Source organism: Entelurus aequoreus, linkage group LG04 (genome assembly GCF_033978785.1).
Source record: "Entelurus aequoreus isolate RoL-2023_Sb linkage group LG04, RoL_Eaeq_v1.1, whole genome shotgun sequence".
In the NCBI taxonomy this organism is placed as follows: domain Eukaryota; kingdom Metazoa; phylum Chordata; class Actinopteri; order Syngnathiformes; family Syngnathidae; genus Entelurus; species Entelurus aequoreus.
The window spans coordinates 85,691,025-85,762,010 of NC_084734.1; the positions used below are offsets into that span (position 1 = coordinate 85,691,025).

At 36.9% G+C, this 70,986-nt stretch overlaps 1 protein-coding gene across 1 annotated transcript; it reads right to left on the minus strand.

Annotated features, from left to right (window-relative positions):
- Positions 1 to 11,738: 11,738 nt before the first annotated feature.
- On the minus strand, positions 11,739 to 55,296 carry LOC133649113 (C-terminal binding protein 1). The gene is given in 12 exon segments (XM_062045911.1): positions 11,739 to 14,532; positions 15,912 to 16,029; positions 21,392 to 21,523; positions 21,602 to 21,625; positions 21,628 to 21,727; positions 23,111 to 23,325; positions 25,997 to 26,203; positions 33,101 to 33,245; positions 33,396 to 33,550; positions 45,394 to 45,520; positions 53,131 to 53,181; positions 55,145 to 55,296. Coding segments are annotated over 10 exon segments (1,344 nt in total). The 5' UTR covers positions 45,455 to 45,520; positions 53,131 to 53,181; positions 55,145 to 55,296; the 3' UTR covers positions 11,739 to 14,345.
- Positions 55,297 to 70,986: the final 15,690 nt, after the last annotated feature.

The window sequence follows — 70,986 nt, forward strand, 5'->3', positions numbered from 1 at the left end:
ATAAATGAATATAAAAAATGTGTGGATAATTGCCTTTTATTATTTTCAACTAGCATAAGAAATGAAAGATAGATATTTATTAAGATGACAAAAATAAAAGAAATGAAGATATAAAACATAATAAATAATAAATAATAAACATAATATAACGGAAAAAAGAGAAATTGAAAAAATAAATGAATATAAAAAATGTGTAGAAAACAGTATACTGAGTTTTTCAAATTTGTATCTTATTTTTGTTGTAACAATGCACAACAGAGCTTGATAATCGTGTCAGAGCCTGATTTAAAGCGTCAGGATCGCATAGCGTAATACAATTCAATAAAGCGTAATAAAACGTATCAAAGCGGGATTTAAAGCGTATCAAAGCGGGATCAAAGCCTGAGGAACGGTAACAAAGCGGCAACTAATTCGTATCAGAGCGTATCAGAGCGTATCAAAGCATAACATTACTTCAGAGATCGGGATATTCGTGGAAAAATTGACAAAAATGACGGCGCTTTGCTCGCCGCTTTAAAGCGCGGCAAGCGCCGTTGGTGTGAACCAGGCATAAATTCCTTGCAATAGCTGGTTGAGAAAGGTTTTTCTTAAACTGTTCAACAATTTGCTCAGGCATTTGTTGACAAAGTGGTGACCCTCGCCCCATCCTTGTTTGTGAATGACTGAGCATTTCATGGAATCTACTTTTATACCCAATCATGGCACCCACCTGTTCCCAATTAGCCTGTTCACCTGTGGGATGTTCCAAATAAGTGTTTGATGAGCATTCCTCAACTTTATCAGTATTTATTGCCACCTTTCCCAACTTCTTTGTCACGTGTTGCTGCCATCAAATTCTAAAGTTAATGATTATTTGCAACAAAAAAAAAAAGTTTATCAGTTTGAACATCAAATATGTTGTCTTTGTAGCATATTCAACTGAATATGGCTTGAAAATTATTTGCAAATCATTGTATTCTGTTTATATTTACATCTAACACAATTTGGAAACGTGGTTTGTACATGTTGAGCCTCCAGTGATAATACCTGATAATGACACCTAAGATATTAAGAAACGCAGTTTATTGGCCGTAACGGAGGTTATTATTACAGTACAGAGACACAGTAATAATTGTTAGCCAGAGGGGATAGGCATTTGTGATTGGCATTAAAAAGGCAATGGACAATCAAACTCACCATCCCTTGTTGTAATGATAGTTTAACCTGTAACTGATTACTGTATTATATTTCCATTATTTCCTATTCTGTGTTTAAACATCAACACATTTTAGTATACCGGTGAGGCTGTACTATACAAAAGTAAACAAAGTTAAATAAACATGACCTGGTGTACACATTCTGGCTATTAGAGTGTATACACTGGGACTATTAGGGTATATTCCAGGTGTGTCTATTTGGAAAAATCCATGATGCAAAATTGGGCAGTAAACATGAAGCCCAGATAAAAAAAATCCCATTCCCAGTCATATTTCAAAAGGCAAAAAACAACGTACAAAAATACAATCTGTTGTGATGTAAAAAGCACATCATGGGCTTTCCAGTGATAAATTATTTTGTTTGGGCATGATGATAAGGAAGAAATTCTGGGGGTTTTAGCACAAGTGTCAATAGTTTGAGGTGGTTTTGGTAACAGTCATTGAAAGAGACTGAAAACACATTTTTCCAGAGTCTGTGGTGGACGTGATGACTGACTACTACTATTACTTTTCCATATGAGATGATGAAAACAGTTAAGTGTAGTAGTCAGGAACAAAAACTGCTAGAAACTGTTGTGGACTGTAAATCATTTGTTTTCAACATTACACTGAAAATAGAGCTTTCAAAATGTAACCAACAGACTAGATTTTAGGAAAAGTAATAGCGAAATTAACTTGCTGAATGGACATATAAAATAATCCGTCAGTCTACCCCAGGGCAGCTGTGGCTACGAAAGTAGCTTACCACCACCAGGTGTGAATGAATGATGGGTTTTTAACATGTTAAGCGACTTTGGGTACTTAGAAAAGTGATATATAAATCCCAGGTATTATTATTATTATTATATAATTGTGCATCCTAAATTTAAGATTTTTATGTCAAGAAATTTTAAGAAAGAAAATGTTTATATAGAAAAAAAATTTTCTGAAAAAAAGCATTTTTCAGTTTACAATCCTTGAGTTGCATCCTCCAGAATCAAACAGGATTTTCCGGGGTCGGGAGGAAACCAAAACATCTTATTTGAAGTTATTTTATCAATTTTAACAAAACTTAATTAGTTGTGCCAAAATTAAGATTAGTCAATGAAAAAAAATAAGTACATAACTCTTAAAACCAGGGAACATTTTAGAAATACAATTTTCAATCATGTGTTGTAAGTATATTTGCTTGTCCACTGTAAGGGACAATACAATAATTAACAGCATTTCTAACCAATAAAAGCTATTCATTTGAAATGATTAAATGCAAGAAAAATGCAACTTATATGGGTGTTGTGATGATACAGTGAGCTTGTTTAGTTTACAATTAGGGATGTCCGATAATGGCTTTTTTGCCGATATCCGATATTTATTAAGATGACAAAAATAAAAGAAATGATATAAAACATAATGGGGAAAAAAAGAGAAATTGAAAAAATAAATGAATATAAAAAATGTGTGGATAATTGCCTTTTATTATTTTCAACTAGCATAAGAAATGAAAGATAGATATTTATTAAGATGACAAAAATAAAAGAAATGAAGATATAAAACATAATAACGAAAAAAAAGAGAAATTGAAAAAATAAATGAATATAAAAAATGGGTGGATAATTTTACAATCCTTGAGTTGCATCCTCCAGAATCAAACAGGATTTTCCGGGGTTGGGAGGAAACCAAAACATCTTATTTGAAGTTATTTTATCAATTTTAACAAAACTTAATTAGTTGTGCCAAAATTAAGATTAGTCAATGAAAAAAAATAAGTACATAACTCTTAAAACCAGGGAACATTTTAGAAATGCAATTTTCAATCATGTGTTGTAAGTATATTTGCTTGTCCACTGTAAGGGACAATACAATAATTAACAGCATTTCTAACCAATAAAAGCTATTCATTTGAAATGATTAAATGCAAGAAAAATGCAACTTATATGGGTGTTGTGATGATACAGTCAGCTTGTTTAGTTTACAATTAGGGATGTCCGATAATGGCTTTTTTGCCGATATCCGATATTTATTAAGATGACAAAAATAAAAGAAATGATATAAAACATAATATAACGGGAAAAAAAGAGAAATTGAAAAAATTGATGAATATAAAAAATGTGTGGGTAATTGCCTTTTATTATTTTCAACTAGCATAAGAAATGAAAGATAGATATTTATTAAGATGACAAAAATAAAAGAAATGAAGATATAAAACATAATAACGAAAAAAAAGAGAAATTGAAAAAATAAATGAATATAAAAAATGTGTGGATAATTTTACAATCCTTGAGTTGCATCCTCCAGAATCAAACAGGATTTTCCAGGGTTGGGAGGAAACCAAAACATCTTATTTGAAGTTATTTTATCAATTTTAACAAAACTTAATTAGTTGTGCCAAAATTAAGATTAGTCAATGGAAAAAAATAAGTATATAACTCTTAAAACCAGGGAACATTTTAGAAATGCAATTTTCAATCATGTGTTGTAAGTATATTTGCTTGTCCACTGTAAGGGACAATACAATAATTAACAGCATTTCTAACCAATAAAAGCTATTCATTTGAAATGATTAAATGCAAGTAAAATGCAACTTATATGGGTGTTGTGATGATACAGTGAGCTTGTTTAGTTTACAATTAGGGATGTCCGATAATGGCTTTTTTGCCGATATCCGATATTGTCCAACTCTTAATTACCGATACCGATATATACAGTCGTGGAATTAACACATTATTATGCCTAATTTGGACAACCAGGTATGGTGTAAAGAAGGTCCTTTTTTTTTTAAATTAATAAAATTAAATAAGATAAATAAATTAAAAACATTTTCTTGAATAAAAAAGAAAGTAAAACAATATAAAAAGAGCTACATAGAAACTAGTAATGAATGAAAATGAGTCAAATTAACTGTTAAAGGTTAGTACTATTAGTGGACCAGCAGCACGCACAATCATGTGTGCTTACGGACTGTATCCCTTGCAGACTGTATTGATATATATTGATATATAATGTAGGAACCAGAATATTGTTAACAGAAAGAAACAACCCTTTTGTGTGAATGAGTGTAAATGGGGGAGGGAGGTTTTTTGGGTTGGTGCACTAAATTGTAAGTGTAAAAAAACAAACAAACAAACAAAAAAAAGAAAAGAAAAAAAAAAAAGTAAGTGTATCTTGTGTTTTTTGTCGATTTGATAAAAATAAAAAATAAAAAATAAAAATAAATAAACCCGATACCGATAATTTCCAATATTACATTTTAAAGCATTTTTTCGGCCGATAATATCTCTATTTACAATTGTTCAAAATATGACAACGGGTACAAAATATAGGGCAGTAAACATTAACCTAGAGACCAAAAAACATCAGTTTCAGAATTTAGAACAAAAACGTGGACTAAAAAAAGACTGATTTGTTTTCAAGTTCCATTATTTTAGCAGCCATTTTGTAGAAAATGACGATTTACGGCTTGAACGTTAATCAATTCATTTACCATGAATTGATTAACGTGGACCCCGACTTAAACAAGTTGAAAAACTTATTCGGGTGTTACCGTTTAGTGGTCAATTGTACGGAATATGTACTGTACTGTGCAATCTACTAATAAAAGTCCCAATCAATCAATCAAACGCTGAAAAACGATTGACACGAAAAGCGAAAGTCCGTCAGTTAATAGTAATGACGCTCTAGAAAACTTTTGAGTCTATAACGTCGATCGCGAGCTACCGGTCGATCGCGGAGGGTGTGTCAGTCGAGCGCCAGCCAGGCATTCAAAAAATTTGATCATCAAGCTTAACTATGACGTCACTTGTTTGACATTGGCGGCACCCGAGGGTCTCGTGAGATGACGCTGGCTGCTGCCAGATCATCAAGAACAAAAAATGACCGACAGGAGGGCCAGACTCATTCTGTCAAAAGCCTAAAAGACCGACCGCACAGTTCCTGTCTTCACAATAAAAGCGCTGCTTCATCCTGCCTGCGCTAACAAAATAAGAGTCTCACCTAGCAAGCTACGGAGTTTGCCGCCAATGTATTTCCTGTCAAGTGTATAAAAAGGAGTATGGAAGCTGGACAAATAAGATGCCAAAAACCAAGCACTTTTATGTGGTATTGGACAGAAAGGAGGACTTTTTATCTCCTCCGTTTGAAAATGTGGACGTTGTCATCATTACTGTGATTCCAATTATTGCAAGTCATCAGAATCAGGTAACACAGCAACTTATATTCTGGTCTTCATGAAATAAAGGAATGTATGTGTTAAACATGCTTGTATTATCATTAAACACCTTTAACTTGTAAACAAAAACGTCTTTCATAAATAAATATAAATTATATATATGAATGAGGGCGATCCCCTCGACTCGTAGCGTTACTTACCAAGTCTTTCATTACAGTAGACCAGGGGTCACCAACGCGGTGCCCGCGGGCACCAGGTAGCCCGTAAGGACCAGATGAGTAGCCCGCTGGCCTGTTCTAAAAATAGCTCAAATAGCAGCACTTACCAGTGAGCTGCCTCTATTTTTTAAGTTGTATTTATTTACTAGCAAGCTGGTCTCGCTTTGCCCGACATTTTTCATTCTAAGAGAGACAAAACTCAAATAGAATTTGAAAATCTAAGAAAATATTTTAAAGACTTGGTCTTCTTTTGTTTAAATAAATTCATTAATTTTTTTACTTTGCTTCTTATAACTTTCAGAAAGACAATTTTAGAGAAAAAATACAACCTTAAAAATGATTTTAGGATTTTTAAACACATATACCTTTTTACCTGTTATATTCCTTCCTCTTCTTTCCTGACAATTTAAATCAATGTTCAAGTAAATTTATTTTTTTTATTGTAAAGAATAATAAATACATTTTAATTTAATTTTTCATTTTAGCTTTTGTTTTTTCGACAAAGAATATTTGTGAAATATTTCTTCAAACTTATGATTAAAATTCAAAAAAATTATTCTGGCAAATCCAGAAAATCTGTAGAATCAAATTTAAATCTTATTTCAAAGTCTTTTGAATTTCTTTTAAAAATTTTGTTCTGGAAAATCTAGAAGAAATAATGATTTGTCTTTGTTAGAAATATAGCTTGGTCCAATTTGTTATATATTCTAACAAAGTGTAGATTGGATTTTAACCAATTTAAAACATGTCATCAAAATTCTAAAATTAATCTTAATCAGGAAAAATTACTAATGATGTTCCATAAATTATTTTTTAAATTTTTTCAAAAAGATTCGAATGAGCTAGTTTTTCTCTTCTTTTTTTCGGTTGAATTTTGAACTTTAAATAGTCGAAATTGAAGATAAACTATGTTTCAAAATGTAATTGTCATTTTTTTTGTGTGTTTTCTCCTCTTTTAAACCGTTCAATTAAGTGTAAATATAATTAATTATTAATAATAACATAGAGTTAAAGGTAAATTGAGCAAATTGGCTATTTCTGGCAATATATTTAAGTGTGTATCAAACTGGTAGCCCTTCGCATTAATCACTACCCAAGAAGTAGCTCTTGGTTTCAAAAAGGTTGGTGACCCCTGCAGTAGACGATAGAGTAGATACAAGAGATTAGTGCGCATGCGCCGTGCGACCTTATGTGACATCGCCAACTACTGGCCTGGCGTGCAAATTACAGCAACATCCGTGCTGGTTGTCTTTAGTGTTTATGAGATGCACAGGTGTCAAACTCAAGGCCCGGGGGCCAGATCTGGCCCGCCATGTAATTTCATTTGGCCCTTGAAAGCCGGGAGATAATATGCGTCATTAAAGTACTTTATATTTTCTTACTAAAAAATACATGTACTCAATGCAATCGCATATTTTTTCAACATTATATGATCATACATTCGAACAATGTTTTTTGTTAAACTCGAAATAAATACTTTTCATCTGCTTGACTTACGATTTCAAAGCAAGTTATTCATCAAATTGTCAAATTTTATTGATAGATTTTACAGCGACTTTATGAAATTTACTGTGATTTTACTGTACATGAAAAAACAGTACCACTGTTTTTTGACCCTAAAATGCTGGCAAATGAGCTGCCAGTTTTTTAATGTAAAAAAACGGTTAATCAGCTAATTTGCCAGAATTTAACTGTAAAAATGCAGTTTTATATTTACAGTAAAAAACACTGTATATGTTTCAGTAAAATCCAATAAACTGAGCTACCCGTTTTGTACCGTGAAAAACAGTGGTACTGTTTTTTTTTTCATTTACAGTAACCTGCTGAAAAAAACTAAATTTTACGGAAAAAAACAATACCACTGTTTTTCACGGTACAAAACTGGCAGCTAAGTTGCCAGAATTTTACTGTAAAAATGCAGTTTTATATTTACAGTCAAAAACACTGTACATTTTTCAGTAAAATCCAATAAACTGAGCTGCCCGTTTTGTATCGTGAAAAACAGTGGTACTGTTTTTTTTTTTCATTAACAGTAACATGCGGAAAAACACTAAATTTTACGGAAAAAACAGTACCTGCGTTTTTTGACCATAAAACGCTGGCAACTGAGCTGCCATTTTTTTACTGTAAAAAAACAGTGGTACTGTTTTGCTATTTACAATAGTACATGGTAAAATCTACAGTTACTGTAAAAAAAACAAAACGGTGGTACTGTTTTGCTATTCACAGTAGTACACGGTAAAATCTACAGTTGTCGGTTTTACGGTAAAATACGGCAGCTAATTTGCCAGAATTTTACTGTAAAAATGCAGTTTTACATTTACAGTAAAAAACACTGTACATTTTTCAGTAAAATCCAATAAACTGAGCTACCCGTTTTGTATCGTGAAAAACAGTGGTACTGTTTTTTTTTCTCCCATTTACAGTAACATGCTGGGAAAAAAAATGTTTACGGAAAAAAACAATACCACTGTTTTTCACGGTACAAAACTGGCAGCTAAGTTGCCAGAATTTTACTGTAAAAATGCAGTTTTATATTTACAGTCAAAAACACTGTACATTTTTCAGTAAAATCCAATAAACTGAGCTACCCGTTTTGTATCGTGAAAAACAGTGGTACTGTTTTTTTTTTCATTTACAGTAACATGCTGAAAAACCCTCAATTTTACGGAAAAAACAGTACTCACGTTTTTTGACCATAAAACGCTGGCAACTGAGCTGCCATTTTTTTACTGTAAAAAAAACAGTGGTACTGTTTTGCTATTTACAATAGTACACGGTAAAATCTACAGTTATCGTTTTTACGGTAAAATCCGGCAGCTAATTTGCCAGAATTTTACTGTAAAAATGCAGTTTTATATTTACAGTAAAAAACACTGTAAATTTTTCAGTAAAATCCAATAAACTGAGCTGCCCGTTTTGTACCGTGAAAAACAGTAGTAGCGTTTTTTTTCCATTTACAGTAACATGCTGAAAAAACCTCAATTTTACGGAAAAAAACAATACCACTGTTTTTCACGGTACAAAACTGGCAGCTAAGTTGCCAGAATGTTACTGTAAAAATGCAGTTTTACATTTACAGTCAAAAACACTGTACATTTTTCAGTAAAATCCAATAAACTGAGCTACCCGTTTTGTATCGTGAAAAACAGTGGTACTGTTTTTTTTCTCCATTTACAGTAACATGCTGAAAAACACTCAATTTTACGGAAAAAACAGTACCAGCGTTTTTTGACCATAAAACGCTGGCAACTGAGCTGCCATTTTTTTACTGTAAAAAAACAGTGGTACTGTTTTGCTATTTACTAGTACACGGTAAAATCTACAGTTATCGTTTTTACGGTAAAATACGGCAGCTAATTTGCCAGAATTTGATTGTAAAAATGCAGTTTTACATTTACAGTAAAAAACACTGTACATTTTTCAGTAAAATCCAATAAACTGAGCTGCCCGTTTTGTACCGTGAAAAACAGTAGCAGCGTTTTTTTTTCCATTTACAGTAACATGCTGAAAAAACCTAAATTTTACGGAAAAAAACAATACCACTGTTTTTCACGGTACAAAACTGGCAGCTAAGTTGCCAGAATTTAACGGTAAAAATGCAGGGGTTTTTTTACAGTAAAAAAACACTGTAAATTTTACAGTAAAATTCTATCAACTGAGCTGCCAATTTTGTACCGTGAAAAACAGTGGTACCGTTTTTTCCATTTAAATTAACATGATAAAAAAAACCACTAAATTTTACAGAAAAAACAGTACCAATGTTTTTTGACCATAAAATGCTGGCAAATGAGCTGCCAGTTTTTTTTACTGTAAACAAAACGGTGGTACTGTTTTGCTATTCACAATAGTACACAGTAAAAACAATACCACTGTTTTTTTTACGGTGAAATCCGGCAGCTAAGTTGCCAGAATTTTACTGAAAAAATGCAGTTTTATATTTACAGTAATAAAAAAAACACTGTACATTTTACAGTAAAATTCTATCGACTGAGCTGCCATTTTTGTACAGTGAAAAACAGTCGTACTGTTTTTTTCCATTTACAGTAACATGCTGGAAAAAAATAAATCATACATTTTATTTGTAAAAAACACTTTACAAAAACAGTACCACTGTTTTTTCATAGTACAAAACTGGCAGCTAAGTTGCCAGAATGTTACTGTAAAAATGCAGTTTTATATTTACAGTAAAAAACACTGTACATGTTTCTGTAAAATCCAATAAACTGAGCTGCCCATTTTGTACTGTGAAAAACAGTGGTACTGTTTTTTTTTTCATTTACAGTAACATGCTGAAAAAAAAAACATTTTAGGGAAAAAACAATACCACTGTTTTTCACGGTACAAAACTGGCAGCTAAGTTGCCAGAATTTTACTGTAAAAATGCAGTTTTATATTTACAGTAAAAAACACTGTAAATTTTACAGTAAAATTCTATCAACTGAGCCGTTAAAAACAGTGGTACCGTTTTTTCCCACTTACAGTAACATGCTGAAAAAAACGACATTTTACGGAAAAAACAGTACCCGTGTTTTTTGACCATAAAATGCTGGCAACTGAGCTGCCAGTTTTTTACTGTAAAAAAAACGGTGGTACTGTTTTGCTATTCACAATAGTGCACGGTAAAAGCTAGAGTTGTCGGTTTTACGGTAAAATCCGTCAGACAAGTTGCCAGAATTTTACAGTAAAAAAAAAAAAAGTTTTACCGTAAAATTCTATCAACTGACCTGCCAGTTTTGTACCATGAAAAACAGTGGTAGTTTTTTCCATTTACAGTAACATGCCGAAAAAAACTACATTTTACGGTAAAATTTTTGCGACTGACTTGTCAGTTTTTTACTGTAAAATCTACAATTTTTTTTTGCATTGTACATAAAAAAACAAATCATCAAATGCATAGGCAAATGTGTAATAATATCATTCACTGTAAAAGTGGCCCTCTGAGAGCAAACATAATTGCGATATGGCCCCTGGTTTATGGTATAACATGTGTATAAAGAATATTTTCATTACTCTTCAGATATGTTGTAACTTGTCAAACTTGCCTGAAACAAATACATCTGATACTACTTTGGGTGTCAACATATAGCTAGCAGCTTCCTCATGTGACTGCTTTTAGTCCACTGTCATTTAAAAAGCAGGCCCAGTTACGTGCATGTGTTTGCAATTTTAGGCCCGATAATCCCCCCCACTCACTCCTCGCCTGCGGGTGCACACAAAAGCCCCTTTCCCGTGTGCACCCCAAGCGCCTTGGCACCGCGGTTCCCCCTGACGCTCTATAAAAGAACCGACAAACCGCGGTAAACAATTTTGTTTACGGCGAGAGCTCTGTAAACTCAAATCCAGGTCCTAAAGCGGCGCGGTGTAATCAGTGGGATTGCACACCGGCAATCAGTCTCAGACTGTTTGGATGTAATGAGGTATAAAGCTTGTGTACACAACAGGGTCTAATGGAGCATTTAGGAAGTTAAACATGTAAACAAAAGGGTTTAATTTTTAAGATTTTATTAAAATATGGTGTGGAGTTTACCATTGGAAGTTACCATCACAAACATGATTGTTTCTAATAAAAAAAAAAGTAAACAAAACAAAAAATAAAGCTTAAGAGCCTAGTTACAGAGATGTTTTTTTTTTCCTTTTTTGTGTTTTTTGTTGTTGTTTTTGCAGTCTGGTGAAAATTGGTTCACAAATGAGGGTGAGAGGGAGAAGGGGAAAAACATGTTGTAAAAATACATTTCCCAATCTTATCACACACACACACAGAGTCACACTTACACATTCATTCATTCACTCCTTGTTTGTTAAGATGGTTAGACGTCAGTGCCAAAGGGAAATCAAGAGAGATGCAAAAGTTGTGGAACCAGAGAAGAGGTTAGCGACTTCTAAAAACACATTCGGAGGGAGGACAACTGCTAAAGGATATGTGTGTGCATTTGAACCCTGAGAGAGAAAAAGTGACCAATTCTCTTTTTTCGTTTTGACAGATGACACCAGTATCTGCTGTGATACCCAACCCCCCACTCCAGCCCTTTGGGGGCTCTGTCAGCAGACTGAAAGACCCTTCGTAAGCCCCCGGTAGTAGAAGAAGTAGTAGCAGGAGGGGTGGCGGTGTTGGCAGGTGCATTTTTTTCACACCCAAGAGTGAAATATCAGCTGGAGCTTTGTGACCACACACGTATGCACACACACACACACACACACACACACACGCTCACACAAACACTGTGCTTATCTTCTTAGCATGTGAACAAACACTAGCTGGCCCGACTTAACAGGGCGAAAATGGCGTGTCTTAGGTTGGATCCAAAAATAAAAACTGTTGACACCGGGTCACATTTGCTGCAAAGGTGATGTTCTATGAAGGAATATTCAGAGCTGGGAAAGAAAATGGTACTGAGAATAAAGTTGAAATACTATGCGAGTCAAATTTGTGTTCGGTTAGGTTGCGATATTATTTTAGGTGTTTTAATGATCCAAGAATACAGGGTCATCTTCTCAAAAAAGTACTTTTTTCCCATGACATCACCATTCTATCCTCTTAACGACTGATTATATTACTTTTCACTTGTAGAATTCAGCCTGCTGCAGGAGTGTGGAGTTTTGTCGTGTTTTTTGGCTAGTTGGTTTCTACTGGTCACCTGTTGTGGTCAACTGTGTTAAGGCAGTGAGTGGTTCGTTGGCGACTTTCTACAACGGCTACAGGGGGAGGACAGTAAGGCCTGGGGGGGGGGAGGGGGGTGATCTCTTATCTATATTTTTAGTACAACATGTAGAACACAGACAGCATATGTCCATAAAATTAAAAAAAAATCCACATCTACATTAAAACTAACTGGTATACATGACAGTGCACGGCTGAAATGAAAAAATATATATAATCAGCATCAACAGCAAAAAATGTAAGATTACTCATTAACGGAACTATAGGAAAGCGAGAGAAAGCAGGAGGAACGGGAGGGCGAAGGGTTATTCTTAAAAATATATACTCATCACATGACAAGAGGAGCCAAGCATCACATGCTCCAAAAGTCACTGTTAGACTCTGAAGGGGGTGGGATTGCAGGGGATGAAGGGCAAAACTGCACATTACTGGAAACTGACCACAACATAAATGTCAACAGGGGCTACAAAAAAAAAAAAAAAAAAAAAAAGAAGCACTCAGCAGAGGGAAAAGCAGCCACTAATTTGTAAGGTTATTTGTGTTTAAAACAAATAGCACATGCACTACAAACAGAGCAGCAGGGCAATGATAAAAGGGCCTCAAAAACAAACAACAAAAAAAGCCTCCTTTATAAATGTTCTAGTCAAAGAGCAGAGCGCAAGAACCACCTTTCCTTATTCCCCAATTATCTTTAGCCAGTAAGACGGAGGATGAAAGGAGGCGGGGTGAAGGCATAAAGACAAGCATTGGTTTCGAAGCCTGAGTATTTAGTAACTTATGGAGAGACAACCTATTTGTCCGTTTATTTCATGATGGGGGAGGGTTTTTTGTTTTTTTTAATCTTATTACTGCTACAATATCACAACCCTTCTGGTAAAGAACAGTAAGAAGAATCTAGAAAATCTGTACAAAAAATAAAAGGGTATGCACGGTACATTCAATATCTGTTACTGAGGTACTAGAAAGGTGTTTCATTGACACCGGAGGGACAGCGTTCAAGAGTTACTCCGAGGGACTATTCCTTTGGAAAAAAATCCGCTGGTTATAAACAGGGTGAAAGGACACACACAGACACACACCTGCAAACACACATTCACACACACACACACACACTCGCACACAGACACCACTGTTGTTAACAAAGCCAGCATGCAAGAATAACGTCCCCCCTGACTCCTTCTGAGGATCTAAACTCTACTGTCGCCTCACGTTTAAAGGAAGAATGCATACTGGGTTGATGAGCATGTGTGTGTGGGTGGGGGGAGGGGGGGCATGGCAGTGAGAGAGTGGGAGTTGGGATGGTCTGCCTGGTTTGATCGCTTTTGGGGTGGTCATTGCTGCACTCAACTACAGTTGTTCTATTGGGCTGAAATTGAGCAGTCAGACGGCGCCCTCTGCTGGCCATGCTGCGCGATTGCCTATTGGCTCTGTAGCTTTAGGCATGAGACAGAAATTCATGCCCATAAGCAAGGCGGGTCTATGGACAAGTAGCGACGGAGGATTCAATCACTGACTACTGAAGCTGGGAGTAACGAATAACGAGCTGAAGAGTTCAAAGCGCTGAGGGCCAAACTGGGCTCTAGGTGAGGCATTTCGTGATTGGATGTAGATGTCGGATGGGAGGAGAAGGGGGGGAAAAAAAGACAAGAAGAAAGCAGTAACAAGAGCCTTTTGTGGACAAAAGGGCGACTTTCTGCCTGAGCACCTCTACTGGTCAGTCAGAGGATGCGACCAACTGGAAAATCTTGATGTCAAAAATGTTTTTTTTTCTTTACAAACATTAACACCTAGAGTCACGACTGATCAACTTTCCATTGAAACAACAGCCAACTATGGAAAAAACACCACTCCGATCATCGAATCCTTGAGAACAAAGTTATTGCTGACGTTGGGGTGTGAGAGGCGGGTGGGGAGGATGAAATGAGGATGGATGTGACTGGGTGTGTCCTGAGCTGGTCACATGAGACCATGTGGATCCGCATCAGGGCGTATTGGTACAGTGGGTGGAGTGATGCTGGGAGCATGGGTGTGGAGCCCGGTTTTTCCAGAGGTGACAGGAATGTGCTGGCGGCAGCAAGGGGAGGGGCTAGGGCTGGTGTGTGGTGGTGGTGGTCGGGGGAGAAAGGCTATTGGTCGGAGGGGATGTCTCTGTCGGCTTCGGCCTTAGTTGGCTGCCCCGGGGAGGGGGCGTGTGGTGGGTGAGAGACCGGGGCGATGCCGTGAGCCAGGTTTGCCGAAACCAGGCTTTCAACCCCTGAGCCGGCTCCCGGGAGACCCCCTACTGCGGCAACATTGATCAGACTTTGAGGAAATCTGGAACATAGATTGGATACATACAAAGATGATAATGATGACTGACAATGACCGATGCAAATGTTGTACCGTATTTTTCGGACCATAGGGCGCACCGGATTATAAGGCGCACTGCCGATGATGGGGTCTAGTCAGGTCTATTTTCATACAAAAGGTGCACTGGATTATAGGGCGCATTAAAAGGAGTCATATTATTTTTATTTTTTCTAAATGTAAAACACTTCCTTGTGGTCTACATAACATGTAATGGTGGTTCTTTGGTCAAAATGTTGCATAGATTATGTTTTACAGATCATCTTCAAGCCGCTTTCTTACAGTCGCTTCAGGATGTGCCGTTTTGTGGGCGGTCTTATTTACGTGGCTCACCTTCGGCAGCATATTTTCTCCGTCATCTTTGTTGTAGCGGTGTAGTGTGCAAGGACGGGAGAGGAAGAAGTCTCAAAAGATGGAGCCTCATTCGTGGCTCACAAGCGCAATAACGCCAGAAATGTGTCCCGTGAAAAACCGTCCGGCCGGAACTCTAATAACTAAAGTTCCTTGGGTGAATAATGTAAACTCACTACACCGGTATGTTTTAGCACTTTCATGGCAAGTTTACTGACAGATATAAGTAAGAACTTTACACTACTTTATATTAGAAATGGCAACAGCGGAGGATGAAAGTCACGTCACATAAGAAGATAGAGAAAAAGAAGAAGCTTATCGACTACGGTGTCGGCGCGGACTACAAAGGCGGACGCGCGCACATTTTCAGGACTTATGCAGATCCCAAATACAAATCAGCAGGTACCAAAAGGTAAGAAAAGTTGCTTTTGCATAATATTGCGAAACCAAACGCCAGATAATATGTCTTACACTATACACACACCATAATACTGGTATGTTGAAGCACAGTACAATCCATCAAGCAATGCGGCTTCATCGCTTACCAAAGTCGTACTAAAACATTTTGATAGATTTTTGAGCGCCGTGTGTAATATTCTATATTTTCAATGGACCATATACAATTTTGGTGTTGTTTACTTGAGTTATATTGCAGTCTACACATATATCTTATGTGTGACTGCCATCTACTGGTCACACTTATTTCATTACGTACCAAATAAAATAGCTTCGAGGTCGGTAAGCACAACCAAAATTATTCCGTACATTAGGCGCACTGTCGAGTTTTGAGAAAATTAATGGATTTTAAGTGCGTCTTATAGTCCGAAAAATACGGTAGTTTAGCAATATGTTATCGGGGTGCTTGCAGTTTGCAGGACTGCCCTGTGTAGAACTCTGTATGAGAATATCATTGGATAGCAAAGTTACTAACGCAAGCACCCGTTTGAAATTCTTGCACCATGCTTGTTAATTGATCCCTGCCCGTTCCTTCTCACCTGTAGGTTGCTCCATTAAGTTCCGGGTGAACGGTGGCAGCCTCCATGCTGGGCCACTGAGACGCTGCCATCAGATACTCTTTATTCACACAGTTCTTCAGGCTGTCTGGGATACGCCCTAGAACAGAACAAGGACATTTACAAAGGCTACATTTCGAACAGGATACAGGACGGTTTGCACACCCATTGTTAAGCATGTGCTTTACTCAAGACATTGAGGCAAACTACCGGTAATACTGCACAAGCTAGTGCTTTCATCCTGATGGCTTGATTCTTTCTAATAGCAGGCACTCTTTTACACATTCAGAAATGTGTAAAGGAATAATTTTGGTATGGGACAAACTTAAAGATGTTCCAATGTCACATATGGACCCACAGGTGGTGATTAACAACTACGTGAAACACTCATCATGCAGACAATCTCGGACTATAGGCCTTTTATAAATAAAGCACACTCCAGTCCTGTCATTAAAAACCTTCAATGAAAGCGGACAATGAACATGTCTACGTTCAGACTGGGATGTCCACAGAGACAGAGATCCTATTGTCATGTCGAGATAAAAGTGAACCATGTAGATATAAGCTTCCCTGCAAGACAAGTAGACTAGCGTAACATTTATTGTAGACGCAAATTAGACAGTACTGGACAAGAAAATATTAGCACAGGAGTCCCCACATTTCTAAATAAGGAATCACACACCTTGAGAGGATTACATTTAAAAACAACTGTGGAATTATGACCGACTGCTGCAAACACCAAATTTGGGCATTCTTTGTACTGACTCATTGCACGGCAGACGGCTAAAGTCAACTGTATTTTTTTCAGCTTTTCCTAGGGGTCGTCAAGGGTGAGTGAGTGATTATACTGCGTGTGGTAGAATCTCATGTGCTTTTTGGTTAGAGCGTCCAGTAAGGCTGCACCAAACAATTTTTTCATAAAAAACGATTAATCGATCGATCATTTTTTATTTATTTTTGTATCCAACTGCTTTTTAGTGTAGTGGTTCAACTAACTGTTTTTACAAATGAGTTCCCTAAAAGCACACCAACATTTTTTTGTGTCTAGAAACTTATAATGATTGTTGTTAGAATTGGGATACAAAAGTAAATTTCTAAGAGAAATGTCACTTCATTTGCCATCTTGGAAACTCGCCCCCTAATGCCGCTTTTTAAGTGCTTGTGTATTACAGCGGAAATGTACTGACAATCAATTTCATGTGTGCACAGTTTACAGAGCACCATGTTGAGGTTTTTACTAAGACTAGTTTTTGGGAAGTAAACTAGTAGTGGGTCATACTAAAAAGTTGGGTATCGATTCAATGTAGTGAGTTACAGGGTCAGTATGGGCGTTAACCAGGCCTGGAATTTCGTCATTTTCAGGACAAGGCCACTTTGCCTTTGGTGTCGTCAACCTTTTGGAGGGCACAAAAGTCAAATGTCAGGGCAGGAAGGCCATCAAATAAAACAATGATTTTAAGTCCACGGTCATAAAAAATTTAGCTTAAAGGTTAAGGATGATGACATTTTTAGCATGCATCACTTTCAATTAAATAAATGAAGCTGTTTATTTCACAGATTTGTTTATTTCTTAATAATCTATTTTGCCCTAAATGACGATAACATGTTGGGACTTCATATTATTTAGTGCACGGCCAGGATCTTCCACGGCCAGGTTTTCTTTGCGGTTTTTATTCACGTGAAACTAGCATGGTCGAGTGGGATAGAGAAAACTGCAAAAAACGCACATTGTCGCCAGTGAAGCGAATTCCGTCTCTTTTGGCTTCTCAGATTTATTACCAAATTATGTGTAAAATTAATAACTAAGGTAAAACAAAATAAAATATAACATATGTATAGTATTTACAGTTGTGCTCATAAGTTTACATATCCTGGGAGAATTTGTGATTTCTTGGCCATTCTTCAGAGAATATGAATGATAACACAAAAACCTTTCTTCCACTCAAGCTTAATGGTTGTGTGAAGCTATGTACTGGCAAACAACTGTTTACTCTTTTTAAATCAAAATGACAAGAGAAAGTACCAAAATGACCCTGATCAAAAGTTTACATACCCCAGTGACTTTGATCTGATAACATGCACAAAAGTTGACACAAACAGGTTTGAATGGCTAATCAAGGTTCCAATCCTCACCTGTGACATGTTTGTTTGCAATTAATGTGTGTGTATAAAAGGTCAGTGAGTTTCTGGGCTTCTGACAGACCATTGCATCTTTCATCCAGTGCTGCACAGATGTTTCTGGATTCTGAGTCATGGGGAAGGCAAAATAATTGTCAAAGGATCTGCGAGAAAAGGTAATTGAACTGCATAAAACAGGAAAGGGGTATAAAAAGATATCAAAGGAATTGGAAATGCCAATCAGTAGTGTTCAAACGCTGATTAAGAAGTGGAAAATGAGGGATTCAGGTAGACCAGCAAAGATTTCAGCCACAACTGCAAGGAAAATTGTTCGAGATGCAAAGAAAAATCCACAAATAACTTCAGCTGAAATACAGGACTCTCTGAAAAATTGTGGTGTGGCTGTTTCAAGATGCACAATAAGAAGGCACTTGAAGAAAAATGGGATGCATGGTCGAGTCGCCAGAAGAAAGCCATAACTCCAAATTACTTTGTTCCACAAGTTTTGAGGCTTGTCTCTGTGCTGTTTGGCGTAATGTAAGCGGGATACTTTGTGACATTAGCACAGAAATGGCTTTCTTCTGGCGACTCGACAATACATCCCATTTTTTTTCAAGTGCCTCCTTATTGTGCATCTTGAAACAGCCACACCACAATTTTTCAGAGAGTCCTGTATTTCAGCTGAAGTTATTTGTGGATTTTTTTTGCATCTCAAACAATTTTCCTGGCAGTTGTGGCTGAAATCTTTGCTGGTCTATCTGAATCCCTCATTTTCTACTTCTTAATCAGCGTTTGAACACTGCCGATTGGCATTCTCAATTCTTTGGATATCTTTTTATACTCCTATCCTGTTTTATGCCGTTCAATTACCTTTTCTCGCAGATCCTTTGACAATTATTTTGCCTTTCCCATGACTCAGAATCCAGAAACATCTGTGCAGCACTGGATGAAAGATGCAATGGTCTGTCAGAAGCCCAGAAACTCACTGACCTTTTATACACACACATTAATTACAAACAAACAGGTCACAGGTGAGGATTGGAACCTTGATTAGCCATTCAAACCTGTTTGTGTCAATTTTTGTGCATGTTATCATATCAAAGTCACTGGGGTATGTAAACTTTTGATCCGGGTCATTTGGGTACTTTCTTGTGTCATTTTGATTTAAAAAGCGTAAACACAGTTGTTTGCCAATAAATAGCTTCACACAACCATTAAGCATGAGTGGAAAAAAGGTTTTTGTGTTATCATTCATATTCTCTGAAGAATGGCCAAGAAATCATACATTTTCCCAGGGTATGTAAACTTATGAGCACGACTGTATATGGCTTTATTAATCAACTTAACATAACATACTGGATACATGAAGGTATTATTAAAAAAAAAGATCAATTTCTCATCAATTCAGTCTTGTTTTGCTGGGGTCATAGCCTTCTGCATGAACTGGCTCACAGAGCTCTGGGATGCAAGTCTACTAGGTGGCTGTCCTATTGATATACTGGCTGATGCTACAGACATTAGAGCAACAGTTGCAGGAGTTGACACATTGGCAGTTAACAGAGTCCTTTGCTGGACTTCTCTCACTGTTGGATGATTTGTTTGCATATGCCTGTGTGTGCAGGTTGTTTGCAGAGCCTGCTCGATATTATTTAGTAATTTACAAAGTGTACACTCTGCCTTTCCGAAGTCAACACTTTAACATGTGTCCAAATATTAATCTTTTTCCTGCTGTCACTCGTCTTGTATAAAATGGTAAAATCCTCTCGCTCTCATCTCTCTCCCTCCTGTTGGTATGCGCTGCTGTGTGTGTGCGCGCTCCATGCGAGTGTCCACTGCATGCGGAACGTCACCGACATACTGTTGACGTTCTGCATTCTAGCGCTAAATACATGCAAAGCTTCTATTTTTTTCTGTACGTCGCAACAAATCTGTTCAATTTAGTTTAAATCTGCTCGTGTTGGACAGCAAGTCATGCACAAACCCAAAATCAATTCTCAGGTTCATTTTCAAAATAAAATATTCAGTTATCAAGGGCAGGACAGAGTTTATTTGCTTCTGCTCCTCTGGACGAACAGAATAAACTGTGGTTCACTATACTGCAAAATTCTGGATTCACTAGATCTCGTAAAAGTCTGTGCTATTTCGCTGCACGATGAAGCCACAACAGAATGGCGGTGGGGATTGCTTAACTGTGGATGGCGGTGCTGTCCCGTGGCAGTTTTGTTCAGCAGCCGTTCTGCATCCAGTGGAAATCTGGGGTACAGACTGCTGCGTGTGTTGGATTTAACTTGTGTTTGGCACTGTGCTGCGTGTGGGACTCCGGCGGTTCATACAAGGCAGAAATAAACCCATCACTGGTCAAAGAAGCCCTAACGACATGAAAATCACACCGAGTGAAAGAGATGCGTTCGTCACAGCGCTACGGCTGTGGTGTATATCCTTTTTTGAGGGGCACACGGCCAAACAGGGGCAACGAGAGTCATGGCCACCGTGAAATTCCTGGCCTGGCCATAACAATAATAATACCGGTACTTTATTACTTTTTACTTTAAAATATTTAAGATCACTGAATGATTTGTTTTTTAATTTTTAACCAAAATGATATTCAGGAAAAAATCAAATAAAAACAGGATGGCAGTGTAATAATATCAACACGATATTCAAACCAGTTCCTTAATATGTTTCATTGCTCACATTTATTTCAGTAATAATAAAGCCAGTTGTACACAATAACTACTATTTAACTACTCATTTAAATCATTTGGTTTTTGCCCTCAAAGATCTCCTGTGTCCAGGGACACATTTCCTGAATTGGTAAACAATAACACCATTTTTTTTGGGAAACAATAAAAATATATACCGGTAATTCCTTTAGTATCAATCATATACTGCTACTATCCTTGGTATTGACACTACCGATATGTGGATCGATCCACCCTACCCTTACATGTATGCCTTATGTAGTGTGTTAGTGTATTTCCTGTTCATAGTGTTTACTTTCTACACTGTTGTTAAAGTGAACTAAGCATCATTCGTTTGTTATTTTCAAGCCTACATAGCGGTTTGCATGGCTTCTTGTTGCCTGAAGCTCTCTTGCTCGGGCGTTCTCCGGTCCCCCAGTGAGAATGATAATTATAAAAAATTTAGTTAATTTGCCGCGATGGAGGTGATAGTAACTTAGGGTACACATTGTGTATGGACATACCTACACTATTAGCTGCTGATCTGTGGCTGATCCATTGGGGCACCACTCGTGGCATTTTTCTTTTATGCTCGTAAATTTAAATATACATCATCGATGACTTCGACTAAGTTAATGAAGTTAGTGCGACATCCTTACTTACCAGTGATGGCACGGCGCACTTCCCTGGCTGCCTCCTCCCGAGCCTCTACTGAGGCCTGTTCGCTGTACCAGGAAGTATGTGGCGTACAGATCAGGTTGGGGGCATCCTTCAGTGGGCCTGTTGAAAAACTGCCAAGGACAGTAGGATTTGTTTGAAGGGAAGTGATGTGTAAATACAATCTCTGAGGCTTTATGAGGGCCTGGGTTACTGAAGGTTCGGTCTCATGAACGTCAAAGCAGCCCCTCGTATTCGACCCTCCTTCAGGGCCTGAGCCAGTGCTTTCTCGTCAACCAGACCGCCTCTTGATGTGTTTACCAGGAAAGCTCCCTGGCGCATCTAGGTTAGGGATTTTAGCAATGGTTCAGTCAAATAAGAGTTTGCTTTTGTGCACAAAGATGTAATGAGTACAATATTACTATAATAATATTATGTAAACAAGTGTACGCATTAGGCCAGTAAGTACTTTATATTGTACCCTAACAAGAAAACAAACACGATGTGTCTACCTTAGCAGATCTTTCAATCATTTGTTGATTTTAAAATGTATTTCCCTTCTTATGCTGCTTGGAAAGGAATAACTAGCAATTTACAGCTGACTTGCATGTATTTCTTCTCAATAAAAGCTTCAAGAACCCACACTAAAAGAGGTGGATTTATTGTGGAGGAAAATATTGGGCTCTAAACTTCTGGCTGCTCATTTTACTGACATTATGTTGGTTAGAGACATCCTCCTTCAAGCACAAAAATAGGTTTAAAATTTCTACCAGCCTAACTAATCAGAACAATTGAAGTAAAAAGCATCACCATCGCATCATCTCACTTATCAAACTGCACAATGACTTAACCAAATGTTTTTTTATGAACAGTTTTATGAAAGACCCAGTCAAATGTTGTCAGATGTGGATGAAATTACCCTGCAAATGTTCTTGCACGTGCCAGGTTGTGCTTTTACAAGTTCATTATTTCCACATAGTTTAATTATAAAGGAACTGCCTGTGATGCACAACTAGGGAGTAGAGATGCACAATAAATATCGGACAGGTAATTCCGTATAACATAAAAAAAAAAATCTCATACCCATAAATCTGATAAGATTAAAAAAAATAGCTCCAATGAAAAAAAAATGACAAAGCTCCAATGAAGCAAGATTAGCCTTAATGTGCTGTAGGTGTGATAGGGTGAACAAATCAAGCGCTCCTTCTCGCTTAAGTGCTGTAAATGCCTGTTGTAAACTTCCCAAACTTGTTGACAAACATGGAGTCGATTGAGTGGGACTTTTCCATGATTTCAAAGGAAAATTTTACATGCTATTTGCAAAATTTCCACACGGAAAGAAAACAATTTTGAGCTTCATATAACACATCAAACTATGTCAGTCACCTGAAATGTCTGCATCGCTACGACAGTGTTTTGAAAGCCTATGAAGACACGGCACTGCTCAAGAAGCTGCCCCAAAAGTCGGCCGCAAATAAAGGTGTTGCACAAACTAAAGTGAAATCTAAATCTAGAAAAATAGTAGCTATAAATATGTTATCAGTATCTCTCTTGAGTAGCAGGAAGTTAAAAAATTCCCCCACCCCTACAAACAAGTCCACCTGAACAAGCCAATATCTCCAACACTTACTCTATTCAGGGAGCATAATTACTTAACACCGGATCCAGATTCAAAGTAAGGCTAAAATGAGTACGGTACTATGAAAATACTATTATGAAAGTCACCTGTTTGATGGTGAAGTCGTTGATGAGGTGGTGGTTGTGCTCGTTGAGGCTGCAGTGCAGGGATACACAGTCTGAGTGGATAAGCAGGTCCTGGAGGGTGGTCATGCGTTGCAGTCCCAGGGAGCGCTCCACGCCATCAGGCAAATAGGGGTCATAGAAGAAGACGCCAAATCCGAAAGCTTTGGCTCGCAGAGCCACTGCTTGTCCAACGCGCCCTAAAAGGCCACAATAATTATTAGTTATTCCAAAAGTCAGGACACAAAGTCACGGGATGGCATCTTTCTACTATCATAGCCCCCGTCTATGGAACAGTTTGCCGGAGGACCTCAAGGCTGCAGAGAACATTCATGATGTTAAGAACAGGCTTAAGACCCACCATTTTTATTTGGCTTTTACTTAATATTTATTAATTTTATTGAAGTCATTCGTACTTTTCTTTTTATCTTATTAGTTGTGCAAGATTTCATTTAGTTCTATTCATTTATTGTATATTTACTGTATACATTGTTTTATCTTCATTATATGTTACTTGTATTCTATCCTTTATCCCAAGTCATTGTTCTTACTATTTTACATGTTTTATTAGCTTTACTTTCCAGCGTTCCTAAGAGGGAGCCCTCTGCATCAGGGGTTATATGCCATGCCATGGCACTTTGTGTCAGCATCCTGGTGGCCGCGGTCTAGTGACCTAGTGCAGACGGCTCCTGTGATAGTGTTTCTTCACATAGCTCCTCTGTACTCTGCCATGCATTAATTTGCGCGTGTGTGTGTGATTAAGTGGGATGTGGGTCATAGGGGTATTGTTTTTAAGTCTGAGGGTCTTTAATTTGACCTGCTGTTGTACTCTGTCTCAAAGTGTTAACATGTTCTCAATGTTTCCTTACCATTATTGCTATGTTGTCTATTACTATTATTGCTATGTTGTCCATTACCATTGTTGGCATTTTGTCTATTACCAATGTTGGTATATTCATTATTCCTACATTGTTGATACAAATTATTGTTACAGTGTAATTATGGTTACCTGTGGTAATGCCACTATGATACAACATCTGTATTATAATCCTTGAACAAAGTAAGAGTGAAACTCATGTGAATAATCACTGAATGGAGAACTGGGGGTGGGATTAAATAAATTATCTTCTTCCCACTCCCTTTCAGGCAAAACTGGACAATCATGCATAACATACTGTACATTACCTTTTGCAATATATTAATTTATATTATGTGTTGTCAACTTTGTACTTTTTTATGTCATTGCCTGAAATAAAAAAATAATAATAATTTTAAAAAGTCTGTAAAGTACTTTGTGATGCATTTATCTTATGCATGAAAAGCTCTTTTTAAATAAAATTTGATTGATTGAAAAATAAGGTCATTAAAGGCCTACTGAAATGAATTTTTTTTATTTAAACGGGGATAGCAGATCCATTCTATGTGTCATACTTGATCATTTCGCGATATTGCCATATTTTTGCTGAAAGGATTTAGTAGAGAACATCGACGATAAACTTGCAACTTTTGGTCACTGATAAAAAAAGCCTTGCTTGTACCGGAAGTAGCGTGACGTCAAAGGTTGAAAGGCTCCTCACATTTCCCCATTGTTTTTAATGCAGCGAGAGCGATTCAGACCGAGAAAGTGACGATTACCCCATTAATTTGAGCGAGGATGAAAGATTCGTGGATGAGGAACGTTAGAGTGAAGGACATATTTTTTTTCGCTCTGACCGTAACTTAGGTACAAGCTGGCTCATTGGATTCCACACTCTCTCCTTTTTCTATTGTGGATCACGGATTTGTATTTCAAACCACCTCGGATACTATATCCTCTTGAAAATGAGAGTCAAGAACGCGAAATGGACATTCACAGTGACTTTTATTTCCACTACAATACATCGGCGAAGCTCTTTAGCTACAGAGCTAACGTGATAGCATCATGCTTAACTGCATATAGAAACAAAATAAATAAACCCCTGACTGGACGGATAGACAGAAAATCAACCATACTATTAAACCATGGACCTGTAAATACACGGTTAATGCTTTCCAGCTTGGCGAAGCTTAACAATTCTGTTGCTAACGACGCCATTGAAGCTAACTTAGCAACCGGACCTCACAGAGCTATGCTAAAAACATTAGCTATCCACCTACGCCAGCCAGCCCTCATCTGCTCATCAACACCCGTGCTCACCTGCGTTACAGCGATCGACGGTGCGACAAAGGACTTCACCCGATCACAGATGCGGTCGGCGGCCCGGAGACGGAGGAAGTTAAGGTGAGTTCGGCGGCTAGCACGTCTGCTATCCATCTCAAAGTCCTCCTGGTTGTGATGCTGTAGTCCGCCGCTAATACACCGATCCCACCTACAACTTTCTTCTTTGCAGTCTTCCTTGTTCATTAAACAAATTGCAAAAGATTCACCAACACAGATGTCCAGAGTACTGTGGAATTTTGAGATGAAAACAGAGCTTTTTGTATAGGATTCAATGTGTCCGCATACTTCCGTTTCAACGATTGACGTCACGCGCATACGTCATCATACATAAATGTTTTCAACCGGAAGTTTAGCGGGAAATTTAAAATGTCACTTTACAAGTTAACCCGGCCGTATTGGCATGTGTTGCAATGTTAAGATTTCATCATTGATATATAAACTATCAGACTGCGTGGTCGGTAGTAGTGGGTTTCAGTAGGCCTTTAAGTGCAACGGAAAGGCATATATTAATAAAGAGTGATCTTTCTTTTGATACAAAATGTGCCATACAGTTCCATGTGGCTAACAATACACTGCAGCATCTAAGCAGGGCCACGCAGAATATGATCAATTCATGCATTTTTAGACGATAAATAAAACTGCGACCCAAATTAACAAAGTTGGCGATTTACCAAGACCAATGATGCCCAGCGTCTCTCCTCGTATGCGAGCAGCACCACCAGCCACCTCTCGGATCTGTTCTACACTGGAGGCACGGGTTCCCTCCCTGAGAGCCTGGTGCATCCAGGTGACTCGCCTGTACAGGTTGAGGATCAAACATAGCGAGGTGTCGGCTGTCTCCTCCACTGAGGATGCTGGAACGTTACAGACAGCAATGCCTGCACAGATAGGCAGGAAAAATTAAGCATGGTTAATTCATTGACTTTTTCAAAAGAGGATGTATTAATAAGTTCACAAGTTGAAAGGGTCAGACGTCTCCATGATTGAGCATCTGACGAAACCCCAAAATAATATCGCAAAACAAAAATCAGGAGACTTAAGAAAGCAGGGGAAACAATAAACCGGAGAATGCCAAAGTATTTGTTGTGAAAGACATTAAAAAAATGAGACAAAGATTGTGCAGTCTTGATGGTTCAAAGCCATCAACAATTTAGTGCAACAACACTACAATCCCCACATAGATCAGGACACAATTATTTTTCAATTTTTGCAAGAATTTATTTTTCTGCATGCAAAAACAAAACCGAACAATACATTATTAATTTACTTTTCAACATCAGAAGCGTGTATGCTAGTTTCAACAATACTAAAAGGTGCTCAAAATTACACACCCAACTGCTAGCATATGTTACCGATAGTAGTCTAAGAGAACAGATTTAAAAAATAAATCTCTACATTTGTCACAATTAGAATTTAAACTTTGTAAAAACTGCCATTCAGGCTGAATAAGATTACTGCTGTTTAGGCTGTCACTGCTGTCTCGCAAAATAAAAGGAATGAAGAACAGGGTAATGCTTGCAGCTCGTTCAAACGCAGGCAACCTCTGAGTAGCCGCCAAACAGCTGCAAATTGTCCATTCAAGCAATGTCCTTTATTATTTCTTATCAATTGGTTATTGCTTAAGTCACTGCTTTTGTGTCCTTGGGCAAGACACTTCACCCTTGGTCCCACTGGTGTATAAATGTTTGGTGGTGGTCGGAGGGGCCGTAGGCGCAAACTGGCAACCACGCTTCCATCAGTCTACCCTAGGGCAGTTATGGCTACAAATGTATGTTACCACCACCAATGTGTGAATGTGGAGTGAATGAATGATGGGTTCTCACTTTTCTGTGTGCGCTTTGGGTGTTTAGTGTATCAAAAAGCGCTATATAAATCTAATCCATTATTATTATTAATACACATTCAGCATTTAGTTATAATACCTTTGCCAGATTTTTTTCACCAATGTGTTTCTATTTATTTCCTGTAAGTTCTTTAAATTTCTAATACTTATTGCTTAAGTCTTTATTCTTTTCTCTACTTGTTAGAAAAAAGTGACACATGAAGACTAAATTCTTGAATGAAAAAATATAAACACATGAATACTTCATTGTAAGTGTCACCTTGTTAAAACACATGCGGTTTCTTCCCACTACTTTTCGGACATGTTGAATTGTGCAAGTGTGAACGTTTTGTTTTTGCAATGTATCTTAAATAAAAACGTACAAAAAAACGTCAGGAAAATCTGAGCATGTATAATAAAGTTATGACTTTTATAAAATTCCACCCCAAGGGGGCAATATTAACACCGCATTAGCCATGCAGTTGCATTCCACCCAACACCCCGACCAATCATCAAAAATTTCAGGAAAATTGTAGAATGTTTTCGGAAGTGATGACTGTTAAAAGTTTCCACCACAAGGAGGCAAAAAAGGCGACACAGTTGCAGAGTTGTGTATATAGACTGTGGCCACCTTGGTTTCAGGTGATCTCCTCAATGACTGGTCAAAAGGCACTTACGTGACTACAGGGCCCCATGACTGCAACTAACTTTGAGCTAATGCTATGTTTGCGGCGCTTCCTCGTTAGTTTTTTGACGTGTATAAATTCCCTGTTGTTCAACGTGGGGCTTCTTCCCCCGCAAGAATTGTGGAAAGCTTTTACAACGCTTTCCGCACAACCCGGGAAGAAAACAAGTAATGGAGGTGAAGATTCGCCATCATTACTGGAAAACCACTGATTACGACGTCATGTGCGAGGTAAACACACGACACAACGTCCATGTTTTGTTCAGGAGAGAACACACAGAAGCTAATACAAATAATAATAAAACAGTTATGCATTTAAGAGATGGTTTGACAAAAACAGACTCTTTGAATTCCAGTAAAACTAATATAATGCAATTTGGTACCAGCAGACAGAAGAGAAAGGCAAACACAAAAACAAATAGACGGACATTGAATGAGTAAAATAAACCAAATTTTAGGTGTAATAATAGATGAGAAAATGACCAGGAAATCTCATAAAAAAATATACAAAATAAAGTGGCAAGGAATATGTCAATACTGAATAAAGCAAAATATGTTCTGGACCAAAAATCACTTTATATTTTCTACTGCTCACCAGTGTTACCATATCTGAGTTACTGTGCAGAAATATGGGGAAACAACCACAAAAGTACACTTATTCACTCAGCATGTTACAAAAGAAAAGTTAGAATAAGACATAATGAGTGATACATACAGTGATTACAAATACATTGGAGGCAGCCACTCCATGACATATTTTACACAAACGTCACAATTTGCCTGATTGTTGGTCCAAAGCTAATGAAGATGTTGGCAAAATGAGGGTAATAGGGCTGCAACAACTAATCGATTAAATCGATTAAAATCGATTATTAAAATCGATTCTTAAAATAGTTGCCCTTTTAGTAAACCTATTTAGTCATCGATTCGTTGGATCTATGCTATGCGCAGTTTTTTGGGGGTTTTTTTTATTTAAAAAAATATATATATATATATATTTTATTTTTTTTAATAAACCTTTATTTATGAACTGCAACATTTACAAACAGCTGAGAAACAATCAAAATAAGTATGGTGCCAGTATGCTGTTTTTTTTCAATAAAATACTGGATATGATAGAAATGTAGTTTGTCTCTGCTATTCGATTATTAATCGATTAATCGAAGTAATAATCGACAGATTAATCGATTATCAAATTAATCGTTAGTTGCAGCCCTAGAGGGTAATACGTTTGTTTTTTTTGGTCGTTCTGTGTATTCTTTTGCGTTTATTGTGCTGTTTCAATGTTTCAATGTCCATTTCACTGATGATGCAATTGTTGATGACTGAAATGCTGATATCAACCAAACCTATCCCCCCCTCCACATCCCACACCCCGGATTGTAAATAATGTAAATAATTCAATGTATATACATTGATGATTATCTTGTGTGATGACTGTATTATGATGATAGCATATATCTGTACCATGAATCGATTTAAGTGGACCCCGACTTAAACAAGTTGAAAAACTTATTCGGGTGTGTCAATTGTACGGAATATGTACTGAACTGTGCAATCTACTAATAAAAGTTTCAATCAATCAGTCAGGTGCGTATTAGAGTGCCTGCTGGTCAAAAAACTGCAGGAATGTAGCAGCAAAGTATGTCATATACGGCTGCAAAATTATACTTTCAGGAAATAAAATCATGTTTTATTGCAAGTTCATGAGCTGGAGTATGTTTAGAACTATATATAGGCATATTATTTTAGTTTATTTTGTCAGAAAAACTATTGTCAAGATGACAGCAATTGCATGCATCCGGACACAGCTGATCATACTTCCTTGGAAGCAGTCATGGCGCCTGTTTAGCTGGCCGTACTCTTTTTATACGCAACTCTGCGCAGTAATCATGCAGTTGCGTCCCACCTAACACCAACACAAACTATAAAAAAAATTAAAAAATTCAGAAAAATTGGAACATGTGGAAAGAAGGTATGACTGTTATAGTATTCCACCACAAAGGGGGCTGTTGGTGCCACTGCAGTGACGCGATTGCATCCCTCTCAATACAAATAAAAATTTCGGGTTGATCGAAGCATGTGGAAGGAAGTTATGACTGTTGTAATTTTTCAACACAACGAGGCAATAATGGCACCATTGCAGCGATGCAGTCGCATCTCAATCAATATACCAATTCGCCATCAAAATTCTCCGAAAAGCCTAGCTAAGCATGTGAAAGGTAGTTATGACCGTTATAATTTTCCACGATAAAGGCGCCGCAGTAGTCATGCAGTTGCGTCCCACCCGACACCCCAACCCACCATTCAAAAATTCAGAAAGATAAGAGCATGTAAAAGGAAGTTGGGACTGGTATAATTTTCCACTACAAGGGGGCGATATTGGTGCCACTGCAGTGACGTAGTTGCATCTTACCCAATACTCTGACCCGCCATCAAAAATTTTGGGAAGATCGGAGCACATGGAAAGGAAGTTATGCCTGTTAGGTTTTGAAAACGATCCGATCAGCTATAGCGAAGTAAGGATAGTTTGATAGTTGATGGCGAGGTGCCGTTTTCGCCACTAGACTCCACCCACTACGCATAGACATGAATCTGACCCCTAGGCCACTTCAGATTGACATCACCATCATGTGCACTAGGGTTGTACAGTATACTGGTACTAGTATAGTACCGCAGTACCAATGAATCAAAAACGGTGCTCTACTCTGTTTGAAAAGTACCGGTTCGCCATATTATTTTTTTTTACAGGCATGACGGCGCGTCGTCGTGACATTGCTGGTTTTACGAGCAGAGGAGCATGTTCGGCAGCGCACAATCACGGAGTACTTACAAGCAGACAGTGTGTAGACAGAAAAGGGAGAACGGACGCATTTTGGCGTAAAAAATAACGACAAAGGTGAAGTTATAACACTGCAACGCCCACAGGAAGAGGTGCTTAAAAACGTTGCTAGCTAGTTAGCGGCTAATGTCCATCCGCAATCTGCAGTGTTTTAGCTTCTTCTGAATCACTAATGCTCGCCTCCGTGGCGACAAATAAAGTAAGTTTTTTACAAGTATCATACCTGCAGGATGAGGAATAACTAAACATGCTTCACTACAAACCATAGGAGGATACAACAGCTCACCGGCGTCACAATGTAAACAAATGCCATGGGTGGCTCTACACCTGAGATCCACTGTAATGATACCAAGTACAAGAGCGTATCTAGTCGATACTACTATGATTAAATCGATATTTTTTATCGTCACAAAATCTTTTTTCTTTTATATTTATATTATATTCATAAACTCAGGAAATACGTCCCTGGAAACATGAGAACTTAAATTATGACCAATGTATGATCCTGTAACTACTTTGTATCGGTTAGATACCTACATTTGTGGAATCATCCAAAACTAATGTAAAGTATTCAAACAGAAGAATAAGTGATTATTACATTTTAACACAAGTGTAGCTGGAAAATGTTGAAACGGAAAATAACCAGATATTAACAGTAAATGAAAAAGTAGATTAATAATCCATTTTTACAGCTTGTCCTTTATCATTTTGACAAAATAATAGAATAGAAAATACACAATATGTTACTCCATACGTCAGCAGACAAGTTAGGAGCCTTTGTTTGCTTACTTACTACTAAAAGATAAGATGTCTAGCATGTTCACTATTTTATTTAAGGACAAAATTGTTCTTCGATTGCAATAACAAACATATGTTTAATGTACCGTAAGATTTTTTGTTATAATAAAGCCAATAATGCCATTTTTTTTGTGGTCCCGTTTATTTAGAATGGTATCAAAAAGTAGCTAAATACATTTTGGTACCGATACCAAAATAATGGTATCGAGACAACCTTATTTGCACCAAGTAGGATCAAGATCTGGGGCCGTACTTATCAAGCTTCTTAGAGTGCCATTTTACACTTAAGTCCTGAGAATTTGCGAAATTTAGTCCTACTCTCAAACTTAAGAATAAAAGCTTTTTATCAACGTTCTTAAGTCTAAGAATCACTCCTACTCCCCACGATATTTAAGAGACCTTCAGAGGTGTCTTAAGTGGTTAGGAGTTGCCAGCAGGGGATGGCACTGAGGCGAGAGAGACGTGCGCGAACGTTCAGGGAACGGAACAATGTTTTTTTTTTTTTTGATGACGAGCAGCTGATCAAACGGTATCGTTTAGACAGAGCGGATATTATTTTTGTCACAGATTTAATACTTTTCGATTCCTTGTTGATTTCTGCATGTGTCTGCAGTGGGCTAGTATATATAGAGCCACCCACACCAGTTTCAAATTAGTTGCCTAATTAATGAATTGGAAAGAAAATGTTATGACAGTAGCGTATGTGTGTGGCCGTGAGGTGAGTGACGTCAGTGAGTGTGTGGGCGAGAGAAGAGAGGGAGCGGTAGCGTGAGTGCCGGCGGGGACTAGTTTGTTTTGTATTATTTTGTAGTTTATTGTCAAAATATACACGCCCATTGTCCACTTAAATATTTCCAAGATATTTCTTTATTCTTAGACAACGGATTCCCTTCCGTGATTGGTCATTTCTATGGACACAGAAATTACGTCACCTAAAATTCCGTTTACGGCACATAGTAATGTCGTAATTCAGCTCTGAGTGTGACACTTAAGATTCAGTCCTACACTTCGCTGAAAGTGTGAGTAAGACGCTTGATAACTAACTTTTAAGTGCAGCTTTCAGAGAAGAATTTATTTACTCTTAAGTCAACTCTTAGCAGACTTCTTAAGAGTAATTCTAAGAAGCTTGATAAGTACGGCCCCTGAACTTGTGGAGCCGAGTTGTTAGCGTTTCGTGTTTTGCGGCGACCATCAGATCAAAGTTTGGTGCCATGCCATGCTCTGATCTTATGGCATAAATATTTATGCACAATTTATTATCGGCCATATGTGTAGTAGCAGTAATCTGTAAAATGAAAACCAAGATGGCCAACTTCCTGTTTGTTTTCAGGTACGGGTTCCTGTGACTTATGTGCGTCCCGACATGATAGACATCTCTTACAATTTTTGTGTCGATAAATGAAACTGGTAGAAGGGGACAATTTTTTCTCATTTTAAAGAGGGCTTTGGAGAGCCAATTCTGACATTTCATTTTCAGGACCCCCAAAATATAAATTTTTTCGCCATACTTGATGCGCCTGCTAAATATGGGGAATTTTCATGCATGTTAAGGGTCTCAAAAAATGTGTTCAAACGTATAGAAGAAGAAAAAAAAATGTCAATAGGGCTCTGCTCAGGTCCTTTCTTACCAAGCTCAGCAGCTGCTTTGATGTCAACATTGTCAAAACCAGATCCAATTCTGACAATTACTCGGAGGCCTTTAAACTTCTCTAAGTCATCTCTGGACAGAGTGATGGTGTGATAAAGCAGGGCAGCAACAGCCTCATTCAGCACCTGCACAGGACAAAATGTATCATTAACAACACAACCTCCCACTTCAAAAGGAGAATGTGTACACATTTTAGGCATGATGTGTGTATGATTATTTCATAATGAGTGTGTGTGTCCTTTGTCATAGCTTGTTATTCAAGTATTCAAATGTACCTTCTCGTGAATTTCTTGTGTGGACTGGGCGTCACAGAAGGCCACTGTGGCGACATCTTTGAGGATAGGCATTTCAACAGTGCAGTCGCGCCCATCCAACAGCGCCACCAGTGGCCGTGGATGCATGGGCCCGTTAAGAATGGGGGGTCGGATACCTGAGTAAAGTATAGGGAAACCATTTGATATGTGTTTGCACAGAAGATGTTAAATATGCATATTCATCATGGCTAATAGCTGGTTACACCGGTATGCCAGACGTCTATAAAACCGCTATTGCTGTGGGTGTATTTTGTCATGTTTATGCAATATGTGGAGCACATGCACATCAGTAAGTACAATTGCATAATCTAAAAGTGACAGAGAAAATCATAAACATCTGACTTTACATTGATAATGCTCAATTTTGATTGTAGTATGAGAGGTATTAAAGGGGACCTATTATGCAAAATCAACTTTTTCTTACCTATTGGTACCTGTTTTGTGTATTTAGGATCTGCATAACTCCCGAAAATGTAAAAATAAACATGGAGACATTGCGGAGATATATAAATACACTGTATATAAAACAATTGTGCTTTTCTTCATTCTTCCTCCAAACGAGCCATTTTGAATTTGCCCCAATTGTGACGTTTTTCCCAACTGTGACGTCAGCGAATATCTCCATATACAGGTGAAACTTAAAAATATTGAATATCATGCAAAAGTCCATTAATTTCAGAAATTCAACTTCAAATGTGAAACTAACATGTGATATAAACTCATTACATGCAAAGTGAGATATGTCAGGCTTTTGTTATTATTTTTGATGATCGGGACAAGCGGTAGAAAATGGATGGATGGATGGATCATGGCTTACAGTTTTTGAACACCCCCCCCCCCGGGAAAAAAAAACCTAAATATTTTTAATAAGCTGTAAATCATGATTATCACACTTCTGTCAAAAGCATGGCTTGAAATATCTTGAGGTACATGTTATGAGCCTATGTCTTATTTTGGTATCACCTTGTAAATACATCTATTTGCTGGAATAAACAAACCTTTGCACAATATTAAAATGTTTTGAGTTTCACTTGTCTTGGGGACGGCGTGGCGAAGTTGGGAGAGTGGCCGTGCCAGCAATCTGAGGGTTACTGGTTCAATCCCCACCTTCTACCATCCTAGTCACGTCCGTTGTGTCCTTGAGCAAGACGCTTTACCCTTGCTCCTGATGGGTCCTGGTTAGGGCCTTGCATGGCAGCTCCCGCCATCAGTGTGTGAATGTGTGTGTGAATGGGTGAATGTGGAAATATGGTCAAAGCGCTTTGAGTTCCTTAAAAAAGGTAGAAAAAGTACTATACAAGTACAACCCATTTACCATTTACCCATTTGTCTTAGAAATTTGCCCAAAGTGCTTTACACAGATCTGCCATTGTAGTCCGACGCTGTAGTCAGTAAGCTCCTTCTTTTTCTCTATCGCCTTGTTGTGGGGCAGACTAGCTCGTACATGCACATGCATCCTCCACTATTGCCATTTCGAATACAAATTAATGTATAATTCAAACTTATATCTGTCAGTAAACTTGCTATGGAAGCGCTAAAAACTACAACAATGCCTGCGGGAGAAGACGAAGTCGAAGTGGAGGCACGTAAATAAGACTGCCAACAAAACAGCGCATCCTGAAGAGACGATCAAAAAGCGGCTTGAAAACGGTCTGTATATATGCACCATTTTGACCAAAAAAACACCATTACATGCTATGGAGACCACAAGGAAGTGTTAAAAATGTGGGGAAAAAATCATAATACGACCCCTTTAATTCAACACGATGTATATGATTGAGGTTCTAGTCTGACGCATCTCTTACGTAGTTCAAAGGTGATACAAACCTCAGTGTTATGCAGTGCAATTGTACAACACCACACACTACAATTAAAATAATAATCATTGTTAAATGAATACCTTTGACAGTCTCTAAACCAGTGGTTCTTAACCTGGGTTCAATCGAACCCTAGGGGTTCGGTGGGTCAGGCTTAGGGGTTCGGCGGAGGTCAAAACACACCCGACTCATTGTGTAAATAAAAACTTCTCCCTATCGGCATATTAAGGATACGGCAACAGCAGAAGTCACACGGATTTGCAGGTGTGTAATTTGTTGTGAGTTTATGCACTGTGTTGGGTTTTGTTCTTTGAACAAGGTGATGTTCATGCACGGTTCATTTTGTGCACCAGTATAAAAACATGGTAACACTTTAGTATTCTATTCGGGCTCCAATACAATACTATGGAATGCCCTCCCGGTAAAAGTTAGAGATGCTACCTCAGTAGAAGCATTTAAGTCTCATCTTAAAACTCATTTGTATACACTCTAGCCTTTAAATAGACTCCTTTTTTAGACCAGTTGATCTGCCGTTTCTTTTCTTTTCTTTTCTACTCTGCTCCCAACCCGGGGTGGACCGCTAGCCTGTCCATCGGATGGGGACATCTCTACGCTGTTGACCCGTCTCCGCTCGGGATGGTTCCTGCTGGCCCCACTATGGACTGGACTTTCGCTGATGTGTTGGACTTTCACAATATTATGTCAGACCCACTCGACATCCATTGCTTTCGGTCTCCCCTAGAGGGGGGGGGGGGTTACCCACATATGCGGTCCTCTCCAAGGTTTCTCATAGTCATTCACATTGACGTCCCACTGGGGTGAGTTTTCCTTGCCCGTATGTGGGCTCTGTACCGAGGATGTCGTTGTGGCTTGTACAGCCCTTTGAGACACTTGTGATTTAGGGCTATATAAATAAACATTGATTGATTGATTGATTGATAGTATGGGGAACTTATTCATCATTAATTAGTTGCTTATAAACATGCAAATTAGTAACATATTGGCTCTTAACTAGTCATTATTAAGTACTTATTAATGCCTTATTTGGCATGGCCTTATTATAACCCTAACCCTCTAACCCTCTAACCCTAACCAAATAACTCTAAATTAAGTCTTTGTTACTTAGAATATGTTCCCCTAGTGTCCAAAAAACTCCAAATTAATTAAGTCTTTGTTACTTAGAATATGCTCCCCATACTAAAGTGTTACCAAAAACATATAACTTTGTCTTGAATTTGAAAAAACAACATTTTATTTTTCATTAAAGAAGGGTTCGGTGAATGCGCATATGAAACTGGTGGGGTTCGGTACCTCCAACAAGGTTAAGAACCACTGCTCTAAACAGAGTTATCTTTAAAAAAGGGGATTTTTTTTTTTTTTTAACACAAAGTCCAAGCATAAACGTTCGGTGATGTAATTTTTATAATCTTGACCACTACATGCAGATGGTTTAACTGTGTCATGGCCCTTGGGGTTTTGACTGAGTTTTTACTCTCCCATGCTTTATTCCTTTACTAGGTTTGTAGATATTTGGCCAAATACTTGTTTTGAAAGTAATGGTGCTAACAGAGCAATGCAAACATCCAACACTTAACTTTACTGGCCAGGACATTAAAAGCAGGTCTCTCGCTTTTTAATTAATCATTTAATCGTATTTGGTTTTGTAAAAATGATAAATGCGAGTCCAGAAAGACTGCTCAAGTCATACAATTCAGAATACGACCCAAATTTTTTGGGGGAAACGTATTGCACTTTAGCTCAACAGGCATCCAACGATGAATTGTTAATGTACTTTTATTTTCTAGGACTTTTTTTGCAAGTCTTATACCAAAAGGGGGACTATCATCATGGATGTCAAGAGCGTAGCATGTGAGCATACCTCATGAAAAAGTAGGGCTGGGCGATGCGGCCTAAAACTTTCTCATCAAACATTTGATTTACATTTTTTTCAGTACAAATGACAGGTAATTCAAAATGAATTGTGTTTTAAATTTATGAAAAACTTGATAGTAACCCCCATTTTTCTACAGGAATTTAAGTGCCAGCTGTTTGGTTTAAAAAAATACACTTCGTAGTTTGAAAGTTTACTGGTTGACAATCACATTAAAAAGCTGCACTATTTTTGAAAACATTAACCAAGAATTCTCTAATGTGATGAAAAATACACAATGCATTTTTATTATGTCTCGCTTTAAACAATGCCATCATTTACAGGGATGAATAACGATAGCTCCACTGTGCCCCTTTCTTATCATATGTGGTGCCGTGGGTAACCAATTCCACCAGAGCTTTTTAGCAGGAGTCTGTTGTAGTGGTCCTGTTACTACCGTTGTGAAAGTTACCACTCGACTGGATGCATCTGTATCTGATGTGGAAATATGTTTGTCGTGCACCTGTCTTTTGTTGCAATGGCCGTCACTTGTTCTGTTGCCACAAACACAATATTGTCTCAAATCAAAGATGATACTATTCATTTTTGGGAACAAACTTCTTGCCATTGTTAGCAACTATGGTACTAGTTTAATTGGAACCACTGCACATATCAACATGTCAACAAAGGAGTAGTTGTCCCATGCTACAACTTACATTTTTTTACGTATAGTTTTTATGGAAATGTATATTATATATCTTTAAGCATATTTTATTATATAGCAATTAGGATTGTGCTATATAGATGATATAAGATATACCAATACTGCCCCTGTAACTACTTGGTATTGATACACAAATATGTACTATCGTATCCAAACAACAGAAAAAGGAAAGTGCTTATTACATTTGAACAAAAGTGAAGATAGAACCATGTTACAACAGAAACTAATAAGCTTTTAACAGTAAATTAACAAGTAAACAAATAATAGTTTTGAGAAAATACCGGTAAAACAACAGGAAATTAAGTAAGGTTACTGCATATGTCAGCAGCTAAATTAGGAGCCTTTGTTACCCCTTTTGAAATGGTTCTATTATCATTTATATACCAAATAATTTGTTGTGATCCATATCTTTATCACAGGAGGCTGCAAAATATATTGCAATATAAATTTTAGACCATATCGCCCATCTCTAATAGCAATGAAGCTTTAAGGATCCTCTGAGCAAGTACCGGTAATGTAATTACATTACCATGGAGCACACTCAAGGCTACTGTATTAGGTGAAACAAGTCTAAAGGTGGATATATGAGTGTTATTTAATGTTTGGAAAGCTCTAATAATGTTAAAAAAAACGTATTTAGAACATCGTAAACAGTAATTTATTGCTCTAACTATGAAAATATTAGATTTATTGTTAATAATCCTACTTTGCATAAATTTGTGGATACAAGTCTGGTATGTCTGGTACCAATTAACCGCAATAAACGGCAGTAGGAAGAAGCAGAGCTAAGGGTGTAGACCGGCAACCATTGTTGCTCGGTGGGCATTTCTGTTAAGGAAACAAGGAGGACAGGGAAAGCTATGGAAGCCCGTGGCGGAAAAAGGTAGGTGGTAGAGGAAAGAGGAAAAAAGCTTTAATTTCTATGTATTTATTTTTATTATCTGTACCAAAAAGCTTTAATGAAAACAATATATTGCACAGGTGTACGAGTGGAACGAGTAGACCACCAAATAATTCCATATGTGTTTTGCTTTTTATGGCTCTATCCAAAGATCAGCCTCCAACGCCTACAAGCGGAATTCTTTTAAAGCTTAAAAAGGGTCATATGATTTTTATTCTACGTGTAAAGCACTTCCTTGTTGTCTACATAACATGTGATGGTGGTGCTTTGGTCAAAATTGTCCATAGACTTTGTTTTACAGACCATCTTCAAGCCGCTTTCTGACCGTCTCTTCAGGAGGCGCCGTTTTGTGGGTGGCCTTATTTACGTGTCAAACCCCTCCTTCAGGCAAAGTCTCCTCTCCGTCAGCCATGTTGTAGTTTTTAGCGCTTCCAAATCGAGTTTACTGACAGAAGTTAGAACTATACACTACTTTGTATTTAGAAATGGCAACAGCTGCGTAGTAAGCATGCATGTGCAAGTACGAGTCAGAGAATAGAGAAAAATAAGAAACTCACTGACTACAGCTTTCGGCTACAACTGAATTAAAATGGCGGACTTGCACGAAGCTGTTCCGAGTAAAGCTCAACCATATATGGGGATATGCTGACGTAACTAAGGCAAAATACGTCACTAAAGTCTCAAATTCCAAACGTCTCCATTGGAGCAAGTTCGAAAGAAGGCTAGATTGTTATATCTCTGCCATGCCTCCATGGTTTGATTTCTAATTTTCGGGACTTATGGGAATCCCAAATTTAAAAAAAAAAAAAAGAAGCTACCAACAGGTAAGAAAAGTTGGTTTTGCATAATAGGACAGAATGTTTGGATATGAAAAGCCTTTGTCTTTCATCATTGAAATGTTAACTTGAGAATTGCTTCAAATAGCAGTGGCTAACATTTTTCACATTTGTATTTAAATGTTACTTGCCAGCACAGTTATGGTTTTAGGAAGCAATGACCCTGGAATTAGTGATTTGTTTTCTATTTACATTATTCCCTTTGGGATTTTTGAGTGCCCCAGAATGCACTGTTTGACCCAGAGGTTCCACTTTATACACAATTTTCATCATTTAGTCTGGCAACTTGACCTGCCTTACTGTACTGTACTGAATGTATGAGGGGCATGCATGAGAAGAGATGATGGGGAGTGTGGTGGCCAAAGGGGTAAGGGGGAGGGGTGCAGAAATCTGCCGGGTCTCAGAAGAGAGGTGGGGGTTCATGACGGGGTCTGAGTCATGACCTAAATTCTCCTATGTGGGCGTGTTCCTCGCCTATATTATTACTGCATCTCCCCCCTCAATTTCAGGAGACACACGCACACCTTCCCAACTTCATAGTGGCATCATCATGTCGACTAAAGAAACGTTGCATTTTAGAGATAGTCAACAAGACAACGGAATTGAAACTGACTTTCATACCAAAAAAAGCCCCTCTTTTCCCTCCTTTTGCTTAGTGCAGCCTCACACATGCACCGGTACACACACTCATGTTCCTGTTACGTGACAGGTGTCTGTCTGTGTGTGTTTGTGCCCATTTGTGTGCCCCTACCAGGGTGGGGGGGTGGGGGGGAGTGTGACAAGCTGGAACATTAACAGGGGGGGAAAGGTAATGGTGAGAGTGCACAGGAGGGACGGTAGCTAGTAGCCCAGGGTGCAAAACAAATATTTGTTCACACTTCCTGCGATGTCAGACCTTTATCAACTTGTATTAAATGAAAAAGAAAAGAGAAAACCCACAGAGCATTCCAAATGGAAGTGGAAAAAGTGCTGCATCTGGCTGGAGAACGCGAACAGGCATACTTCTTACACCACGGGTGGACAAAGACCAACCAAAATGGCTTCATGACAAAGAAGGCCTCAGAACAAGTTGCAGGGGAAATCCACAAGAAGGCCTCCTCACACAGGGTAATTTGAGTAAAGGACACTGGCATAGCCGAGCCGACAAAACGCAAGCATGGCCGCACACAATACATTTCATTCAGTGTTTCATTCATTCTCCCTCACTCTGCTCTCCCTTTCCCCCCACCCCTCCTCTTCATGCTCCCTCTGGCTGCATTTGGAGGAAGGAGTGGTGGGGGGGAGGGGCAGTAGATGATGATAATGCAGCAAGAAACCGTACTCCACCCAGACCAGCGCGCGCACACACACGCTGTTATTTAGTTCCTCCTGCGGCTGGGACAAGGCAAACGCACTCTGAGCGACACACAACGCAGCATACACACGTTCGACTGCGCCACACCCAAAACCGTAGTCCTCTCTTCTCCCCACTGGCCGCACGGAACCCAAAACTATACAAAACACAATCCCAAACAGAGAAACACATGAGCACAAGAGCTAACCTTGCATTATGAAGTCTGTCAGCCCTTCTTCCTCCCTCGCCTCGCTCTCCCTCTATTGCTTTTTCCTCTCCCTCTCTCGCTCGCTCTCACCCCCTCTCTCTCTCTCAGCTGTCATCCACGCCCAGCCCGCCCTCCCCCTACCTTTGCCGTCCAATCACTGGCGGCTCCATTGAGGGCCAACCAACCAGCACTAACCTTATTAACATATAACCGAGGCCTGAGGGCGGTTTGGGGCCGTTGTCGTTTTTTAAAGAGACAGCTGGCCCGTTTCCCCATGGCTGCAGCCACGACCCTTCACCTTGCACTCTCTTTCTCACCCGTCTCCAGAGTCTCCCACAATATTCCCTCCATTTTAAGCTTCCCATTTACGCCTGCTCTCTATTGCCTACTTGAGACTTCACTCCACGGCAAACTAAAAATTCCTGCGCCAGATATTCCGATATTGTCCTATTTTTTCTGCATGTCAACTATTATTCAAACTTTCACACCCATAATACTTCCACATTGCTGGCACATTTAGTCAAACATTGTTTTATAAATCACAATCTTCACAAGGCCCATATGAATATATTACCATTGTGCAATACAAAACATGCCTCTCCAAATGTAAATGTTGTGTGTACAATATTTTGGTACCGGTACCAAAATATATTTAGATACTTTTCTAAATAAAGGGGACCACAAAAAATGGCATTATTGGCTTTATTTTAACAAAAAAATCTCACAATACATTAAACATATGCTTCTTATTGTGAAGTGAAGTGAATATTTTTTATATAGCGCTTTTCTCTCGTGACTCAAAGCGCTTTACATTGTGAAACCCAATATCTAAGTTCAATTTTTTAAACCAGTGTGGGTGGCACTGGGGTAAAGTGTCTTGTCCAAGGACACAGGGGCAGTGACTCGGATTGCAGAAGCGGGAATCGAACCTGGAACCCTCAAGTTGCTGGCACGGCCACTCTACCAACCGTGCTATACCGCCCCAAACGAAGAACAATTTGGGTCTTAAATAAAATAGTGAACATACTAGACAACTTGTCTTTTAGTAGTAAGTAAACAAAGGCTCCTAATTTAGCTGCTGACATATGCAGTAACATATTGTGTCATTTCTCCTTCTATTATTTTGTCAACATTATGAGGGACAAGCTGTAAACATTGGTTATTAATCCACTTGTGCATTTACTGTCAATATCTGGTTATTTTCCATTTCAAGATGTTCTATCTACACTTCTGTTAAAATGTAATAATCACTTATTCTTCTGCTGTTTGGATACTTTACATTAGTTTTGGATAATACTAGGGATGTCCGATAATGGTTTTTTGCCGATATCCGATATTCCGATATTGTCCAACTCTTAATTACCGATATCAACCGATACCGATATATACAGTCGTGGAATTAACACATTATTATGCCTAATTTGAACAACCAGGTATGGTGAAGATAAGGTCCTTTTTTTAAAAATAAAACAAAATAAAATAAGATAAATAAATTAAAAACATTTTCTTGAATAAAAAAGAAAGTAAAAGAATATAAAAACAGTTACATAGAAACTAGTAATTAATGAAATTGAGTAAAATTAACTGTTAAAGGTTAGTACTATTAGTGGACCAGCAGCACGCACAATCATGTGTGCTTACGGACTGTATTCCTTGCAGACTGTATTGTTATATATTGATATGCAATGTAGGAACCAGAACATTAATAACAGAAAGAAACAACCCTTTTGTGTGAATGGGGGGGGGGTTGGGTTGGTGTACTAATTGTAAGTGTATCTTGTGTTTTTTATGTTGATTTAATAAAAATAAAAATAAATAAATAAACAAATTTTAAAAAACTATACCGATAATTTCCGATATTACGTTTTAAAGCATTTATCGGCCGATATTATCGGACATCTCTAGATAATACCACAAATTTAGGTATCGATCCAATACCAAGTAGTTACAGGATCATACATTGGTCATATTCAAAGTCCTCATGTGTCCAGGGACATATTTCCTGAGTTTATAGATATAATATAGATTTTACATAAAGGAAAAAATATTTTGTGACGATAAAAAATATGTAATCATAGTAGTATTGACTAGATACGCTCTTGTACTTGGTATCATTACAGTGGATGTCAGGTGTCGATCCACCCATGAACTGCTAATGACGCTGGTGAGCTATTGTATCCTCCTACGGTGTGTAGTGAAGCATGTTTAGCTATTCCTCGTCCTGCAGGGATGATACTTGTAAGAAACTTATTTTGTCGCCAGGAGGGCGCGAGTATTAGTGATTTAGAAGTAGCTAAAACACTGCAAACTGCTAATAGACGTTAGCTGCTAGCTAGCTCGCCATGTCTTAAAGCACCTCTTCTTGAGGGCGTTTCAGTGTTATGGCTTCATCTTTATCTTTAGTTTTTCGGCCAAAATGTGTCCATTCTCCCTTTTCTGTCTGCACATATTATCTCCTTGTAAGTACTCTGTGATTGTGCGCTGCCAAACACGCTCCTCTGCTCGTAAACCCAGCAATGTCATGACGTGACGACGTGCCGTCATGCCCGTTAAAAAAAATAAAAAATGGAGAACCGGTACTTTTCAACCAGAGTATAGTACTGTTTTTATTCATTAGTACGGCGATACTATACTAGTACCTGTATACTGTACAGTATTTATTAGATTGTGTTTGATTGATTGATTGAGACTAGGGATAGTGGCCTAGTGGTTAGAGTGTCCGCCCTGAGATCGGTAGGTTGGAGTTCAAATCCCAGCCGAGTCATACCAAAGACTATAAAAATGGGACCCATAACCTCCTTGCTTGGCACTCAGCAACAAAGGGTTGGAGTTGGGGGTTAAATCACCAAAAATGATTCCCGGGCGCGGCGCCGCTGCTGCCCACTGCTCCCCAAGGGGATGGGTCAAATGCAGAGGACAAATTTCACCACATCTAGTGTGTGTGTGACAATCATTGGTACTTTAATCTTAATCTTAATGTATAAATGCGTTAAAATGTAATATCGGACATTATCGGTATAGTTTTTTTTTTAATCTGTATCGTTTTTTTTTGTTTTTTTTATTTTTTTATTAAATCAACATAAAAAACACAAGATACACTTACAATTAGTGCACCAACCCAAAAAACCTCCCCCCCCCCCATTTCTTTCTGTTATCAATATTCTGGTTCCTACATTATATATCAATATATATCAATACAGTCTGCAAGGAATACAGTCTGTAAGCACACATGATTGTGCGTGCTGCTGGTCCACTAATATTACTAACCTTTAACAGTTAATTTTACTCATTTTCATTAATTACTAGTTTCTATGTAACTGTTTTTATATTGTTTTACTTTTTTTTATTCAAGAAAATGTTTTTAATTTAGTTATCTTATTTTATTATTATTTTTAAAAAGTACCTTATCTTCACCATACATGGTTGTCCAAATTAGGCATAATAATGTGTTAATTCCACGACTGCATGTATCGGTTGATATCGGTATCGGTAATTAAAGAGTTGGACAATATCGGAATATCGGATATCGGCAAAAAGCCATCCCTAATTGAGACTTTTATTAGTAGGTTGCACAGTGAAGTACATATTCCGTACAATTGACCACTAAATGTTAACACCCGAATAAGTTTTTCAACTTGTTTAAGTCGGGCTAACTCTCAGTAGGCATTGGTACCGTGCATTATGCCCCTTCCCTCTTCTGTCACCTTTGATGTGCTTTGGCCCGTTTGCTTGCTTGTGCCATCACTTGTACTCTGCAGTATTATTGTACCCCGTTTTCTGCCCGAGTGCAGTTGGGAGAAGCTCCAGCAACCCCCGCAACCCCGAAAGGGACAAGTGGTAGAAAATGGATGGAATTATCACCTGTCTATCTTAGAATTGATCTGATTATTTCTATGGAAGGTGGCGGCTGTCAGGGGCGATCACAATAATTAAATGACATGCACTTTTTATGCATGAGAATATCATGGCTAGTGAGTGAACATGACATGATGCATTATTTTGTGTTTTCGATTTATTGTTACAATGAAAGTTGGTGGTTAGAAAGAATTGGTAAAAAGTAATTACATTCCAGTCATTCTGTGACATGGCTACATTGTAAAAGTGCAAGCAAGAAATTAGACTTTAGGTGTTAACTTGCCCTAGTATGAGCGCTCGTGTACAGAAGTGTACCTAAAGTTGGGGTTGCTGTTTTAGTACTTAAAAAAGGTAGAAAGTGGATAATTCTCTTACAAATGTGAGTTTTCTTTTGTAACAAACAAAAAAATCTCACCCTCACAAATGCGGTCGAGCCTCTGCCGCTTGACCTGTTTATGTTTGTCCATCAGAGCCATAGACTAAGCAGACTGGATGTCCAACGCAGGAGAACCGATCTGAGAGCCTCTTGATCAACTTCACTTCTGTTTAACAAGAAAACACAAAGAAAAAGATAAAGATAACTTTTTTTGAGCAGTTAACGCTTCAAACAAGTCACTGGATATTAACGCATTAAAAAATATCATAGCCTTTAAGACAAAAAATTCTAATGAGACAAGGGAATATCAGAATGCCTACACCAACCTAAACACAACTGTTTATCACATATATTAAGCAGGTAATAAATAAAATAAAGATCAATATTTGTTTAAAAAAATGTAATTTTATACATGCTCTATTCTATACACATTAAAATATACAAGAATAAAGTTGGAAACCGGATTAAAAAGTCTAAATATTGGAAGAATTACATTGTACATTGAGGCTAAAATACCTTTATTCTTGTTAAGTATTTGATCATCTCAAATGTATTCTTGTAAATGTGGGCATTTATTATCCTAACATTATGCTTTGTAATTTCATTTTATATAAATAGCATTTACAGCTGTGTGCTTGTATATTGCTACTTAACTTACTTAAATTGGCAACTTAATTTCTGAATATTTAGTCATAATTAGAAAAAAATGAAGTCATTGCAACAAAGTTAAATTTAGATTAGCTAAAAATATACAAGAATGAAGCTGCAGATAGGATTACAAACTTTAACATTTTACAAGAATGGATAATGTCAATATTATGACAATATTTTACCTGTATCACTTCCTAAATTACTGAATAAATGTCTGACAAAACATTCTCAAAATCATGCATATATGTTGACTTTACAGTTTTGTTTTATTTCTACTTCTCTTTTGTAAAATTAAAATGTTTACCTATACCATTCTGGGATTTTGTGGGTGGCTCAAACACCTATAAAAGTCATAGTTAAAGAAAAGTAAAGCTGCCAATTAACCAATTGGAGTAAAAGCACGGCTTTGGGCGCTTTTGTAAGCTAACAGGCTAAATATGTAACCCCGGCTGCCAAAACTAACAACTTTTTGAACAGCTATAATTTAACCTTGATTACCGATTCCAATTACTATCTCATACTATTGTGCAAATTAGTACTTGTTGTTCACATAAAAGAGCCATTCAAAACGTTTGACTGTTCAGCCAGCATAGGGCAGTTGTGTACTGTGCATAATAACGCATCGAATTGACGAGCTACACAGAAAGGCGTGGCAAGCTACTGGTAACTTGCGAGCGACAGGTTGGAGAGGCCTGGTCTAAGTGGCACTGATACTAAAGAACAGCTTGAAAACTCTCAAAAGAAGAAAAAAAAAATTCTGAAAAATGTGCCCTCTCAATAACTTGTTTGGTGGTTTGGACCAGGAAACAAAATTGGGATCATGACTTGAATCCTTATCCAATCACATTTCAAATTTGATAAAGATAATACAACAATGTAGTATTTTACACGTTTTTTCTAATGTTCGGATCAGGTTTTCCCAAAGGTGTTTCATTTGGCTTCCTGACACTGCATCTTGGCTACGGATGGGTGATATAGCCTAAAATCTATAATGCGATACATATTACAGCCTCCTGCAATAACGATATATAACACAATATATATTTTTAGTATGTAAATGATAATAGAAAGCGGATAATAGAAGAATAGAATTTCAAAATGGGTTACAAAGGCTGCTGACGTATGCGGTCACATACTGCGTCATTTCTGGTTGTATCCTTTTGTCAAAATATGAATAATGTTCCAGTACTTTCTATTTTACTGTTAACAAGTGTTTACTTTCTGTTGTAATATTGTTCTGTCTACACATTTGTTATAATGCAACAAGCACGTATTCTTCTGTTTGATACTTTACATTAGTTTTTTGGCGATACTTAAAATGTGGGTATCGATCCAATATCTAGTTACAGGGGCAGTATTGGTCATACCAATGCTGATTCTTCAAATGTTCAAAATCATTGATTGATTGATTTTTGATCATTATAATTAGACAATGTAACAATATCAATTAAATATTTAAATTATTTTGCTACTATTGAATTATTATTGAATTATATACATGCATTATCATGATATAACGATAGTATTGAAAGCTCAATCAAATGTACACTACCATTCAAAAGTTTGGGGTCACATTGAAATGTCCTTATTTTTGAAGGAAAAGCACTGTGCTTTTCAATGAAGATAACTTTAAACTAGTCTTAACTTTAAAGAAATACACTCTATACATTGCTAATGTGGTAAATGACTATTCTAGCTGCAAATGTCTGGTTTTTGGTGCAATATCTACTTAGGTGTATAGAGGCCCATTTCCAGCAACTATCACTCCAGTGTTCTAATGGTACAATGTGTTTGCTCATTGGCTCAGAAGGCTAATTGATGATTAGAAAATCCTTGTGCAATCATGTTCACACATCTGAAAACAGTTTAGCTCGTTACAGAAGCTACAAAACTGACCTTCCTTTGAGCAGATTGAGTTTCTGGAGCATCACATTTGTGGGGTCAATTAAACGCTCAAAATGGCCAGAAAAAGAGAACTTTCACCTGAAACTCGACAGTCTATTCTTGTTCTTAAAAATGAAGGCTATTCCACAAAATTGTTTGGGTGACCCCAAACTTTTGAACGGTAGTGTATATCATATAAATGTATATAATCTTGACTTACATAAGTTTTGTGAAACAAACTTCAAATGGTTCCCTTGCTTTTAAGATGAAAACCCACCCAACAAGCATAATGGTGTTTTCACAATTCTACTGGCTATTCAATGAGTTAATCATCAAGACTGGATGCCACTGGCCTAAGAAGAGAGGTTGGGACATTTCTGTGTGCATAGACAGTTGTCTATTGGGTCAAGTGAGGTTCCAATCAAAAGTTTAGGTCAGGGTAAAGTGGCTATTCACTGTCAACAATATGTGGAAAACATGCACACTTCCCAACAAATATGATTGTAGTGTGCAGTAGTGTGTCTCGATGTATGCAAGAGTTTGTGTGGAATATTCACATTCACTGGATCATTGCCAACGTAACGGAAACTTGTTTGTCGCACTTTTACAAGCATTAAGAATAGTGTGAAGCTTCAAAGTTGAGTTGTTTTCCTGTTTGACTGGTTCAACATTTCTTTTGTTGTAGTTATTCATATTAAACAGTCAAATCACAGAAAAATAAGCTATCAATTGACATAATATGCAAAAAGACGGCGGTGTAAAACCCTGGGTACGTCATGAAAATAAATGAGTGCAAGTTTTTTTAATGTCAAATTTGTTCTTCCTGTAGCTGCATTAGGTTGAGCATGAACTAAAATCTGTAGCTGCATTAGGTTGAGCATGAACTAAAATCTGTAGCTGCATTAGGTTGAGCATTAACTAAAATCGGGACGCTTAAAGGGGAACTGCACATATTAAAAATGTTTGCCTATAATTCACAATCGTTATGAGACAAGAGCATATGTCTTTTTTAAATGCATTCCAACTCTTAAATATGAGTCTGCTTACAACGGAGTGAATGGGATCCATGAAGTCATGACGTCATTGCGTCTATTCCGACCGTAAAATCCAGGAAGCGCCAACAATACTCCATTTACATTTCGTGACCTGAATATTAACCAATATTAGCGATATTGTTATTACAAGAGCTAACAGAGAGGTAATTTTCTTATGCTGCTGTATTGACGTCATGAGCAGGTGAGCTGCTTTCTCGCCTCTGAGCTCGTGAACATTTATTCTAAATCAGGAGTCGGCAGCCTTTTGCTTCAAAAGAGCCATTTGGACCCGTTTCCACCAAATTAAAGCCGTTTGGAGCCAAAAAAATCTTTATGATCACTATATTGAAGTTAATTTCCTTTAAAGTAGTGTCATGTTACATTCCCCCACCTGTCTTTGGCATGTTATTTTGTTACTGGTTTCTTTTCTAGCTTCTCCCTAGGTAACGACCCACACCTGTTGTCACCTGACAATTAGTCAAGATCCAACATTGCTGTATTTTTGTTTTATGATCTGTTTTGTTGCCAATGTTAGGCAAATAACTTCGAAAAGGTAATTAATTAGAGTTCATACAGGGATTGAATGTGCTTTGGTGGCTGTATCTCTCCTTGTCCACAAGCAGGGTATTGTGGGATTACATGATTATCACTTCTAGGAATTGTTGTCAATTATTCCCCCATAGTAATTAAAGTTGTGTGCGTCTGTATTAGTAACGCTCTTATTATTGTAACGACATTATGCCTAAGACTGGTTGTCACACGTCTTCTTCTATCTACAATTTGTTTATGCTGCTGCGTTATGGCGAGCTCGGTCCTTCCTCTCCAAATCCTCTTGCGTAGCAGCGACGCGGCAAAGGCATTTTTGCAAAGGTGGGCACTTTACCTCATGATTGAATCGCATCAACTCAGGACTAGTACTAAAAGCCAATCAGTTACAGCCTTTGAGCTGTTTGCAAATGCACCAAACCATTGAATTTCAATATTTCTGAGTCAATAAATAAATTGTTTGAATGTTCTCTATATGCAACATAATCTATTATTCTAACTGATCTTTTTTGTAACACGGTTAGTGAATGAAGTGTACTGCCCAACTTTGTAAAAATGCCTTCCTTGTTTGCAATTAAAGTATTGTAACAAAGCATAAGTTCCAATAAAACCCAACCCCTCTCTAGTTACCATTGTTTATTAGCAACAAAAAGAAGCTAACTAGCTAAATAATTTCTCACCAGAAAACACTGCATTGAATTGTTGCAGAAATTTGAATTTCTCAAGGGGGGAATCTTTGGGCACTTCACGATTCGATTGCGATTACCATTCTGGAGCTACAATTCCATTAAAAATCGACTAAAAATCTATTATTGATGCATCATTAGTTTATGTACAGTACAGGCCAAAAGTTTGGACACCCCTTCTCCTCATTGAATGTGTTTTCTTTATTTTCATGACTATTTACATTGTAGATTGTCACTGAAGGCATCAAAACTATGAATGAACACGTGGAGTTATGTACTTAACAAAAAAAAGGTGAAATAACTGAACACATGTTTTATATACTAGTTTCTTCAAAACAACTCCCCCTTTGCTCTGATTTTTGCTTTGCACACTCTTGGCATTCTCTCGATGAGCTTCAAGCACACATGTGAAGTGAAAACCATTTCAGGTGACTACCTCTTGAAGCTCATGGAGAGAATGCCAAGAGTGTGCAAAAAAGTAATCAGAGCAAAGGGTGGCTATTTTGTAGAAACTGGAATATAAAACATGTTTAGTTATTTCACCTTTTTTTGTTAAGTACATAACTGCACGTGTTCATTCATAGTGTTGATGCCTTCAGTGACAATCTACAATGTAAATAGTCATGAAAATAAAGAAAACACATTTAAATTAGGTGTGTCCAAACTTTGGGCCTGTACTGTATACCGTAATTTCCGGACTATAAGCCGCACCAGCTAAATTTAGGGGAAAATACAGATTGCTCCATATATAAGCCGCACCCGACTATAAGCCGCAGGGTTTTGATGTGTAATTAGCGTAGTATATAGGGGTTCCTGCTACCACGGAGGGGATTGTCGGGACAGAGATGACTGTTTGGGAACGCAAAGCGTCCCATTTATTAACAATAAATCTTTCAATCATTCAATCAAACTTTCACATCTTTGACATGGCGAACAGCATTCGTACAGAGTACAAATAATACAACGGTGCAAAGTAATACAAAGTGCTCGCCTGTACGTTATCAAAATAACCAGCCTACCGGTATATGAAAAGTCAGTCTTTAATCATTGTGTCATCGTCTTCCTCCTGCGTACTAAAACCACCGAAATCCTCTTCGTCGGTGTCGGAGAAGAACAGGCCGTAAATAAGCCGCACCCTTGCACGGACCAGAACGTGGGGAAAAAGTAGCGGCTTATAGTCCGGAAATTACGGTATATATGCAGTATTACATTTCTTTTCGTTTCACTAAAGAAGCGTTTATCACTTGCAACTTAAAAAAATAATTTGGTATAAGAAACAGTTCAATTAATTCCCGTCACATTTATTAAATTATTGAAAATGTGTGCAAAACTGAAACAAAAGTGCCAGATAGTAAAGGAGTTGGTCGGATCTCTCTGTGAGGTGGCTCATTTAGAAAAATATTTAGTTTAGAACTGTCTACATTACTTTCCATCCATCCATCCATTTTCTACCGCTTGTCCCTTTTGGGGGTCACGGGGGGGCTGTTGCCTATCTTACAATAAATAAATTGATGATCAATTATGGACATTTACTAATTGATTCAATAATCTTCCATGTCCGAATTGCGTTGCATCTAAAAATTGATTATTTCCCCCACCTCTAGTAGTGACAACAGTACACAGAAGCATGAACTAGCTTGAAATTATACGAGCCACAGGTTGCAGACCCTTGCCCTGGAACTACAACTGGTTCGAAATCAACAGCGTTCGGACTGTAATCATGCAAATATGATTGGAGGCAAAGTAGACAGCTGTCAACGTGGTAGCTCAGTGAGCGAACGGAGGCGACAACTAGTAAGCCAACTAGATGGTTAGCCTACTAGCGAGCTTGTTTTGGTGCGCCTGACTTCTCACTGTCCGGCAACAGATCTTTTTTCAGTCTGTTGTGGCCAGTGCCCTGTACTTTGCAGTAGTATGTTGGGGGAGCAGCACCAGCAAAAGGGACTTAAACCGGATTGACAAACTGATCCAGAACGCCGGACAAACTATTGACACGCAGTTGGAGGCGTTTGTGTCAGTGAGGGACAGGAGGACACTGGACAAACTTCTCGCCATCATGGACAATCCTGCCCACCCACTCCACCAGACAATTGAGGGACAGCAGAGCAGCTTCGTTCCCGGTGTTCGATTCAAGAACTCCTTCATTCTGCACTCCATCCAGCTGCTTAATCACTCGCCATACAGCAATAGATGATATCTGTCTATTACCTGACACGTGACATGTTAGCTACCTCTCTTTGTTTATAATGTATGTTTTCTGCTGCATCTACTCTCTATTTTATGCAGCCCTTTTACATATACTGCAATATTGTACATGGTAATTGGGATTTTTTTATATATTATATAAAAATATAATATAACATATCAGTATTGATTATATGTAAATATTACATATATGTTATATTGCTACTATGGTACATTTTTAGTCTACTTTATACCTGCATTATCCTTTCCATCCTTTGTAACTGTGGAACAATTTCCCTTGAGGATCTATAAAGTTTGTCTAAGTCCAAGTCAAACTCAGTACGGCGTTTAGGCAAGAAAAAACAGCGAGTACCTGCGGCTGAGGGCGAGCATTCAACAAATTTTGGTTCAGATCGTATTTTCTTTGACATTTCATTGAAGAAACGTGGAAGTAATATTTTGACACGAAAATGTATGCTTAAAGTACAGACATTTCACATGTCTGCACTTTAATACAACTCCCCTTATTACGTGCGGATTCACGAGGTCTCGCAAAGGGCCGCTCTAGATTGCTGCAAGACGGAGGCGTGGCGGTGCCGTTCAGTCGTCCTTCCGCATCCAGTCGGATGATAAGCAAAATTCCAAAAAAAAGTGCAGTTCCCCTTTAAATGTACACTATTTCTAAAAGTCCAACATTTCAAAGGAGGACTAGACCCAGCAGCAATCTGATGAAATGTTTTAAAAAGAACAATATAGTCCAATAAAACTAAAACGTTTTCTCCGGTACTCACCTGGAAAGCAATGTCCGTTGTCAAAGTTAGGGTTGCCCACTCAAGTTGATACTGCAAACAAAGAGAGCAACTTTAGATTGACAATGTCATGCTGCTGATGTGTCAGATATAGATATTATTAAGCTATCTACAAACAAGGAGCATCATTGAACTGGGCAAGAAAGCATTTAGGTTTTCAGCACCGAAGGCTTGGAATAACCTACAATCGAATCCTCAACTTCAAACCCTTGTTGCATTAAATGAGTTTAAAGCTTCTGTGAAAGGACTGCGGTTTACCTTGTCTGTATGCACATGTGCTATGTGAGCATGTTGTACATTTGATGTTTTATGTGTTGTTTACTGTTTTTAATGTAACCTTGCTGCTGCCCTCTTGGCCAGGTCTGCCTTGGAAAAAGAGATATTTGATCTCAATGGGATTTTACCTGGTTAAATAAAGGCTAAATAAATACAAATCATCTTCACAGTGTAATGCTGGCAATCGATCAGTCACATGTTCACGTTATGTGGTGTAGTGTAGTTTTGGGTATGCGGACAATACACCACGAACCTTGCTATTTACCTACAATTGAATCTTCAACTTCAGAACCTTGCTACATTAAATGAGTTTAAAGCTTCTGTGAAAGGATTGCAGTCTACCTTGTCTGTATGCACATGTGTTATGTGAGCAAGTTTTAATGTTGTGCATTTGATGTTTTAAGTGTTGTTTACTGTTTTTAATGTAACCTTGCTGCTGCCCTCTTGGCCAGGTCTCCCTTGGAAAAAGAGATATTTGATCTCAATGGGATTTTACCTGGTTAAATAAAGGCTAAATAAATAAAACATCATCTTCAAAGTGTAATGCTGGCAATCGATCAGTCACATGTTCACGTTATGTGGTGTAGTGTAGTTTTGGGTATGCGGACGATACACCACGAACCTTGCTATTTACCTACAATCGCATCTTCAACTTCAAACCCTTGTTACATCGAAATGAGTTTATAGCTTCTGTGAAAATATTGCAGTATACCTTGTCTGTATACACATGTGCTATGTGAGCAAGTTTTAATGTTGTGCATTTGATGTTTTATGTGTTGGTTACTGTTTTCAATATAACCTTGCTGCTGCCCTCTTGGCCAGGTCTCCCTTGGAAAAACAGATATTTGATCTCAATGGGATTTTACCTGGTTAAATAAAGGCTAAATAAATACAAATCATCTTCACAGTGTAATGCTGGCAATCGATCAGTCACATGTTCACGTTATGTGGTGTAGTGTAGTTATGGGTATGCGGACGATACACCACGAAGAACGAAGCATATCGTTGACAGTTAAACACAAGCAACATTTATAAAGGAGTACGTAAAGTATCGATGTGTGGTTATTTGGAACTCCCTCGTTAGCAGCAAACTTACCGTTACCCAATTAGCTGACAATGCTAGCCCGACGTCGACAGTCAAGAACGATTAAATGAATGGCGGGTGCTATTTTGCAAGCATTAAATTAAAAGCGTCTGATGGTTTATGAAATACTTAGTCAGTGCGCTAGTTAAAACCAGTCATGTTAAGTTGTAAACGGCTATCTCAACTACGGCTAACTACCGACTTAGCGACAGAAGCTATGTTAGCCGAGGCGAGCTAGCTAACCCCACAACACAAACATCACAGGCTCGTAAAATATCTGATATATGAATGGGGGGAAATGACAAAAAGGCGCCGAGCTTTTTCTGTGCGCGACGCGTCAGGCTTACTTAGCCGGAGTTGAGAGGCGAAAAGCGACGGTTTTGGCGGCGTATACAACTACATGACTCGATGCGTCGCCCCCCGGTTGCTAACTAGCTGGCGAGCTAAAGGAGCGTGTGTGTGGGGGGAAAAGATGCCAGATTCGCTCCATTTGTTATCAATCTAACAACAACATTCTGAATCATACATATTCAAATTACGCCGCTCTAGTGTCTGGATTCAAGTGTAACGACTACGGTATCCTGCGAATTAAGAAAAAAAATAGAGAAACAAATATATAAAACAGCAGTTATTTACCCCCGATTCAACTCTTCGGAGAGTGCGGAGAGACAGTGTGTGTGTGCGGCCGTGCTTCTCCCTCGCTTCCGATCGCCATGAAATCGCACAAAAGAGGAAGTGCTATCTGTGGTGGGGGGCAGCGGGACCGCGGGGGAAAGAGCGCCGGTGGTCTGGAAGGAGCGCCCTCACCTTTCATGGCGGAACGCTTGCCCTCGAAGGTCTTCACAACTCCACCGAAGACATCTTTGACCGTGTGGCGGGACTTCGTGCACACTATTCTGGGGGTACGCGAGCTCCTCGTCCCTTGCCAGTTGGAACCTCGCTATTTATCTAGCATTATATTTATTTACCACTTGGAACCTCACTATTTATCTAGCATTATATTTATTTACCACTTGGAACCTCGCTATTTATCTAGCATTATATTTATTTACCAGATGGAGCCTCGCTATTTATCTAGCATTATATTTATTTACCAGTTGGAACCTCACTATTTATCTAGCATTATATTTATTTACCAGTTGGAACCTCACTATTTATGTAGCATTATATTTATTTACCACTTGGAACCTCGCTATTTATCTAGCATTATATTTATTTACCAGATGGAGCCTCGCTATTTATCTAGCATTATATTTATTTACCACTTGGAACCTCACTATTTATTTAGCATTATATTTATTTACAAGTTGGAACCTCGCTATTTATCTAGCATTATATTTATTTACCACTTGGAACCTCACTATTTATGTAGCATTATATTTATTTACCACTTGGAACTTCGCTATTTATCTAGCATTATATTTATTTACCAGTTGGAACCTCACTATTTATCTAGCATTATATTTATTTACCAGTTGGAACCTCGCTATTTATCTCGCACTATATTTATTTACCAGATGGAACCTCGCTATTTATCTAGCATTATATTTATTTACCACTTGGAACCTCGCTATTTATCTAGCATTATATTTATTTACCACTTGGAACCTCACTATTTATGTAGCATTATATTTATTTACCACTTGGAACTTCGCTATTTATCAACCATTATATTTATTTACCAGTTGGAACCTCACTATTTATCTAGCATTATATTTATTTACCAGTTGGAACCTCGCTATTTATCTAGCATTATATGTATTTACCAGTTGGAACCTCGCTATTTATCTCGCATTATATTTATTTACCAGTTGGAACCTCGCTATTTATCTAGCATTATATTTATTTACCACTTGGAACCTCACTATTTATCTAGCATTATATTTATTTACCAGATGGAACCTCGCTATTTATCTAGCATTATATTTATTTACCACTTGGAACCTCGCTATTTATCTAGCATTATATTTATTTACCACTTGAAACCTCGCTATTTATCTAGCATTATATTTATTTACCAGTTGGAACCTCGCTATTTATCTAGCATTATATTTATTTACCAGATGGAACCTCGCTATTTATCTAGCATTATATGTATTTACCAGTTGGAACCTAGCTATTTATCTAGCATTATATTTATTTACCTGTTGGAACCTCGCTATTTATCTAGCATTATATTTATTTACCAGTTGGAACCTCGCTATTTATCTAGCATTATATTTATTTACCAGTTGGAACCTCGCTATTTATCTAGCATTATATTTATTTACCAGTTGGAACCTCGCTATTTATCTAGCATTATATTTATTTACCACTTGGAACCTCGCTATTTATCTAGCATTATATTTATTTACCACTTGGAACCTCACTATTTATCTAGCATTATATTTATTTACCAGATGGAACCTCGCTATTTATCTAGCATTATATTTATTTACCAGATGGAACCTCGCTATTTATCTAGCATTATATGTATTTACCACTTGAAACCTCGCTATTTATCTAGCATTATATTTATTTACCAGTTGGAACCTCGCTATTTATCTAGCATTATATTTATTTACCAGATGGAACCTCGCTATTTATCTAGCATTATATGTATTTACCAGATGGAACCTCGCTATTTATCTAGCATTATATGTATTTACCAGTTGGAACCTAGCTATTTATCTAGCATTATATTTATTTACCTGTTGGAACCTCGCTATTTATCTAGCATTATATTTATTTACCAGTTGGAACCTCGCTATTTATCTAGCATTATATTTATTTACCAGTTGGAACCTCGCTATTTATCTAGCATTATATTTATTTACCAGTTGGAACCTCGCTATTTATCTAGCATTATATTTATTTACCACTTGGAACCTCGCTATTTATCTAGCATTATATTTATTTACCACTTGGAACCTCACTATTTATCTAGCATTATATTTATTTACCAGATGGAACCTCGCTATTTATCTAGCATTATATTTATTTACCAGATGGAACCTCGCTATTTATCTAGCATTATATGTATTTACCACTTGAAACCTCGCTATTTATCTAGCATTATATTTATTTACCAGATGGAACCTCGCTATTTATCTAGCATTATATTTATTTACCACTTGAAACATCGCTATTTATCTAGCATTATATTTATTTACCAGTTGGAACCTCGCTATTTATCTAGCATTATATTTATTTACCAGATGGAGCCTCGCTATTTATCTAGCATTATATTTATTTACCAGTTGGAACCTCACTATTTATCTAGCATTATATTTATTTACCAGTTGGAACCTCACTATTTATGTAGCATTATATTTATTTACCACTTGGAACCTCGCTATTTATCTAGCATTATATTTATTTACCAGATGGAGCCTCGCTATTTATCTAGCATTATATTTATTTACCACTTGGAACCTCACTATTTATCTAGCATTATATTTATTTACAAGTTGGAACCTCGCTATTTATCTAGCATTATATTTATTTACCACTTGGAACCTCACTATTTATGTAGCATTATATTTATTTACCACTTGGAACTTCGCTATTTATCTAGCATTATATTTATTTACCAGTTGGAACCTCACTATTTATCTAGCATTATATTTATTTACCAGTTGGAACCTCGCTATTTATCTCGCATTATATTTATTTACCAGATGGAACCTCGCTATTTATCTAGCATTATATTTATTTACCACTTGGAACCTCGCTATTTATCTAGCATTATATTTATTTACCACTTGGAACCTCACTATTTATGTAGCATTATATTTATTTACCACTTGGAACTTCGCTATTTATCAAGCATTATATTTATTTACCAGTTGGAACCTCACTATTTATCTAGCATTATATTTATTTACCAGTTGGAACCTCGCTATTTATCTAGCATTATATGTATTTACCAGTTGGAACCTCGCTATTTATCTCGCATTATATTTATTTACCAGTTGGAACCTCGCTATTTATCTAGCATTATATTTATTTACCACTTGGAACCTCACTATTTATCTAGCATTATATTTATTTACCAGATGGAACCTCGCTATTTATCTAGCATTATATTTATTTACCACTTGGAACCTCGCTATTTATCTAGCATTATATTTATTTACCACTTGAAACCTCGCTATTTATCTAGCATTATATTTATTTACCAGTTGGAACCTCGCTATTTATCTAGCATTATATTTATTTACCAGATGGAACCTCGCTATTTATCTAGCATTATATGTATTTACCAGTTGGAACCTAGCTATTTATCTAGCATTATATTTATTTACCTGTTGGAACCTCGCTATTTATCTAGCATTATATTTATTTACCAGTTGGAACCTCGCTATTTATCTAGCATTATATTTATTTACCAGTTGGAACCTCGCTATTTATCTAGCATTATATTTATTTACCAGTTGGAACCTCGCTATTTATCTAGCATTATATTTATTTACCACTTGGAACCTCGCTATTTATCTAGCATTATATTTATTTACCACTTGGAACCTCACTATTTATCTAGCATTATATTTATTTACCAGATGGAACCTCGCTATTTATCTAGCATTATATTTATTTACCAGATGGAACCTCGCTATTTATCTAGCATTATATGTATTTACCACTTGAAACCTCGCTATTTATCTAGCATTATATTTATTTACCAGTTGGAACCTCGCTATTTATCTAGCATTATATTTATTTACCAGATGGAACCTCGCTATTTATCTAGCATTATATGTATTTACCAGATGGAACCTCGCTATTTATCTAGCATTATATGTATTTACCAGTTGGAACCTAGCTATTTATCTAGCATTATATTTATTTACCTGTTGGAACCTCGCTATTTATCTAGCATTATATTTATTTACCAGTTGGAACCTCGCTATTTATCTAGCATTATATTTATTTACCAGTTGGAACCTCGCTATTTATCTAGCATTATATTTATTTACCAGTTGGAACCTCGCTATTTATCTAGCATTATATTTATTTACCAGTTGGAACCTCGCTATTTATCTAGCATTATATTTATTTACCACTTGGAACCTCACTATTTATCTAGCATTATATTTATTTACCAGATGGAACCTCGCTATTTATCTAGCATTATATTTATTTACCAGATGGAACCTCGCTATTTATCTAGCATTATATGTATTTACCACTGGAAACCTCGCTATTTATCTAGCATTATATTTATTTACCAGATGGAACCTCGCTATTTATCTAGCATTATATTTATTTACCACTTGAAACATCGCTATTTATCTAGCATTATATTTATTTACCAGTTGGAACCTCGCTATTTATCTAGCATTATATTTATTTACCAGATGGAGCCTCGCTATTTATCTAGCATTATATTTATTTACCAGTTGGAACCTCACTATTTATCTAGCATTATATTTATTTACCAGTTGGAACCTCACTATTTATGTAGCATTATATTTATTTACCACTTGGAACCTCGCTATTTATCTAGCATTATATTTATTTACCAGATGGAGCCTCGCTATTTATCTAGCATTATATTTATTTACCACTTGGAACCTCACTATTTATCTAGCATTATATTTATTTACAAGTTGGAACCTCGCTATTTATCTAGCATTATATTTATTTACCACTTGGAACCTCACTATTTATGTAGCATTATATTTATTTACCACTTGGAACTTCGCTATTTATCTAGCATTATATTTATTTACCAGTTGGAACCTCACTATTTATCTAGCATTATATTTATTTACCAGTTGGAACCTCGCTATTTATCTCGCATTATATTTATTTACCAGATGGAACCTCGCTATTTATCTAGCATTATATTTATTTACCACTTGGAACCTCGCTATTTATCTAGCATTATATTTATTTACCACTTGGAACCTCACTATTTATGTAGCATTATATTTATTTACCACTTGGAACTTCGCTATTTATCAAGCATTATATTTATTTACCAGTTGGAACCTCACTATTTATCTAGCATTATATTTATTTACCAGTTGGAACCTCGCTATTTATCTAGCATTATATGTATTTACCAGTTGGAACCTCGCTATTTATCTCGCATTATATTTATTTACCAGTTGGAACCTCGCTATTTATCTAGCATTATATTTATTTACCACTTGGAACCTCACTATTTATCTAGCATTATATTTATTTACCAGATGGAACCTCGCTATTTATCTAGCATTATATTTATTTACCACTTGGAACCTCGCTATTTGTCTAGCATTATATTTATTTACCACTTGAAACCTCGCTATTTATCTAGCATTATATTTATTTACCAGTTGGAACCTCGCTATTTATCTAGCATTATATTTATTTACCAGATGGAACCTCGCTATTTATCTAGCATTATATGTATTTACCAGATGGAACCTCGCTATTTATCTAGCATTATATGTATTTACCAGTTGGAACCTAGCTATTTATCTAGCCTTATATTTATTTACCAGTTGGAACCTCGCTATTTATCTAGCATTATATTTATTTACCAGTTGGAACCTCGCTATTTATCTAGCATTATATTTATTTACCAGTTGGAACCTCGCTATTTATCTAGCATTATATTTATTTACCACTTGGAACCTCGCTATTTATCTAGCATTATATTTATTTACCACTTGGAACCTCACTATTTATCTAGCATTATATTTATTTACCAGATGGAACCTCGCTATTTATCTAGCATTATATTTATTTACCAGATGGAACCTCGCTATTTATCTAGCATTATATGTATTTACCACTTGAAACCTCGCTATTTATCTAGCATTATATTTATTTACCAGTTGGAACCTCGCTATTTATCTAGCATTATATTTATTTACCAGATGGAACCTCGCTATTTATCTAGCATTATATGTATTTACCAGTTGGAACCTAGCTATTTATCTAGCATTATATTTATTTACCTGTTGGAACCTCGCTATTTATCTAGCATTATATTTATTTACCAGTTGGAACCTCGCTATTTATCTAGCATTATATTTATTTACCAGTTGGAACCTCGCTATTTATCTAGCATTATATTTATTTACCAGTTGGAACCTCGCTATTTATCTAGCATTATATTTATTTACCAGTTGGAACCTCGCTATTTATCTAGCATTATATTTATTTACCACTTGGAACCTCGCTATTTATCTAGCATTATATTTATTTACCACTTGGAACCTCACTATTTATCTAGCATTATATTTATTTACCAGATGGAACCTCGCTATTTATCTAGCATTATATTTATTTACCAGATGGAACCTCGCTATTTATCTAGCATTATATGTATTTACCACTTGAAACCTCGCTATTTATCTAGCATTATATTTATTTACCAGATGGAACCTCGCTATTTATCTAGCATTATATTTATTTACCACTTGAAACATCGCTATTTATCTAGCATTATATTTATTTACCAGATGGAACCTCGCTATTTATCTAGCATTATATGTATTTACCAGTTGGAACCTAGCTATTTATCTAGCATTATATTTATTTACCTGTTGGAACCTCGCTATTTATCTAGCATTATATTTATTTACCAGTTGGAACCTCGCTATTTATCTAGCATTATATTTATTTACCAGTTGGAACCTCGCTATTTATCTAGCATTATATTTATTTACCAGTTGGAACCTTGCTATTTATCTAGCATTATATGTATTTACCACTTGAAACCTCGCTATTTATCTAGCATTATATTTATTTACCAGATGGAACCTCGCTATTTATCTAGCATTATATTTATTTACCACTTGAAACCTCGCTATTTATCTAGCATTATATTTATTTACCAGATGGAACCTCGCTATTTATCTAGCATTATATTTATTTACCACTTGAAACCTCTCTATTTATCTAGCATTATATTTATTTACCAGTTGGAACCTCGCTATTTATCTAGCATTATATTTATTTACCACTTGGAACCTCGCTATTTATCTAGCATTATATTTATTTACCACTTGGAACCTCGCTATTTATCTAGCATTATATTTATTTACCAGATGGAACCTCGCTATTTATCTAGCATTATATTTATTTACCAGATGGAACCTCGCTATTTATCTAGCATTATATTTATTTACCAGTTGGAACCTCACTATTTATCTAGCATTATATTTATTTACCACTTGGACCCTCACTATTTATGTAGCATTATATTTATTTACCAGTTGGAACTTCGCTATTTATCAAGCATTATATTTATTTACCAGTTGGAACCTCGCTATTCATCTCGCATTATATTTATTTACCAGTTGGAACCTCGCTATTTATCTAGCATTATATTTATTTACCAGTTGGAACCTCGCTATTTATCTAGCATTATATTTATTTACCAGTTGGAACCTCGCTATTTATCTAGCATTATATTTATTTACCAGTTGGAACCTCGCTATTTATCTAGCATTATATGTATTTACCAGTTGGAACCTCGCTATTTATCTAGCATTATATTTATTTACCAGTTGGAACATCGCTATTTATCTAGCATTATATGTATTTACCACTGGAAACCTCGCTATTTATCTAGCATTATATTTATTTACCAGTTGGAACGTCGCTATTTATCTAGCATTATATTTATTTACCAGATGGAACCTCACTATTTATCTAGCATTATATTTATTTACCAGTTGAGAAATATAATCTTAGAGAAAAATGTAATTTAAAACATTTGTTTGCACGTACAACACTTAAGACCTTCAGTATATCAGTATGTGGAATTAAATTATGGAATGGATTAAGCAAAGCAATCAAACAATGTACTAATATGATCCCCTTCAAGAAACTCTTCACACTGAAAGTGTTTACAAAGTACAAAGAAGAAGAACCATGACAAACATTCTCAATTTATTTCATCCATCCATTCATTCATTCTTAAAGTAATCTTACTTATCTCATCATATGAAATATGACTTACTTCACCAATTATTATTATTAAATTCTTACTATTATTTATTTATTTATTTTTATTGTGATTACTTATGGAGTTTATTGTGAATAAATTGTGAACAGGAAGTGAACAAAAAGTTTTAGCAACTGTTATGTAAAGAAAAGGGGTAGGATTAAATAAGCTCTGCTTCTTCCTACTCCTTTTCGAACATGTTGAAAAGAGAAACTGGAAATTGTGATGTATGGTATGGTATGTATCATGTTGTATGCTTGCATGTTCAAATAAACTCAAACTTGAAACCTCGCTATTTATCTCGCATTATATTTATTTATCAGTTGGAACCTCGCTATTTATCTCGCATTATATTTATTTATCAGTTGGAACCTCGCTATTTATCTAGCATTATATGTATTTACCAGTTGAAAACCTCGCTATTTATCTAGCATTATATGTATTTACCAGATGGAACCTCGATATTTATCTAGCATTATATTTATTTACCAGTTGGAACCTCACTATTTATCTAGCATTATATTTATTTACAAGTTGGAACTTCGCTATTTATCTAGCATATGTATTTACCAGTTGGAACCTCGTTATTTATCGCTATTTTAGTAGTGTATTTAGTTGGAACCTCGCTATTTATCTAGCATTATATTTATTTACCAGTTGGAACCTCGCTATTTATCTAGCATTATATTTATTTACCAGTCGGAACCTCGCTATTTTACTAGCATTATATGTATTTACCAGTTGGAACCTTGTTATTTATCGATATTTTAGTAGTGTATTTAGTTGGAACCTCGCTATTTATCTAGCATTATATGTATTTACCAGTTGGAACCTCGCTATTTATCTAGCATTATTTTTATTTACCAGATGGAACCTCGCTATTTATCTAGCATTATATTTATTTACCAGATGGAACCTCGCTATTTATCTAGCATTATATTTATTTACCAGATGAAACCTCGCTATTTATCTAGCATTATATTTAGTTACCAGATGGAACCTCGCTATTTATCTAGCATTATATTTATTTACCAGATGAAACCTCGCTATTTATGTAGCATTATATTTATTTACCAGTTGGAACCTCGCTATTTATCTAGCATTATATTTATTTACCAGTTGGAACCTCGCTATTTATCTAGCATTATATTTATTTACCAGATGGAACCTCGCTATTTATCTAGCATTATATTTACTTACCACTTGGAACCTCGCTATTTATCTAGCATTATATTTATTTACTTGTCACACACTCTATACAGCCGAGAGTCAACTTTCTAGTTATTTCTCCCCCCCTCCTGTAGTGGGCATCTTCATATTTTCACTTTTTGTTCCATTCCATTTAGAAATCAATTTAAAACTGGGATGAATAAGAATGTTGATTTGGATGTGAATACACCTAATAGTGTTGTTAGCACCCCCGTCAGCATGCTAACCCCCTTCGAGTATATAGGAAACATTTTTGTCTTTTAAGGTAAATTGTTTTGCCCAAAACAGTAGCAAAAAGGACAAAAAGAGTTTAGAGAAGGGCTGTCCAAAGTGCGGTCCGTAGCTATTTTTTTTAACGGCACAGTTGTTAGCATTCTAATATTATCATGCTAGCTTATTTTTGCAAATTTTTCTGGTATACACCTCATATTTTGTTACTTGACGAATGAAGCATGCTAATTAACGTTGGTATACTAGCTTTTTTGTAGTAGTAGTTTTGTTAGTTAGCAGTTTAGCATGCTAACATTAGCATTCCAGCTTTCTTAGGCTTACCAGTGTTTCCCACACATTCATTTATTTGTGGCGGCCCGCCACGAAAGAATTACGTCCGCCACAAATAAATAAAAAAATTAAAAAAAATTAATTTATTTTTTTGGTTTTTTGTGTGTCCTGTCCAGCTTCTCAGGCAAATCATATAGTTGATGTAGATGCCCATATAGGCTGTTCAGATTTACTTTACAAAAGAGAAGTGTAGGATACTTCTCTTGTTGCCTTATTTGTATTTGACCACTACTGTTTTCTGTTTATTTGTTACTGACTGTGGCAGGACACCTCTGCCTCTGTTTCACTTTATGTTGCTGGTAAATAATATGGTTGTAGTAGTAGGCTAAAGTTAAATTATTTAGTATGCACTAATTAAAGGGGCAGAGCTTTAAGAGACATTCTAGCTTTTATATTTTATAATATATATTTTTTGTAAGAACCACGATTAATAAATATATTTCAGTGAATAACTTATTGTTCAAATCTGTATATAAATATGTACATAAAGTGTTGTAATTATATTGTAAAATGGATGGATGGATGGACGTTTAAAACAAAACTGTTATTATTAATAAGTATACATTTGAGCCTTTTTAGAGAAAATCATATCATATTGTAGTAAATTATGCAAATTACTCGATGATGTCATGTGACCACGCCCCCACCACCACAGGTATCTTGGCAGTTTATGGGAAAGTGCTTACTGTGCTACTGTATTTTACATTTTGGTCATTATGGTGGAACTTGGAGAGCAAAGGTTTTTGTTTGGTATTTGACACACGTTACAGTTAGCATGTTAGCATGCTAACATTAGCATTCCAGCTTTCTTAGGCTTACTATGCTACTGTATTTTAATTTTGGTCATTATGGTGGGACTTGGAGAGTCAAGTTTTTTCTTTGGTATTTGACGCACGTTACAGTTAGCATTTTAGCATGCTAACATGAGCACTCTAGCTGTTTTAGCAGGTAAACACCTCAGTGTCATTTCTTTTGGTATTCACTCGTGCAAACTGTAAGCATGCTATTGTTTTTGTGTTAGCATAAGTGATGTTAGCATCCTTTGCTCATATTTTTTTTTTTGTTACTTGACACTATCTGGCCAGCATGCCAATTGTAAACACCTCAGTATCATTTATTTATGCTACGTGTAAAGGTGACTAAAGTGGTAGTGTAGTAGAATTTCTGACCTTTGACCTATATTGCATGTCTAATAAGAATGTACGCTCTTTAAATTTCTCTTCTATTCTGTGCCAGTGGGACAAAAGTGAATATTAAGTCGTGCCAACCCGTCTACAGAATGTGTTGACTGTCTAAAGGATTCGAGTTGTTATGGAACAGATTGGGAAAACAAAGACATTGACGCACTCGATAAAAGACATTGACGCACTCGATAAGAAACAATGACGCACAAGAGACATATAAAAAATGGCAGAAGACCGGAACTCGACAGTGATTTTGGCTTGTGTGTGTCTTGTTTGCTCCGGAGTAACATGTGGTCTGTCTGCACGGCCAACTTAATTCAACCTGCACTTCTGATAATGGGTAAATAAATGTGTTGTACTAAACTACTTTTGTTGCCTGTTTAAACTTCGGACAATCCACTACAGTAGTGTAGTAGTATTGGGTAACTTGTGAGTAACCTATTTAGTAGCTATTTTTCAATGGATCTTGGACTAAAACCATAGTTGGTGTGTGCGTGTAAAACATAAAAAATCGTCTGCAATTTACTGAAAGGTGTTTTCTGGAGGTGGAAGTTGGAATAACTTTACATTTCTACTGTCACAAATGACAGCGCATGATATAAATGCTATTTTTCCTAGTTTGTAAGTAGTAAACATTGAAGATTTGTGCTGCCTTGTCGGACATTGTCTCTTTGCATGCACTAAATTAGTCAGATAATTCATCTAACTCGTGTCCTAAACCAATCTGCAGCGATAAACGAGGGATTAGTGTACATCTTTCAAATTGTCACTGAGCTGAAGTCCCGAGACATTGTGTAGCAATGTACTATCATCATACAAAGATTATTCTCATGCTTATCTCCGTAACACACACACACACACACACTAGTATCATTCTCTATCAAATTTTATTGGTACATAAATTGTGCAATATCTCCATATCTGGAATATGGCCATCTGAAAACATACTGTATGCAAAATCATCTCTTGAAAGGCCACCAAAAATGGCCCGTCTACCATTCATTCACACCCACACTCTTGACCGGGTTCCATCCCATTCAAAGTCCATGACGTCGTGCCATAGTGTCTGGCTGAAGCCTTCTTTTGAGTCATTCCACAGGCTTTTTGTGCGCCCCTAAAGTATTTGAATCATCGACAGCATATATCAAGCCTGCGTGTCGAGTTGAAGCCGTGGTTTAATTACAGTGGTATGTGTGTGTGTGCACTCCTGGTCATGTTCAAGCAACGTATGAAACTGCAAACATGGAAGTGGAGGAGAAAGAATGACATCATCTGAAGTGGTTTGTGAACATCTAAAGAACCTGGAGGAACTGATACATCTGATAGTCTTATCCAACCATGAAGAGCGGAGACAAGGAGGGGAATTAATCAGTGCAATACACTAGAAACTAACTCAATTATCAACTCGAAGCCATTCCGAAAGGAATTGCGTGTGAATGCTCCAATGCTGAAGTTGAACTGAAATGCTGACAGAATGTAGTATGAATGTAAGAATAGTTTGAATGTTGAAGAGTTTGAATTTCCAGGAAAAGCGGAATTTGGTTTGGAACTTGGGAAAGTGTTAGTTTGAATGTCCAGGATGAGTGGAATGTGTTGATGTTGGAATGGTTTGAATAGGTTGAAAAATGTGGGAATTGTGCAACTTGGAAAAATGTTTAATTTATTTTAATGGGAACTTCCTGGAAATTTGGGAAAAAGGCGGTTTAAAAAAAAAAAAAAAAAAGATGGTCCTGAATGAGCTGAATTGGTTGGTGTTGGAATTGTTTAAATCGGTCAAGAAATGTTGAATTAGTAACAGTTTTTAATTTGAGAAATTCCTGGAATTTCAGGAAAGCAGGATTTTTTTGTAGTTCCTCTTGTCCTGAATAGGAGGAGTGTTGACGGTGGAACGGTTGAAAAATGTGAAAGGAGTAGTCGAACTTAAGGGTGGAAATAGGTTACCAAAAAACTTGGGAACTTCCTGGAAATTTGGGAAAAGGGATTTTAAAAAATAATTATTATTAGGAACATGAATGAGCTGAATTGGTCGGTGTTGGAATTGTTTTAAATCAGTCAAGAAATGTTCAATTAGTAACAGTTTTTAATTGAGAAATTCCTGGAATTTCGGGAAAACCAGGAATTTTTCTAGTTCCTTAACCAACTTGGTTTTTGTCCTGAATATGAGGAGTGTTTTGACGGTGGAACGGTTGAAAAATGTGAAAAGAGTAGTCGAACTTAAGGGTGGAAATAGGTTACCAAAAAACTTGGGAACTTCCTGGAAATTTGGGAAAAGAGGGATTTAAAAAAATAATAATTATTAGGAACATGAATGAGCTGAATTGGTCGGTGTTGGAATTGTTTTAAATCAGTCAAGAAATGTTGAATTAGTAACAGTTTTTAATTGAGAAATTCCTGGAATTTCGGGAAAACCAGGAATTTTTCTAGTTCCTTAACCAACTTGGTTTTTGTCCTGAATATGAGGAGTGTTTTGACGGTGGAACGGTTGAAAAATGTGAAAGGAGTAGTTGAACTTAAGGGTGGAAATAGGTTACCAAAAAACGGGAATTCCAGGAATTGTGTTGAATGTGGAAAAATGGTAGTTTGAATGTCCAGGATGAGTGGAATGTGTTGATGTTGGAATGGTTTGAATAGGTTGAAAAATGTGGGAATTGTGCAACTTGGAAAAATGTTTAATTTATTTGAATGGGAACTTCCTGGAAATTTGGGAAAAAGGCGGTTTAAAAAATAAAAAAAAAGATTGTCCTGAATGAGCTGAATCGGTTGGTGTTGGAATTGTTTAAATCAGTCAAGAAATGTTGAATTAGTAACAGTTTTTGAATTGAGAAATTCCTGGAATTTCAGGAAAGCAGGATTTTTTTTTGTAGTTCCTCTTGTCCTGAATAGGAGTGTTGACGGTGGAACGGTTGAAAAATGTGAAAGGAGTAGTCGAACTTAAGGGTGGAAATAGGTTACCAAAAAACTTGGGAACTTCCTGGAAATTTGGGAAAAGAGGGATTTAAAAAAAATAAAATTATTAGGAACATGAAAGAGCTGAATTGGTCGGTGTTGGAATTGTTTTAAATCAGTCAAGAAATGTTGAATTAGTAACAGTTTTTAATTGAGAAATTCCTGGAATTTCGGGAAAACCAGGAATTTTTCTAGTTCCTTAACCAACTTGGTTTTTGTCCTGAATATGAGGAGTGTTTTGACGGTGGAACGGTTGAAAAATGTGAAAGGAGTAGTTGAATTTAAGGGTGGAAATAGGTTACCAAAAAACTTGGGAACTTCCTGGAAATTTGGGAAAAGAGGGATTTAAAAAAAATGTAATTATTAGGAACATGAATGAGCTGAATTGGTCGGTGTTGGAATTGTTTTAAATCAGTCAAGAAATGTTGAATTAGTAACAGTTTTTAATTGAGAAATTCCTGGAATTTCGGGAAAACCAGGAATTTTTCTAGTTCCTTAACCAACTTGGTTTTTGTCCTGAATATGAGGAGTGTTTTGACGGTGGAACGGTTGAAAAATGTGAAAGGAGTAGTTGAACTTAAGGGTTGAAATAGGTTACCAAAAAACGGGAATTCCAGGAATTGTGTTGAATGTGGAAAAATGGTAGTTTGAATGTCCAGGATGAGTTGAATGTGTGGAAGGTGGAATGGTTTGAAGAAAGTGGGAATTGTGGAAGTTTGGAAAATGGCCAATTCATTTGGAATGGGGAAAATAAAATAAAAAAAAGGAATTATAGAAAATCCGGGAATTTTTTGTGGAATTGTTGAAGGAGAGCACACAATTCCCTGAACAGGCTGAATATTTTGAAGTTGGAACGGTTTGAATCAGATTGAAAAATTGTGAATGTCCCATTTCAGAAAAATTGGGAATTTCGGGAAAAGCGGGAATTTTTTTTGAAAATGGTAAAAAACTTGAATAGTCTGAATGAGTTGGAATTTTTCAAAATCGGTCGAGAAATGTTGAAGTAGTAACATGTTGAATTGAGTAATGGCATAACGGAATTTCGGGAAAACCGGGAATTTTTCCAGTTCAAAAAACAACTTTGGTTTTTTTCCTGATTAAGAGGAATATTTTGACGGTGGAACGGTTGAAATGCGTCGAAAAATGTGGTAGGAGTATTCGCCAGAAAAAAGGATGGAAATAGGGCTTTAGAAAAGTAGGAATTCTGGAAAATCCTGGAATTTTTTTGAACTTGGAAAAAGGGTCATTTGAATTTTCCAGGATGATGGAATGTGTTGAAAGTCAAATGGTATGAATCGATTGAAAAAGGGCCGATTCATTTTGAATTGGAAAAATCTCCCGGAAGTCCTGGAGTTCTTGGAAATTGGGGAATTTTTTGAATTTGTCAAGGGAAAGACCGCGATTCTCAAATAGGCTGAACAGTTTGAAGTTGGAACGGTTTGAATCAGATTGAAAAAATTTGAAGAATGTCCAATTTCAGAAAAATTGGGAATTTCGGGAAAAGCGGGAATTTTTTCGAAAATGGTAAAAAAAAACTTGAATGAGTTGAAATGGTTGGTGTTGGATTTTTTCAAATCAGTCGAGAAATGTTGAAGTAGTAACATGTTGAATTGAAAAATGGCATTACAGAATTCCTGGAATTTCGGAAA